This window comes from Mustelus asterias, unplaced genomic scaffold, assembly GCF_964213995.1.
Source record: "Mustelus asterias unplaced genomic scaffold, sMusAst1.hap1.1 HAP1_SCAFFOLD_881, whole genome shotgun sequence".
NCBI lineage: Eukaryota > Metazoa > Chordata > Chondrichthyes > Carcharhiniformes > Triakidae > Mustelus > Mustelus asterias.
In genome coordinates, this window is record NW_027590827.1 from 71,220 (window position 1) to 143,308 (window position 72,089).

Consider the following 72,089-nt stretch of genomic DNA (forward strand, 5'->3'; position numbering starts at 1 on the left):
CGCGCACAGCCCAGCGCCCACAGCCCAGCGCACAGCAGACCCACAACCCAGCCCAGCGCACACAGCCCAGCGCGCACAGCCCAGCGCCCACAGCCCAGCGCACAGCAGACCCACAACCCAGCTCAGCGCACACAGCCCAGCCTATGCAGCCCAGCACAGTGCACACTGCCCACCATACAAAGCACATCATCCCCAGGCACTCTGCTTCCACGCCCCCAGTATACCATGCACAAGCCCAACACACACCACCCTTGGCACAACCTTCACCCCCTTGCCAGCATACTGCCTGTAACATAGAACTCAAACAGAACTGAAACTGAACATCAAGCACTTACCAAGCAGAGCAGTGCAGAGGGCCGGGTTAATCTGCAGCCCTGTCATGGAGAATTCTAGCCTTATTTACAGCAACATCTAAATCTTCATAAATAGCCCTGCAATTCGAAGAGGAAAGGTGGGAAATTAGCTGGAATGAAACATGTACCCGGAAGTGAGTTACAGACTGGAATAACTTGTTTACGATTTACATATGTGATTTGGAGTTGGGGACCAAGTGTAGTGTGTCAAAATTTGCAGATGACACTAAGATGAGTGGCAGAGCAAAGTGTGCAGAGGACGCTGAAAGTCTGCAGAGGGATATAGACAGTCTAAGTGAGTGGGTGAGGGTCTGGCAGATGGAGTACAATGTTGGTAAACGTGAGGTCATCCATTTTGGTAGGAATAACAGCAAAATGGACTATTATTTAAATGGTAAAAAATTGCAGCATGCTGCTGTGCAGAGGGACTTGGGTGTCCTTGTGCAGGAATCTCAAGGAGTTGGTTTGCAGGTGGAGCAGGTAATTAAGAAGGCAAATGGAATTTTGTCCTTCATTGCGAGAGGGATGGAGTTTAAAAACAGCGAGGTTATGTTGCAGCTGTATAAGGTGCTGGTGAGGCCACACCTGGAGTACTGTGTACAGTTTTGGTCTCCTTACTTGAGAAAGGATATACCGGCACTGGAGGGGGTGCAGAGGAGATTCACTAGGTTGATTCCAGGGTTGAGAGGGTTGGCTTATGAGGAGAGGCTGAGTAGACTGGGGCTATACTCATTGGAATTCAGAAGAATGAGGGGAGATCTTATAGAAATAGATAAAATTATGAAGAGAATAGATAAGATAGAAGCAGGGAAGTTGTTTCCACTGGCGGGTGAAACTAGAACTCGGGGGCATGGCCTCAAAATAAGGGGAAGCATTTTTAGGACTGAGTTGAGGAGGAACTTCTTCTCACAAAGGGTTGTGAATCTGTGGAATTCCCTGCCCAGTGAAGCAGTTGAGGCTACCTCACTGAATGTTTTTAAGGCAAGGATAGATAAATTTTTGACCAGTAAAGGAATTAAGGGTTATGGTGAGCGGGCGGGTAAGTGGAGCTGAGTCCACGAAAAGATCAGCCATGATCTTACTGAATGGCGGAGCAAGCTCGAGGGGCCAGATGGCCGACTCCTGCTCCTAGTTGCTATTAATCTAATCGAGGGGTTCGGGGTGTTTTATATGTAGAATAACAGATACCCGGGCGTGAGTTACAGACTGGGATCTAATCGAGGGGTTCGGGGTGGTTTATATATAGAATAACAGATACCCGGGAGTGAGTTACAAACTGGAATCTAATCAAGGGGTTCGGGTTGGTTTATGTATAGAATAACAGATACCCGGGAGTGAGTTGCAGACTGGGGTCTAATCGAGGGGTTCAGGATGGTTTATATATAGAATAACAGATACCCAGGAGTGAGTTACAGACTGGAATCTAATCGAGGGATTCAGGGGGGTTTTATATATAGAATAACAGATACCCGGGAGTGAGTTACAGACTAGAATCTAATCGAGGGATTCAGGGTGGTTTATATATAGAATAACAGATACCCGGGAGTGAGTTACAGACTAGAATCTAATCGAGGGATTCAGGGTGGTTTATATATAGAATAACAGATACCCGGGAGTGAGTTACAGACTAGAATCTAATCGAGGGGTTTGGGGTGGTTTATATATAGAATAACAGATACCCGGGAGTGAGTTACAGACTGGAATCTAATCGAGGGATTCAGGGGGGTTTATATATAGAATAACAGATACCCGGGAGTGAGTTACAGACTGGAATTGGAATCTAATCGAGGGATTCAGGGTGGTTTATATATAGAATAACAGATACCCGGGAGTGAGTTACAGACTGGAATCTAATCGAGGGATTCAGGGGGGTTTTATATATAGAATAACAGATACCCGGGAGTGAGTTACAGACTGGAATCTAATCGAGGGGTTCGGGGTGGTTTATATATAGAATAACAGATACCCGGGAGTGAGTTACAGACTGGAATCTAATCGAGGGGTTCGGGGTGGTTTATATATAGAATAACAGATACCCGGGAGTGAGTTACAGACTGGAATCTAATCGAGGGGTTTGGGATGGTTTATATATAGAATAACAGATACCCGGGAGTGAGTTACAGACTGGAATTGGAATCTAATCGAGGGGTTTGGGGTGGTTTATATACAGAATAACAGATACCCGGAAGTGAGTTACAGACTAGAATCTAATCGAGGGGTTTGGGATGGTTTATATATAGAATAACAGATACCCGGGAGTGAGTTACAGACTGGAATCTAATCGAGGGATTCAGGGGGGTTTATATATAGAATAACAGATACCCGGGAGTGAGTTACAGACTGGAATCTAATCGAGGGATTCAGGGGGGTTTATATATAGAACAACAGATACCCGGGAGTGAGTTACAGACTGGAATCTAATCGAGGGGTTCGGGGTGGTCTATATATAGAATAACAGATACCCGGGAGTGAGTTACAAACTGGAATCTAATCGAGGGGTTCGGGGTGGTTTATATACAGAATAACAGATACCCGGGAGTGAGTTACAGACTGGAATCTAATCGAGGGGTTCGGGGTGGTTTATATACAGAATAACAGATACCCGGGAGTGAGTTACAAACTGGAATCTAATCGAGGGGTTCGGGGTGGTTTATATACAGAATAACAGATACCTGGGAGTGAGTTACAGACTGGAATCTAATCGAGGGGTTCGGGGTGGTCTATATATAGAATAACAGATAACCGGGAGTGAGTTACAGACCGGAATCTAATCGAGGGGTTCGGGGTGGTTTATATATAGAATAACAGATACCCGGGAGTGAGTTACAGACTGGAATCTAATCGAGGGATTCAGGGGGGTTTATATATAGAATAACAGATACCCGGGAGTGAGTTACAGACTGGAATCTAATCGAGGGGTTCGGGGTGGTTTATATACAGAATAACAGATACCCGGAAGTGAGTTACAGACTAGAATCTAATCAAGGGGTTCGGGGTGGTCTATATGAGTGAACATCCCACTTCCTGAAGACTGATTCAATTGGAAACTTACTCCGTGTTGTAGCTGGTGTTGGTGAGAGGGTCAAAGTCCAAAGTGACCAGTCCGGTCCCCACACTCTTCACAGCTCCCTGCTGGCTCGTACCTGGAACACAAAGTGGCTCAGTGACCAGGGGGCACCGTGAGGTAGCAGTCAGGTGGTGGCACTGAACCTGGGGAATTCCGGAGCCTCATTCACCCCCAGAACTGGATTTCCACAGTGGGAACGGGAGGTTGGGGACGATACCCGGATACTCTCTCCGTTACCAAATCCCACTCCACCTACTCCGAGTATTCCTCACAGCACGTCCAGCCTCAAACCTCCCCACTCAGTTAAACTTTCCATCAGATCCAACACTGATCACAGCTAAACCACACAAAAATGAAATTAAAACCACAACTCTTTCGTGTTCCTTTGATTTATCACCCTGGGACGCTGGAGAAGGAGACACTCATATCGGGAAGCAAGCGTGAGTGACGAGGGGATAGGAAGGGGGAGAGAGAGAGAGAGAGACAGAGAGAGAGAGGGAGGGAGAAACAGAGAGAGACAGAGAGACAGAGAGAGAGACAGAGAGAGACAGAGAGAGACAGAGAGAGACAGAGAGAGACAGAGAGAGACAGAGAGAGACAGAGAGAGACAGAAGGAGAGAGAGAGACAGGGAATCAGAGAGACAGTCAGAGGGAGAGAGACAGAAGGAGAGAGAGAGACAGAGAATCAGAGAGACAGAGGGAGAGAGAGAGAGAGAGAGAGCGAAAGACAGAGAGAGCGAGACAGGAGAGAGAGAGAGAGAGAGACAGACAGAGAGTGACAGAGAGATAGAGACAGAGAGAGAGAATCAGAGAGACAGACAGAGGGAGAAAGAGAGACAGATGGACAGAGTTAGAGAGACAGAGGGAGCAAGAGAGACAGAGAGAGAGAGACAGAGACAGAGAGAGCGAGCGACAGAGAGAGACAGAAAGAGAGAGAGAGACAGAGAGAGAGAGACAGAGACAGACACAGAGAGAGAGAGACAGAGACAGAGAGGCTATGGGTGGCTGTGCTGCTCCCCAGGTGTGTGCCTGATTCCTGCTATTTCCCTCGAGTTCCTGTCAAGAAGATCATTACCTGTGGCTGCAGGGCTGTGAGAGGTTTCAGACAGCAGACTGGAATCAGGCGGCAGGGTCTGGGCACTCTGCCGGGAAAAATAGAGGAGTTAACACTGATCCAATCAGTCACACAACTGTTAAACCTGCCTGCCATCCAGACCAATGGAACAGAGCGAGGGAGGGGAGTGAGCGGGGAGGGGTAGAGTGAGGGGGGAAGGAGAGAGCGAGGCAGAGGGAGGAGAGCGGGGGGTGGGGTGGGAGAGAGCGACGGGGAGGGGAGAGAGCGAGGGGGAGGGGAGGAGAGTGAGGGGAGAGGGGGAATGGGAGAAAGGGGGAGGGGGAATGGGAGAAGGGGGAGGGGGAATGGGAGAAGGGGGAGGGGGAATGGGAGAAGGGGAGGGGGAATGGGAGAAGGGGAGGGGGAATGGGAGAAGGGGAGGGGGAATGGGCGAGGTGGGAGGGGGAATGGGCGAGGTGGGAGGGGGAATGGGCGAGGTGGGAGGGGGAATGGGCGAGGTGGGAGTGGGAATGGGCGAGGTGGGAGGGGGAATGGGCGAGGTGGGAGGGGGAATGGGCGAGGTGGGAGGGGGAATGGGCGAGGTGGGAGGGGGAATGGGCGAGGTGGGAGGGGGAATGGGCGAGGTGGGAGGGGGAATGGGCGAGGTGGGAGGGGGGATGGGTGAGAGGCAAGGGGAATGAGTGAGGGTGGAGGTGGAATGGGTGAGGGTGGAGGTGGAATGGGTGAGGGGGGATGGGGAATGGATGAGGGGGAAGGGGAATGGGTGAGGGGGAAGGGGAATGGGTGAGGGGGAAGGGGAATGGGTGAGGGGGAGGGGAATGGGGGAGGCGGAGGGGGAATGGGGAGGAGGAATGGGTGAGGGGGGATGGGTGAGGGGGGGAAGGGGAATGGGCGAAGGGGGGAAGGGGAATGGGTGAGGGGGAGGGGAATGGTTTGGGGGGGGAGGGGGAATGGGCGTGGAGGGGAGGGGGATGGGGGAGGGGGAATGGGTGATGGGGAGGGGGAATGGTTGGGGGGAGGGGGAATGGGCATGGAGGGGGAGGGGGAATGGGCATGGAGGGGGAGGGGGAATGGGCATGGAGGGGGAGGGGGAATGGGCATGGAGGGGGAGGGGGAATGGGTGAGAGGGAGGGGGAATGGGTGAGAGGGAGGGGGAATGGGCGAGAGGGAGGGGGAATGGGTGAGGGTGGGTGGGGGAATGGGGGGGGGGAGGGGGGGGCAAGTGCACAATTTATATTTGACCTGGTTAATAAATGTGACCCGGGCAGACTTACATTGGCGTAGAGGGGTTCCGAGCCACTGGCACTCACCCGGCCCTGAGCCTCCCTGGAAACAGGAGACAGAGAGAGAGAGAGAGTTTGTGTAAGTTTCTGCACTCAGACTGTTTAAATTCTCTTCCTGACTCACTGACTCTGCCTCCAGGCCTAGATAGTGACCTCCAAAACATAATGGCAGCGTCCCAACCATTGAGGCAGGCGACCGAAACCGACTGCCCCGATTCCAGATGGTTCTGGGTGTTGGCCGGATTGTCTTACTGACTGTGAGGAGAAAATCCCTCCAGCAAAATCTTTAATTTCCTGTCATCGATCAGCAGCCTGCATCTTCAGACCAATCAGGCTGGCCATCACGTCTTCAAACAATACCCGTCCAATCACAGCACCTTTACGCTGTGGAGTGGGGCCATTCAGCCCATTGTGGCTGCACCAGCTCGCCGAATGAGCAACTCACCGAGTGCCATTCTCCCTCCTTCTCCCCGGAACCCTGCACATTCCTCCTTTCCAGATAACAGTTTAATTCCCTTTCGGAAGCCTCGATTGAACCTGTCTCCCCCAGGCAGAGCACTCCAGACCCCAACCACTCTGTGCGGATCCACAAGAGATGGGTGAGATCCTAAATGAATATTTCTCATCAGTATTTACTGTTGAGAAAAGCATGGGTGTTAGGGAACTTGGGGAAATAGATATTGGTGTCTTGAGGAGTGTACATATTACAGAGAAGGAGGTGCTGGAAGTCCTAAAGCGCATCAAGGTAGATAAATCTGCGGGATCTGATGAGGTATATCTCAGGACGTTGTGGGAGGCTAGGGAGGAAATTGCGGGTCCCCTAGCTGAGATATTTGAATCATCGATAGTCACGGGTGAGGTGCTTGAAGATTGGAGAGTGGCAAATGTTGTGCCTTTGTTTAAAAAGGGCTGCAGGGAAAAGCCTGGGAACTACAGGCCAGTGAGCCTCATATCTGTGGTGGGTAAGTTGTTGGAAGGTATTTTGAGAGACAGGTTCTACAGGCATTTAGAGAGGCAAGGACTGATTAGGGACAGTCAGCATGGCTTTGTGAGTGGAAAATCATGTCTCACAAATTTAATTGAGTTTTTTGAAGGGGTAACCAAGGAGGTAGATGAGGGCAGTGCAGCTGATGTTGTCTACATGGACTTTAGCAAGGCCTTTGACAAGGTACCGCATGGCAGGTTGTTGCATAAAGTTAAATCTCACAGGATCCAGGGTGAGGTATCTAAATGGATACAAAACTGGCTTGATGACAGAAGACAGAGGGTGGTTGCAGAGAGTTGTTTTTCAAACTGGAGGCCTGTGACCAGCAGTGTGCCTCAGGGATCAGTGGTGGGCCCACTATTATGACATAGAACATAGAATCCCTACAGTACAGAAAGAGGCCATTCGGCCCATCGAGTCTGCACCAACCACAATCCACCCAGGCCCTACCCCCATATCCCTACATATTTTACCCACTAATCCCTCTAATCTACGCATCTCAGGACACTAAGGGACAATTTGCCATGGCCAATCAACCTAACCCGCACATCTTTGGACTGTGGGAGGAAACCGGAGCACCCGGAGGAAACCCACACAGACACAAGGAGAATGTGCAAACTCCACACAGACAGTGACCCAAGCTGGGAATCGAATCCAGGTCCCTGGAGCTGTGAAGCAGCAGTGCTAACCACTGTGCTACCGTGCCGCATTTATATGAATGATTTGGATGAGAATATAGGGGGCATGGTTAGTAAGTTTGCAGATGACACCAAGATTGGTGGCATGGTGGACAGTGAGGAAGGTTATCTCCAATTGCAGCGGGATCTTGATCAATTGGGCCAGTGGGCTGACGAATGGCAGATGGGGTTTAATTTAGGCAAATGCGAGATGATTCATTTTGGTAGATTGAACCAGGGTAGGACTTACTCAGTTAATGATAGGGCGTTGGGGAGAGTTACAGAACAAAGAGATCTCGGGGTACATGTTCATAGCTCCTTGAAAGTGGAATCACAGGTGGACAGAGTGGTGAAGAAGGCATTCAGCATGCTTGGTTTCATCGGTCAGAACATTGAGTACAGGAGTTGGGACGTCTTGTTGAAGTTGTACAAGACGTTGGTAAGGCCACACTTGGAATACTGTGTGCAATTCTGGTCACCCTATTATAGAAAGGATATTATTAAACTAGAGAGAGTGCAGAAAAGATTTACTTGGATGCTACCGGGACTTGATGGATTGAGTTATGAGGAGAGGCTGGATAGACTGGGACTTTTTTCTCTGGAGCATAGGAGGCTATATCCCAGAGGTCTATAAAATAATGAGGGGGATAGACAAGGTAGATAATCAATATCTTTTCCCAAAGGTAGGGGAGTCTAAAACTAGAGGGCATAGGTTTAAGGTGAGAGATACAAAAGTATCCAGAGGGGCAATTTTTTCCACACAGAGGGTGGTGAGTGTCTGGAACAAGCTGCCAGAGGTAGTAGTAGAGGCGGGTAGAATTTTATCTTTTAAAAAGCATTTAGACAGTTACATGGATACGATGGGTATAGAGGGATATGGGCCAAATGCGGGCAATTGGGACTAGCTTCGGGGTTTTTAAAAAAAAAAGGGTGGCATGGACAAGTGGTGGAACAGAGAATGTCCGGGGTGCGTGGGGTCCTTAATTATGCTGGCTGCTTTGCTGAGGCAGCGGGAAGTGTAGACAGAGTCAATGGATGGGAGGCTGGTTTGCGTGATGGATTGGGCTACATTCAGACCTTTTATAGTTTCTTGCAGTCTTGGGCAGAGCAGGAGCCATACCAAGCTGTGATACAACCAGAAAGAATGCTTTCTATGGTGTATCTGTAAAAGTCGGTGAGAGTCGTGCTCTCATTCAGCGAGTTGTGCTCGCTGCCTGAAAAGAGTTTTCCTAGTGTTGCTTTTGCTTCTTTTGCCAATTGCCTTAAATCCGTTTCCTCTCATTCCTGAGTGGGAACAATTTCTCCCTATCTACTCTGTCCAGCTCCCTCATGATTTTGAAATCTCCTCTCGGCCGCCTTCTCTCCAAGGAGAACAGTCCCAACCTCTCCAATCTATCCTCATTACTGAAGTTTCTCATCCCTGGAACCGTTCTTGTAAACCTCTTCTGCTCTCTCTCCAATGCCTTCACATCCTTCCTATACTGTGGTGCCCAGAACTGTACACAATACTCTAGCTGAGGTCTAACTGGTGTCTTTTATAAGTTCAGCATAACCTCCTTGCTCTTGTGCTCTGTGCTCCTATTAATAAAACCCAGAATACGATCTGTTTTATTAACTGTTCTCTCCACCTGTCCTGCCACCCTCCATGATCTACGTACATTTACACCCAGCTCCCTCTGCTCCTGCACTCCTTTAAGAATTTTACCTCTTATTGCATATTGTCTCTCCATGTCCTTCCTACCAAAACCAATCACTTCACAGTTCCCTGCATTGAGCTTTATCTGCCACTTGTCTGACAATTTGTCCTTTTAAAGATTGACATGATCCTCTGTACAGTTCACAAAACCTCCACGTGATCTGACTGCAGCAATAACCCTTTCCCTGTCCAACCTGTTGGCTGGGGCTGCAGAAAGAGGTGATTCCAGGACTTCCCACTGCCTCGGAAAAGCAGCCAGCATAATTAAGGACCCCCCGCACCCCGGACATTCTCTCTTCCACCTTCTTCCGTTGGGAAAAAGATACAAAAGTCTGAGGTCACGTACCAACCGACTCAAGAACAGTTTCTTCCCTGCTGCCATCAGACTTTTGAATGGACTTCCCTTGTATTAAGTTGATCTTTCTCTACACCCTAGCTATGACTGTAACACTACATTCCGCACCCTCTCCTTTCCTTCTCCCCTAAGTACTCTATGAACTGTATGCTTTATCTGTATAGCGCGCAAGAAACAATCCTTTTCACTGTATACTAATACATATACAATAATAAATCAAATCAAATCCCTCCCTCCCTCTGTGTGGACAACTGTCTGAGTACCAGCGCCCACTTGCTGCCCCCCAGTCTGTCACCGGCTGCCTCTTCACCAACGAATATCTGAATGATGAATGGGAACCTCAGGGGGAGGGTGGGGGGGGTTTGGGTAACGGGTGTTTGTTCAGTGTCGAGGGTTTTCTGACTGTTGTCTCTCCTTGAGGAGACACTCAGTGCTGCAAACTCCCCCCAAACCTCTCCGGCTCCAGTATAGCTGCTGGAGGTGGGGCTCTGTAGTGGTATCGTCACTGCACTAATCATCCACAGACCCGGGTTCAAATCCCACCATGGCAGATGGTGAAGTTTTATTTCCACAAAAGAAAAACTGGAATTAAAAGTCTGATGGTGGTGACCAAGAAACAATGATTGATTATCGGAAAAAACTCATCTAGTTCACTAATGTCCTTTAGGGAAGGAAATCTGTTGTCCTTACCTGAGCTGGCCTACATGTGACTCCAGTCCCTTAGAAACGTAGAAACTAGAAGCAGGAGGAGGCCATTTGGCCCTTCGAGCCTGCTCCGCCATTCATTTTGATCATGGCTGATCATTAAACTCAATAGCCTGAACCCCCTTCCCTCCCTATCCCTTTAGCCCCAAGAGCTATATCTAATTTCTTCTGGAAAACATTCAATGTTTTGGCCTCAACTGCTTTCTGTGGTAGTGAATTCCACAGGCTGATCGCTCTCTGGGTGAAGAAATCTCTGTCCTTAACAATCTACCCTGAATCCTCAGACTGTGACCTTGGTTCTGGACTCCCCCCACCATCGGGAACATCCTCCCTGCATCTACCCTGTCCAGTCCTGTTAGAATTTTATAAGTCGCTATGAGATCCCCCCCTCGTTCCTAACCACTCATCATGTCAAACACTTTCTCCTCACGTCAGTCCCACCATCCCCGGAATCAGCCTGGTAAACCTTCGCTGCACTCCCTCGAGAGCAGGAACACCCTTCCTCAGATAAGGAGGCCAGAAGTTCGGGCCCAGAGCAATGGGGTTGACTCTTGGTGGTTGTCTGAAATGGTGGGGTAATTAGGGACGGGCATCAAATGTTGACCCAGCCAACGATGCCCACATCCCACGAAAGAATAAAACAAAATCCGTCTTTCACTCTGAACGTTGCAAACCCGGAGAACTTTGAAATATTTTGGAACAAATTTGTGGCTCTTTCAAGATGATTGGCAAAAGAACCAGATGGAAGATGAGATTCAGTCGAGGAAAGGAAAATGTGCAGAGTTACGGGGAGAAGGACGGGGGTGTGTGGCAGGAGGCAAATTGCTCTTGCAGCCGACTAGCACAGACACAATGGGCCAAGTGGTCCCACTCTGTGCTGTAACTATCCTATGAATATATTTTACACAGCGAGTTGTTGCGATTTGCAATGCACTGCTTGAAGGGCAATGGAAGCAGATTCAGTAACACTCGAAGGGGAAAAAGTGGTGAGCGAGTGGGACTAATTGGATAGCTCTGTCAAAGAGCCAGCAAAGATATGATGGGCCGAATGGCCTCATTCTGTACTGTACCATTCCCTTATCATTCCCCTCAATAGCACCACATCCAGCTGCGGACACAGTCACCTCGATTTCTGGATGTGCCTCAGTCTGAGCGACATCGCTCTGGTTTACTGAAATCAACTGAAGCATTGTGGGGTCGGGAGAGAGATGGGGGGTGCAAAAGTTCTTTCAAGATTCCCAACCTGAATCATTGCTCAACCAATGCATCTTGCATTTCAGAATGTGTACATGTGTACTGGGCAGCTCGCGTGAGCCGGGCAGCTCGCGTGTGCCGGACAGCTGACAGGTACATGAACAAAGTATTTGCCGATAATCAGTCTCTTCATCGACACAAAGTGTAGGAATGTGGACACAGCGCTGGCAATGCCCAGGCACCATGGCACTGAGTGCTAGAATCAGGAGAGATGGAACCGGGAATGTTTGGCTAAATGTGAACATACCTGGATACATGAGTTAGTGCAGCATGGGAGACGGGAATGTCGGGAAGAGCTCTGTTCCTGAGGAAAGGGTTAGCAGAGCACGGACCCCTTTCCCTGACAGTAGGGATTTCATTTCCAAGACCTGGGATCAGTGAACATAAAGAGAACAGAAACTCACCAATCGACCCAAACACGTCACCTTCGCAAACTACATTTCCCAAAGATTGCTTGTGAATTTCAAACTCAAGAGAATTACTGATGGAATCAAACACTCCCAGGACAGGGACAGCACGGGGTTAGATACAGAGTAAAGCTCCCTCCACACTGTCCCCATCAAACACTCCCAGGACAGGTACAGCACGGGGTTAGATACAGAGTAAAGCTCCCTCTACACAGTCCCCCATCAAACATTCCCAGGACAGGTACAGCACGGGGTTAGATACAGAGTAAAGCTCCCTCTACACTGTCCCCCCATCAAACACTCCCAGGAGAGGTACAGCACGGGGTTAGATACAGAGTAAAGCTCCCTCTACACTGTCCCCATCAAACACTCCCAGGACAGGTACAGCACGGGGTTAGATACAGAGTAAAGCTCCCTCCACACTGTCCCCATCAAACACTCCCAGGACAGGTACAGCACGGGGTTAGATACAGAGTAAAGCTCCCTCCACACTGTCCCCCATCAAACACTCCCAGGACAGGTACAGCACGGGGTTAGATACAGAGTAAAGCTCCCTCTACACTGTCCCCCATCAAACACTCCCAGGACAGGTACAGCACGGGGTTAGATACAGAGTAAAGCTCCCTCTACACTGTCCCCCATCAAACACTCCCAGGACAGGTACAGCACGGGGTTAGATCCAGAGTAAAGCTCCCTCTACACTGTCCCCATCAAACACTCCCAGGACAGGTACAGCACGGGGTTAGATACAGAGTAAAGCTCCCTCTACACTGTCCCCATCAAACACTCCCAGGACAGGTACAGCACGGGGTTAGATACAGAGTAAAGCTCCCTCTACACTGTCTCCATCAAACACTCCCAGAACTGATACGGCCAAAAAACATTCAAATGCAGGATATTGGTTAACACTTAGAAGGTGCACAGGGCCAGTGCGCGTGCAGGGCCAGTGCGTGTGCAGGGCCAGTGCGCGTGCAGGGCCAGTGCGCGTGCAGGGCCAGTGCGCGTGCAGGGCCAGTGCGCGTGCAGGGCCAGTGCGCGTGCAGGGCCAGTGCGCGTGCAGGGCCAGTGCGTGTGCAGGGCCAGTGCGCGTGCAGGGCCAGTGCGCGTGCAGGGCCAGTGCGCGTGCAGAGCCAGTGCGCGTGCAGGGCCAGTGCGCGTGCAGAGCCAGTGCGCGTGCAGAGCCAGTGCGCGTGCAGGGCCAGTGCGCGTGCAGAGCCAGTGCGTGTGCAGGGCCAGTGCGTGTGCAGGGCCAGTGCGTGTGCAGGGCCAGTGCGTGTGCAGGGCCAGTGCGTGTGCAGGGCCAGTGCGTGTGCGGGGCCAGTGCGTGTGCGGGGCCAGTGCGCGTGCGGGGCCAGTGCGTGTGCAGGGCCAGTGCGTGTGCGGGGCCAGTGCGCGTGCAGGGCCAGTGAGCGTGCAGGGCCAGTGAGCGTGCAGGGCCAGTGAGCGTACAGGGCCAGTCCGCGTGCAGGGCCAGTCCGCGTGCAGGGCCAGTCCGCGTGCAGGGCCACTGAGCGTGCAGGGAAACTGAGTGTGCAGGGCCAGTGCGTGTGCAGGGCCAGTGCGTGTGCAGGGCCAGTGCGTGTGCAGGGCCAGTGCATGTGCAGGGCCAGTGAGCGTGCAGGGCCAGTGCGTGTGCAGGGCCAGTGCGCGTGCAGGGCCAGTGCGTGTGCAGGGCCAGTGAGCGTGCAGGGCCAGTGAGCGTGCAGGGCCAGTGTGTGTGCATTGCCAGTGCGTGTGCAGGGCCAGTGCGTGTGCAGGGCCAGTGCGTGTGCAGGGCCAGTGCGTGTGCAGGGCCAGTGCGTGTGCAGGGCCAGTGCGTGCTTCCACCGACGGAGAACAGCTACCTCATGTCGAGTTGACTTACTCAGGCTGGAGAGGTGAGTGTCGGAGACTGGAATCGGCCCAGGGGGAACTGCAGCTGAACATGTGAAATCGATCAGATCCTCTGTGGAGCTGGGAGCAGAGGGTTCCAGACCAGAATACTGTTGGCACAAAGAACACTGTCCACTCACCGTATCACCTTGATCATTAGACCCAGAGATAACATCATCCAGCAACAGAACACTCCCAAGACAGGTACAGCACGGGGTTAGATACAGAGTAAAGCTCCCTCTACACTGTCCCCCAACAAACACTCCCAAGACAGGTACAGCACGGGGATAGATACAGAGTAAAGGTCCCTCCACACTGTCCCCGATCAAACACTCCCAGGACAGGTACAGCACGGGGTTCAACAGAAACATAGAGGATAGGAGCAGGAGGAGACCATTCGGCCCTTTGAACCTGCTCCGCCATTCATCACGATCATGGCTGATCATCCAACTCAATAGCCTAATCCTGCTTTCTCCCCATAACCTTTGATCCCATTCGCCCCAAGTGCTATATCCAGCCGCCTCTTGAATACATTCAATGTTTTGGCATCAACTACTTCCTGTGGTAATGAATTCCACAGGCTCACCACTCTTTGGGTGAAGAAATGTCTCCTCACCTCCGTCCTAAATGGTCTGCCCGAATCCTCAGACTGTGACCCCTAGTTCTGGACTCCCCCCACCATCGGGAACATCCTCCCTGCATCTACTCTGTCTAGTCCTGTTAGAATTTTATAAGTCTCTATGAGATCCCCCCTCCTACAGATTATAGCTCGAACACTCTGATGGCGGCACGGTAGCACAGTGGTTAGCACTGCTGTTTCACAGCTCCAGGGACCTGGGTTTGATTCCCGGCTTGGGTCACTGTCTGTGTGGAGTTTGCACATTCTCCTCGTGTCTGCGTGGGTTTCCTCCGGGTGCTCCGGTTTCCTCCCACAGTCCAAAGATGTGCGGGTTAGGTTGATTGGCCATGCTAAAATTGCCCCTTAGTGTCCTGGGATGCGTAGATTAGAGGGATTAGTGGGTAAAATATGTAGGGATATGGGGGTAGGGCCTGGGTGGGACTGTGGTCGGTGCAGACTCGATGGGCCGAATGGCCGCTTTCTGTACTGTAGGGTTTCTCTTCTCTTCTCACTCTGATGGGGTTGGCGATATGTTGGAGGTGAGGGGTGATTAGGAAAGGGAAAGGAGAGGAAGGTGGGGGTGGTTAGGGGAGGGATATAAGATGCTGCTTATAACCAGTTGCCCGCAGCAACGCCCGTGTACCAATTCCTTTACAGTGATGTTCCAGAGCCACACAGCGCCAGTTTAGCAGAGTGAAGCTGTTAGCGCTCCGCTACCCCCCCCCACTCCGAACCCCCAGCGCGCAGTATCCGAGGTCGCCGTGCCTACCTTCAGTGACCTTGCATCCTCGTCCTCCATCCGCCCGAGTCTTACTCTCGTCCGCTCAAACCTGCCAATGAGAAACAGCCATTACACACAACACCAACACCACCAAAACAGGGGCAGGCTGGGAGCTGTCCCATTCTCCCAGGAACACTGCCTAACGTCAGAGAGAATCCCCAGGCCCGGAGCTGGCAGGCCTCAATGGGAGCTCATCCCAGAGAGGTTCACAGGCCGGGGAGGGAAGAGAGTGGACACAGATACTCAGCACCGAGCCGTGAGTGAGGCAGACCCGGGACAGGGCCGGTCTCCTCTGTAACCGCACTGGCACACTGGGTCCATGTTAAAGCACAGAGACAGGCCATTCAGCCCAACTGGGTTATGCTACTGTTACTGTTCCACATGAACATCCCTAGCTGACACCATTTCGCCCCACCAACATATCCTTCCAGCCCTTTCTACCTCATCATAGAATCCCGACAGTGCAGAAAGAGGCCCTTCGGCCCATCGAGCCTGCACCGACAACAACCCAGACAGGCTATCCATGTAACCTCACGGTGGCACAATGGTTAGCACTGCTGCCTCACAGCACCAGGGACCCAGGTTCAATTCCTGGTGCTCTGAGGCAGCAGTGCTAACCATTGTGCCACCGAGCCTTTTAAAACTTCTGGTGTCAGTGTTTATATTTTCAGCTAGCTTCATTTCAGAGTCCATTTTAGCATTTTCAATATTCTACTTAGTCACCTTTAGCTGGCGTTTGAAGTTCTCCCAATCCTCCACGCTGCCACTAACTTTTGAGGTATTATATGCCCTCGTTTTTGCCGTTATGTTATCCTTGATTTCCTTATTAAGCCACGGATGATTTTTCACCCTCTTCCTCTCAGGAATGTACCTTAGTTGAGATGTCTTTAATATTTCCCTAGACAACTGCCACTGTTCTTCTCCCATCCTCCCCTTTACACTCTCGCCCAGTCCACTTGGGCCACCTCGTTCCTTGGGCCTGCATAATTACCCTTGCCCAATGCTAAAACTCGAGTATGTGATTCTGCCCTCTCACTTCCAATCTGAATTTGAAATTCTATCATGCTGTGATCACTCCCTCCAAGTGGATCCTTAACTACAATCCTTCCTCATTAGATAATTCCAGGTCTAAAGTAGCCAGTTCTCTGGTTGGCTCAATAACATGCTGCTCTAAGAAAGAGTCCCTCATACACTCTATGAACCCTTCCTCAAGGCTACCCTTGTCAAGTTGGTTAATCCAGTCAATATGCATGTTAAAGTCGCCCATAATTACCACTGTGCCCTTTTCACAAGCCCTCCTCATTTCCTGATTGATACTATGACCTATTTCTAAAGTACTGTTCAGGGGTCTGTAAATTCCTCCGAGCAATGTGTTTCTTTCCTTGCTTCCTATTTCTACCTAGACTGACTCAATATTTTGGTCTCCAGTGCCAATATCATTTCTGAATGCAGCCTTGATGTCATCCACTGCTTCATCTGACCCTAAAGGATAAGATGGTTTTGAAAAATTACATCAGGTAAAACCTCAGTTTGACCTCATTGGCTACCTGAGTGCTTCATAGAATCACAGAATCCTGCAGTACAGAAGGAGGCCATTCGGCCCATCGTGTCTTCACCGACCAGAATCCTACCCAGGCCCTAATCCCATAACCCCAGGCATTTACCCTGCTAATCCCCCTGACACTGAGGGAGAATTTAGCACGGCCAATCCACCTCACCTGCACGTCTTTTGGACTGTGGGAGGAAACCGGAGCACCCGGAGGAAACCCACGCAGACACGGGGAGAATGTGCAAACTCTGCCCAGACAGTGACCCAAGCCGGGAATCGAACCCAGGTCCCTGGCGCTGTGAGGCAGCTGTGCTAACCACTGTGCCACCGTGCTGCCCACTTACACCGTACCGCTTACACTCGGTCTTAGCCAAAAGGCCAAGAAATGAGGGCAGGGCAGTTGGAGGCAATGACCTCACCAAGATTCTGGCCAACCAGAGTGGGCAATTTTAAGGGGTGGCGAATTGAGCGATATTAGGCAATGCCAAGTTAAACCCAGCACCGTGGCTATTGGCTCCTGAACTGGCATGGTGATTGGCTCCATGTGGGGTGACCCACGGTTACCACCCCCCCAGCCTTGCCCCCACGCCTCAAGCCCACCTCTCATACTGCAGAAACGTGTTGTTGAGCGCATCATTCGCCTCGATCAAGCGGCTAACAACCTCCTCATTCTCCACTTCCATCAGCAGAACCATGATCCGTTCCTGCATTGATCGGCAAGTCCGCTGTAACTTCTAACAGAGAGAGAGAGAGAACGGTCACTCTACACAGAGAGAGAGAGAGAACGGTCACTCTACACAGAGAGAGAGAGAGAACGGTCACTCTACACAGAGAGAGAGAGAGAACGGTCACTCTACACAGAGAGAGAGAGAGAACGGCCACTCTACACAGAGAGAGAGAGAGACAGAGAGTGAGAGAGAGAACGGTCACTCTACACAGAGAGAGAGAGAGAACGGTCACTCTACACAGAGAGAGAGAGAGAACGGTCACTCTACACAGAGAGAGAGAGAGAACGGTCACTCTACACAGAGAGAGAGAGAGAACGGTCACTCTACACAGAGAGAGAGAGAGAACGGTCACTCTACACAGACAGAGAGAGAGAGAACGGTCACTCTACACAGACAGAGAGAGAGAGAACGGTCACTCTACACAGAGAGAGAGAGACAGAGAGTGAGAGAGAGAACGGTCACTCTACACAGAGAGAGAGAGAGAGAACGGTCACTCTACACAGAGAGAGAGAGAGAACGGTCACTCTACACAGAGAGAGAGAGAGAGAACGGTCACTCTACACAGAGAGAGAGAGAGAACGGTCACTCTACACAGAGAGAGAGAGAGAGACAGAGAGTGAGAGAGAGAACGGTCACTCTACACAGAGAGAGAGAGAGAGAACGGTCACTCTACACAGAGAGAAAGAGAGAGAGAGAGAGAATGTCACTCCACACAGAGTGAGAGAGAGAGAACGGTCACTCTACACAGAGAGAAAGAGAGAGAGAGAGAGAATGTCACTCCACACAGAGTGAGAGAGAGAGAACGGTCACTCTACACAGAGAGAGAGAGAGAACGGTCACTCTACACAGAGAGAGAGAGAGAACGGTCACTCTACACAGAGAGAGAGAGAGAACGGTCACTCTACACAGACAGAGAGAGAGAGAACGGTCACTCTACACAGAGAGAGAGAGAGAGAACGGTCACTCTACACAGAGTGAGAGAGAGAGAACGGTCACTCTACACAGAGTGAGAGAGAGAGAACGGTCACTCTACACAGAGAGAGAGAGAGAGAACGGTCACTCTACACAGAGAGAGAGAGAGAGAACGGTCACTCTACACAGAGAGAGAGAGAGAGAACGGTCACTCTACACAGAGAGAAAGAGAGAGAGAGAGAGAATGTCACTCCACACAGAGTGAGAGAGAGAGAGAGACACAGAGAGAGAGAGAGAGACACACAGAGAGAGATACACAGAGAGAGAGAGAGAGACACAGAGAGAGAGATACACAGAGAGAGAGAGAGAGAGACAGAGAGAGAGAGAGAGAGAGACACGCAGAGAGGGAGAACGGTCACTCTACACAGAGAGAGAGAGAGAGAGAGACACAGAGAGAGAGAGGGACAGAGAGAGAGACACATAGAGAGAGAGAGAGAGACACAGAGAGAGAGAGACACAGAGAGAGAGAGACACAGAGAGAGAGAGAGACAGAGAGAGAGAGACAGAGAGAGAGAGACAGAGAGAGAGAGAGACAGAGAGAGAGAGACAGAGAGAGAGAGACAGAGCGAGAGAGACACAGAGAGAGCGAGACACAGAGAGAGAGAGACACAGAGAGAGAGACACAGAGAGACAGAGAGAGAGAGAGACACAGAGAGAGAGAGAGAACGTCACTCCACAGAGAGAGAGAGAGAAAATGTCACAGAGAGAGAGAACAGTCACTTTACACAGAGAGAGAGAAAGATAGAGAGAGAGAGAGAACATCACTCGATATTGTTCACCTCAACCACTCCCTGTGGGAACGAGTCCCACATTCTCCCCACTCCCCGTGGGAGCGAGTCCCACATTCTCCCCACTCCCTGTGGGAGCGAGTCCCACATTCTCCCCACTCCCTGTGGGAATGAGTCCCACATTCTCCCCACTCCCTGTGGGAGCGAGTCCCACATTCTCCCCACTCCCTGTGGGAACGAGTCCCACATTCTCCCCCACTCCCTGTGGGAGCGAGTCCCACATTCTCCCCACTCCCCGTGGGAGCAAGTCCCACATTCTCCCCACTCCCTGTGGGAGCGAGTCCCACATTCTCCCCACTCCCTGTGGGAGCGAGTCCCACATTCTCCCCCACTCCCTGTGGGAGCGAGTTCCACATTCTCCCCCACTCCCTGTGGGAGCGAGTTCCACCTAGAAATGAGGAATAAGATTCACAAAATCTCATTTATAATTCACATTGGACATAATAAACCTTCAGAAGGAGTTTCACAGAAACCAGAAGACTGCATACCAAACGAGAGATTAGGGACTTGTTCAGAGAGGTCAGAGGTCAGTTTTAAGAAGCATCTTGAAGGATCAGAGAGTGGCCGAGAGGTTTAGGGAGCTCACCTGTAACAGGTCCATGTCTCCGGCATTCTCGGAACCCGGAATGTTCTCTATTAGGATGGCAGACATAACGGAAACATTCATTGTCACCATGTCCAGTTCACTATACAGCTTGGCTACCTGCAGGAAGGATTGGAATGTGAGGTAAACCGGGACTGGCTGAACGCGGCGGGGAGGGAGAGGTGAGGCAGTGCTTCGCTTCACCAGCCAATTCCCCAGGAAACCCCCGCTGACTTTTCCTGGGCAGCACCAATTCCAGACGGATACCCACACGCACAAACAGCCTGGGCTCAGGGAGCCTCCGGCTGCCTTCTAGCGCGGTGGGGACAATGACAGCAACTGTATCACCGAGAGACAGACACCGAGAGCAGGCCCCACCCTGAGGGACAGACACCGAGAGCAGGCCCCATCCTGAGGGACAGACACCGAGAGCAGGCCCCATCCTGAGGGACAGACACCGAGAGCAGGCCCCATCCTGAGGGACAGACACCGAGAGCAGGCCCCATACTGAGGGACAGACACCGAGAGCAGGCCCCATCCTGAGGGACAGACACAGGGAGCAGGCCCCATCCTGAGGGACAGACACAGGGAGCAGGCCCCATCCTGAGGGACAGACACCGAGAGCAGGCCCCATCCTGAGGGACAGACACCGAGAGCAGGCCCCATCCTGAGGGACAGACACCGAGAGCAGGCCCCATCCTGAGGGACAGACACCGAGAGCAGGCCCCATCCTGAGGGACAGACACTGGGAGCAGACCCCATCCTGAGGGACAGACACCGAGAGCAGGCCCCATCCTGAGGGACAGGGCCCATTGCTGACCCTCCTAGGCCGCTTGCTGCGTGTTGACAGCGGATGTTTTTTGTGATGCAGGGACTGGCCGGTGCTGTCACAGCCTCACTCCCTCTGAACGCACAATACTCTACCTGCTCAGGGACCAGTGTGATAGTGTTGCTGGGATGTCGGGTGAGAGATGTTGCTGAGGAAGAGACGGAAGGTGTGGATGTGGATATGTTCCGTGAGTTATCCGGCTGTGACTCCACAATTGTCCCCTGAAACACAACAAAGGAATTACAGCGGCAGAATGGGTTGCCCACTCTCCGTCTCTCCAAACTCTGGGCACAAAGATCTCTTACTCTGTTTATCAGTGACCCCAGCTCCCCCTCCCTCAGGCCCCAGCCCTCCCCCTCTCTCTATCCCTCAGACCGCAGTTCTCTCTCTCTCTCCCTCAGACCCCAACCCTCTCTCTCTCCACCGGCACGGTGTCACAGTGGCTAGAACTGCTGCCTCACAGCTCCAGGGACCTGGGTTCGATTCCTGGCTTGGGTCACTGTCCGTGTGGAGTTTGCACATTCTCCCCATGTCTGTGTGGGTTTCCTCCAGGCGATCCGGTTTCCTCCTACAGTCCAAAGATGTGTGGGTTAGGTGGATTGGCCATGCTAAAAATTGCCCCTTCGTGTCAGGGCGACTAGCTCGGGTAAATGCATGGGGTTGTGGGGATAGGGCCTGGGTGGGATGGTGGTCGGTGCAGACTTGATGGGCCGAATGGCCTTCTTCTGCACTGTAGGGATTCTATGATTCTATATTGGCTACTAATCAGATCCCATTAACCTTTCTATGATTCTCTTTGCCTCAGACACCAGCCTTCTTTTATTCTGTTAAACCTTCAAGGTGCCCAGAATGTTGGCACACAACGGGACCGAGGCAATGAATTGCCAGACTGTTTCTCCGATTGGGGAGTCCATGCCGACCCTGCCTCTGCGAATCTGCTTCCATTTCCCTTCTTTAGACCAGGGGCCAGGACTCTTTCATTTGGCATTGATCTGTAGACAGGTCAACTGGGCCAAGGTGTCACAGGTCAAGACAAGAGTTGAGGGGTGAAACATTGGGGATGGGATCCTGGGGAGGACACTGTGTACCCTGCTGAAGCGAGGCTGACATCCTGTCTACGGTTTCCGAAACAATCTCCTATTTACCTCAAACAGTCGCTTCAGATCCCAAATACTTTCTCCTGTGTGGATCCTTATCCAATTCCTTCAAGAATAATCTGCAGGAAGTAACAGCCCCGGAATTAAACCCCCAGAATTAACGCCCCTCCCCACACCCCATGGAACTGGATTTATCCAGAAATGACCCCCAGATTCACTAGAATCGTGACGTTTTCAGGAATTCAGTCGGTGAGCGAGAGTTCAGTCTATGTTTTTTTCCTTGGTCACTTCCCAGTGGCTTTCCCACTTACATTTTTCCAAGGAGCAATGGAATCCTCGCCTGCAGTTGGGAATATTAACCCTTTCCGTTTCATCTCCATGTAGAGTTCCTGCACATCCGTCACGTTGACTGGTCCCTGAGAGGTGGTTGCCCATGACTGTGAGACAGAACACAGGACAGACATTAGGGCATGAATCACCCCGACGCCGCCAAGACCTCTTCTTCCTGACCCTTCCACTCTGACCCCACCACAACCCCTCCTTCCCGATCTCCGCACCCTAACCTCCACCACGACCACATGACCCTTCCACCCTGACCTCTCCTTCCTGACCCTTCCACCTTGACGCCCCATCACGACCACCTGGCCCCTCCACCCTGACCCCCACCATGACGTCCCCTTCCCAACGTCTCCACTCTGACCCCACTATGTCCTCCCCTTGCCGACCTCTCCACCCTGACCCCCACTATGACCTCCCCTTCCCGACCTCTCCACCCTGACCCCCACTCTGACCTCCGCTTCCCAGCTGGGGATTCAGGGCCTCGGGCCCAGCCAGCCACAGGCAGGGCTGTCAATGGTGGAGAGATTCACAAGAGGCCGTTGTTACCTGAATGAGATGGAGGATGTGGTTCTGGATGTCGATGGGTGCGTTGTACTTTGGTTTCAACACCTTGGTCAGCACGTCCTTAACGAAATCCTTTCTGACGATCAGAGAGCGAAAGCTCGGGCCACAGTTTGTCATGCAGCTCTCGATGAGCTAGTCAAAAGAGAAACACCCAGAGGACAGAATAAATCAACGGTTTCAGCGCGGAAGAGAGAGCAGACAGTTTAACATTAACACCCCCCTCGCCCCCCCACCTTGCGGTACCAGCGAGACTGGGCCAGGTTCTCGCAGCTGTATTGGCGCCTTGGTCTCCAGTTGGCCACCTCCTCGAGTGTCTTTGCATCAATAAACTCACTGGCTCAGAGTATGGGCACCTTTCAAATGTCAGAGAGAATGTTTCCCTCACTGGCACAGAGACATCAGGGTTCCTTACAGAGAGAGCTCAAATCTCCCACCCCCCCCTCCACCATGCCCCCAACACCCACCGAAACCCACCGCCACACTCTCCAACAATCTGAGTGAGTGAGCACTGCCAGGCCGGGATCCCCACCCCGAATACCCCAGCACTAACAGTACAGAATGAGGCCTTTCAGCCAGTTGAACCTGTACTATCTCATTGGAAGGGCTGCCCTGCTCGGCTCCACATCCGGCGGATATTCCTGTCGCTCCTGACCTGTGACCTTTTTCAGATTATTGTGGGCTCCCTGTTCAGGATGAGTCTTCCAGCTCCCTACAGTTCCGTGAAATCATTTCTCCCCATTCCCCTCTCAGTGCTTCGCCGAATGATTTTGGTTTTATGATTCTGGTGAGGATTCACTCACCGGGGAGGGGAAGAGTTTTACTCTGCGGATTCTCATCAGTGAGCAGATCCCCTTCTTAAACCTCTCTGTATCCAGGAGAGCAATCCTCACATTCCCAATCATTTCTCGGAACTGGAATCTCTCATCCCTGCTCACGTCCTGGTGAGTAAGAAGTCTCACAACACCGGGTTAAAGTCCAACGGGTTTATTTGGTAGCACGAGCTTTCGGAGCGGCGCTTAAGGACGTTAACCTGGTGTTGTGAGACTAGTTACTGTGCCCAGCCCAGTCCAACGCCAGCAACTCTACATCATATCCTGGTGAGACCTCCCTGGGAGCTTTCCTAAACCTCTGTGTGACGCCCAGTAATATCTGCAATGTTCCAGCGCAGGCCTAACTAGTGATTTGGGACATTTGTTTGTGTGATCTGTTTTTTTAATATTCAATTCCTCTGTTTGTAAACCCAAGGAGCATTTTTTTAAAAAAAGTACCTCATCATCTTAGAATCATTTTGCAATTCCTACTGTGCAGAAGGAGGCCATTCAGCCCATCGAGTCTGCACCGACTCTTACCCAGGCTTACCCCGTAACCCCACGTAATTACCCCGCTGATTCCCCGAACTATAGAACTTTGGACACTCGGGGGGTAATTTAGTATGGCCAATCCACCTAGCCAGGCACAGTGGTTAGCACTGCTACCTCACTGCTGTGATCACCGCACAGCTCGACCGACAGGGCCAGGGAAGTGTAAACATTTCAGCCAGAACAAAGTGCCTGCGTGTAGCTGTCCCAGTCCCTTTCCCAGGCACAATGATCACGCAAATCTGACACCAAACTACGTAAGAAGATATTAGACAAGCCACCAAACACATGGTCAAAGAGGAAGATTTAAGGAGTGAGTTAAATAAACAGTGAGAGAGCATGCTGGAGAGATTCCGGGAGGGAATTCCAGAGCTTAGAGTCCACTTAGCTGACATCACGCCCACCACTGATGGAGCGATTAAATTCGGGGCTGTCCAAGAGGCCGGAATGAGTGTTTTGCAGAGACCGCGGAGGATTGTAGAGCTGGAGGAAGTTACAGAGGATGCGACCAGGACTTGATGGTTTGAGTTATAAGGAGAGGCTGGATAGACTGGGACTTTTTTCTCTGGAGCGTAGAAGGCTGAGGGGTGATCTTATAGAGGTCTATAAAATAATGAGGGGCACAGATCAGCTAGATAGTCAGTATCTTTTCCCAAAGGTAGGGGAGTCTAAAACTAGAGGGCACAGGTTTAAGGTGAGAGGGGAGAGATACAAAAGGGTCCAGAGGGGCAATTTTTTCACACAGAGGGTGGGGAGTGTCTGGAACGAGCTGCCAGAGGTAGTAGTAGAGGCGGGTACAATGTTATCTTTTAAAAAGTATTTAGACAGATACATGGGTACGATGGGTAAAGAGGGATATGGGCCAAATGCAGGCAATTGGGAGTAGCTTAGGGATTTTAAAAAAAGGGCGGCATGGACAAGTTGGGCCGAAGGGCCTGTTTCCATGCTGTAAACCTCTATGACAATGACTCTACGATGACTCGAATGCGCGAGTCCTATTCCATGTGTCTCTATGACTAGGTCGGGACGGGGAAGGGTTTGTGACACTGGGTGATTGACAGGACGGAGCTGCGTGTCACTGTGAACAAAGCTGTCAGTTGTGTCAGGCTAGAGCAGAGAGGGTGAAAGATGTAGATAGGCAGAGAGGCCACAAGGTGGCACAGCACGATGGCACAGTGGTTAGCACTGCTGCCTCACAGCACTGGGGACCCGGGTTCGATTCCCGGCTTGGGTCACTGCCTGTGCGGAGTCTGCACATTTTCCCCCGTGTCTGTGTGGGTTTCCTCCGGATGCTCCGGTTTTCTCCCACAGTCCAAAGAGAGGATATACGAGGCAGGTTGAGGGGGGGGATAGAAAGCGAATGAGAAAGCGAGAATCTGGTACAATGGGGTTGATACTCACAGCCAGGCACAGTCGGATCTCCTGGTAATTCCGGTTTCCTGCAATTCTCTTTTTTAAAGCTTTAACTGCATCCTTCGGTCTGGGGTCAAAGACACAAACAGTGATAATCAATCACCCACACACACACATTAAGATTTTATTTATTAGTGTCACAAGTAGGCTTACATTAACACTGCAATGAAGTTACTGTGAAAATCCCCCAGTCGCCACACTCCAGCCCCTGTTCGGGTACACTGAGGGAGAATTTAGCACAGCCAATGCACCCTAACCAGCACGTCTTTGTGGGAGGAAACCGGAGCACTCGGAGGAAACCCATGCCGATACGGGGAGAACGTGCAGACTCCATACAGACAGTGACCCAAGCCGGGAATCGAATCCGGGTCCCTGGCGCTGTGAGGCAGCAGTGCTAACCACTGTGCCACCGCGCCACCCTATACACACAGGAACAGACCAAACACATGCACGCTCACAGACACCCATGCAAACTGACACAGACAGACACACTCACAGACACAACACACACAAACGCACTCTCTCACAGAGTCAGGCAATGGATACAGTTTTAAATAAGCAATATTTGTATTTTCTGGATGTTAGGAATGAGATATGACTTCAAGGTTAAATTTAATTTATACTTCTGCAGTTGTGTGTTAAGGAGACTGGAGTTTTAGTTTCGGTTTAAAAGATACTTGGATCTTAAAGAGGTTTTACAATGTTTAAAGCAGGAAATCTATGAGTTTGCTTCGCAACCAGAGGCCACAGACTCAACAATAACAGTTCTAGGTTAGCTGAGAGAAGGTGAGCCAGCTGGAAGAGGCAGAGCATGTGTGGATGCGTGTATCGGATGGCACAGTGGTTCGCACTGCTGCCTCACAGGCAGAGCATGAGGAGAGGCTGCAGAGAGCAGGTCCCAAACTAAAGAACATGACAGTCCCGAAACCAGGGAGAGGAACAGATTCTCATCAAAGGGACGGAACAACAATCGGGAAAGAAGTCCTGTTCGGTGAAGTTAAGGGGGAGGAGCAAAAGCCCCAAGTTAAAAAACAAGTTAAAGCCCCAAGTTAAGAGTAAGGCACGGTGGCATAGTGGTTAGCACTGATGCCTCACAGCGCCAGGGACACGGGTTCAATTCTGGCCTCGGGTCACTGTCTGTGTGGAGTTTGCATGTTCTCCCCGTGTCTACGTGGGTTTCCTCCGGGTGCTCCGGTTTCCTCCAACAGCCCAAAGTTGTGCGGGCTGGGTTGATTGGCCAGACTAAATTGACCCAAGTGCCAGGGGGATTAGCAGGGTAAATATGTGGGGTTACGGGAACAGGGCCTGGGTGGGATTGTGATCGATGCAGACTCAATGGGCTGAATGGCCTCCTTCTGCACTGTAGGGATTCTATGACAAGGCTGCGAGGTGCGTGTGGAAGATGGAGTTACGGTGGCACAGTGGTTAGCACTGCTGCCTCACAGCGCCAGGGATCCGGGTTCAATTCCCGGCTTGGGTCACTGTCTGCGTGGAGTTTGCACGTTCTCCCCGTGTCTGCATGGGTTTCCTCCCACAGTCCGAAAGATATGCTCGTTAGGTGCATTGGCCATGCCAAATTCTCCCTCAGTGTACCCGAAAAGGCGCCGGAGTGTGGCGACTTGGGGATTTTCACAGTAACTTCATTGCAGTGTTAATGTAAGCCCACTTGTGACACAAATAAATAAACTTTAAACCTTAAACAGTGAGATCCATTCGCTCACAGGGGAATTTGATGAGAAATCCACAGAGGTTGTTTTGGGTGGCATCTGTCACTTGGTTTCAGAGTGTGGTGTGTCTGACCACATTTCACCTGTTGATTTACATGGACTGTGTACTGACTGAGAACATGGGAGTATAAGTTAGATTCGATAACTTGTGTTATCCTTACAAAGCTGCATATACCTGTAAAGGTACAGCTGGAGTGTAGGGATAGTGAGATATAGGGGTGTCGAAAATAGTGTGATATGGGGGGTAGAGATAGTGTGATATAGGGGTGTAGGGATAGTGTGATATAGGGGTGTAGGGATAGTGTGATATAGGGGTGTAGGGATAGTGTGATATAGGGGTGTAGGGGATAGTGTGATATAGGGGTATAGGGATAGTGTGATATAGGGGTGTCGGGATAATGTGATATAGGGGTGTAAGGACAGTGTGATATAGGGGTGTAGGGATAGTGTGATATAGGGGTGTAGGGATAGTGTGATATAGGGGTGGAGGGATAGTGTGATATAGGGGTGTAGGGATAGTGTGATATAGGGGTGTAGGGATAGTGTGATATAGGGGTGTAGGGGATAGTGTGATATAGGGGTATAGGGATAGTGTGATATAGGGGTGTCGGGATAATGTGATATAGGGGTGTAAGGACAGTGTGATATAGGGGTGTAGGGATAGTGTGATATAGGGGTGTAGAGATAGTGTGATGTAGGGGTGTAGGGATAGTGTGATATAGGGGTGTCGGGATAATGTGACATAGGGGTGTAAGGATAGTGTGATATAGGGGTGTAGGGATAGTGTGATATGGGGGGTAGGGATAGTGTGATATAGGGGTGTAGGGATAGTGTGATATAGGGGTGTAGGGGTTAGTGTAATATAGGGGTGTGGGGATAGTGTGATATAGGGGTGTAGGGATAGTGTGATATAGGGGTGTGGGGATAGTGTGATATAGGGGTGTAGGGATAGTGTGATATAGGGGTGTGGGGATAGTGTGATATAGGGGTGTAGGGATAGTGTGATATCGGGGTGTAGGGATAGTGTGATATAGGGGTGTGGGGATAGTGTGATATAGGGGTGTAGGGATAGTGTGATATAGGGGTGTAAGGATAGTGTGATATAGGGGTGTAAGGATAGTGTGATATAGGGGTGTAGGGTAGTGTGATATAGGGGTGTAAGGAAAGTGTGATATAGGGGTGTAGGGATAGTGTGATATAGGGGTGTAGGGATAGTGTGATATAGGGGTGTAGGGATAGTGTGATATAGGGGTGTGGGGATAGTGTGATATAGGGGTGTAGGGATAGTGTGATATAGGGGTGTAGGGATAGTGTGATATAGGGGTGTGGGGATAGTGTGATATAGGGGTGTGGGGATAGTGTGATATAGGGGTGTAGGGATAGTGTGATATAGTTCATATTTGTTGTTGAATATTTTATTCTTTAGCAAAAGGTGAATCAGTCAATTCCTGTGACTGTTCAGTCGCTGTGTCCACACATCACTCTCTGTGTTACAGCCGAATGGTAAATGCCTATTGGACCGTGTGAGGCCTGACAACCAAGCTCGATCCCATTGGCCCATACCAACACACACACATTCCCAGAACGGACAGGTGACCCGGAACAGGAAACCCATCCCTTAACCCAGAGAAACAGGAGCCAATCACAACAGCCCAGCCCCCAACAACCAGCTCAACACAGGTTCCAGATTCAACTGACCCCTGACCCCAGCACGCTGACCACTGACCCCAGTATGCTGACCCCTGATCCTAGCATGCTGACCCCTAATCCTCGCATGCTGACCCCTGACCCCAGTATGCTGACCCCAGCATGCTGACCCCTGATCCTAGCATGCTGAACCCTAATCCTCGCATGCTGACCCCTGACCCCAGTATGCTGACCCCTGACCCCAGCATGCTGGCCCACTGACCCCAGCATGCTGACCCCTGATACTAGCATGCTAACCCCTGACCCCAGTATGCTGACTCCCAACACTGGCCCACTGACCCTTGACCCCAGCATGCTGACCCCTGACCCCAGAACGCTGATGCTTGACACTGGCCCACTGACCCAGCATGCTGACCCCGCCCCACCCCCCCCCCCCCCCCCCCCCCCACACTGGCAAGCTCACTGCTGACCCTAGCACCCTGGCTCTTAACCCAGCACACTGACCTGCAACCCCAGCCTGCTGACCCCTGACCCCAGCACTCTGATCCCTGACCTCAATACGTTGATTCCCTCACACCCAATCATGGATTGCTGACCCCACCAACCGTGGCACAGTAACTAACATCCTGACCCCATCACTCTTACTCCCGACCCTTTAACCCAAGCATTCTGAGCACACCCCCTCCTCCTGCCGACCCTGCCCACCCACGCAGACACCCGTGCACGCAGACTCACACACATACATATACACTCACTGGTGCACTCAGACATGCCACACAAACACTCTCCCGCACAGTGTTAGGCAATCGGTTTAGCTTTCAGGAAGCGATATTTGTATTTTCTGGGTGACACACCAGAAGGCCAACCTCCGCTCGACCCCACCCACATTCAGTGTTCTGAACTCTGACCCCTGGCATTTTGCCATCTTTGATATCTGTGACATTGTGTGTCTCTCTGCCGGGTCAGGCTTGTGGAACACATTAACAGCATCACATGATCACATCAATCTCACAATGTGTTTGTTTTGTAAATGATGGAAGTTTAAACCTGCCTCAATAACCTGCAGTCATTCCGAGGCTCAGAAACTCCCAGAGGCTCAGGACGGAGGCAACCGGGGAAAATCCAGAGTCCTTCACCCAATTTCCCTCATCCCAGTGTGCACTCTCCCTGTACCCCTCAATCCCAGTGTACTCTTTGCATGTACCCCTCAATCCCAGTGTACACTCTCCCTGTACCCCTCAATCCCAGTGTACACTCTCCCTGTACCCCTCAATCCCAGTGTACACCCTCCCTGTACCCCTCAATCCCAGTGTACACCCTCCCTGTACCCCTCAATCCCAGCGTACTCTTTGCGTGTACCCCTCAATCCCAGTGCATTCTTTGCGTGTACCCCTCAATCCCAGTGCACTCTTTGCGTGTACCCCTCAATCCCAGTGCACTCTTTGCGTGTACCCCTCAATCCCAGTGCACTCTTTGCGTGTACCCCTCAATCCCAGTGCACTCTTTGCGTGTACCCCTCAATCCCAGTGCACTCTTTGCGTGTACCCCTCAATCCCAGTGCACTCTTTGCGTGTACCCCTCAATCCCAGTGCACTCTTTGCGTGTACCCCTCAATCCCAGTGCACTCTTTGCGTGTACCCCTCAATCCCAGTGCACTCTTTGCGTGTACCCCTCAATCCCAGTGCACTCTTTGCGTGTACCCCTCAATCCCAGTATACTCTATGCGTGTACCCCTCAATCCCAGTGTACTCAATGCGTGTACCCCTCAATCCCAGTGTAATCAATGCCTGTACCCCTCAATCCCAATGTACTCAATGCGTATACCCATGCCCCCTCCCCACCCCCCGCCAGTGAACTCACCCCTCCTTGTTGATGATGTCATGGATGAGGTTGAATTGGGCCCAGTCGGCAGTTTTCTGTGTTCCGACAGTGGCTTTCTCTGAAAAAGCAAATCTTTCTCCATTAATCTCAGTAATAAACAAACAATGACTTCATGGCTGGGTGGAGTCTGGGACAACACTGACCTTTCAGTCTGGGGTCTGGGCTTGAGTCCAGGTAACTGCAATGAAAGCCCCTCTATCTCTGCACAACTCACAATGCAGCAACGGCAAGGCAACCTCCATTCAGTAACTGAATCGAATCCCAGGGCAACAGATCTCCTATCAACAGCAACCCCATTCAGTCAGGCTGGTGTACGAGTCTCAGTAATAAGACAGTGACACAGTAATATGAGAGCTAAGACACATTGTTATAGTGTAAATGGAAATTTAACCCTTGCTGTCCCTGTCCTGGGAGTGTTTGATGGGGTAAGAAGTCTCACAACACCAGGTTAAAGTCCAACAGGTTTATTTGGTAGCAAACGCCACTAGCTTTCGGAGCGCTGCCCCTTCATCAGGTGGAGTGGGAGATCTGTTCACAAACAGGGCACAAAGACACAAACTCAATTTACAGAATAATGGTTGGAATGCGCGTCTTTACAGCTAATCAAGTCTTAAAGGTACAGACAATGTGAGTGGAGAGAGCTTTAAGCACAGGTTAAAGAGATGTGTATTGTCTCCAGACAGTACAGCTAGCATAACCTGTGCTTAATGCTCTCTCCACTCACATTGTCTGTACCTTTAAAACTTGGTTAGCTGTAAAGAATCTCATTCCAATCATTATTCTGTAAATTGAGTTTGTGTCTCTGTGTGCCCTGTTTGACGAAGGAGCAGTGCTCCGAAAGCTTATGGTATTTGCTACCAATTAAACCTGCTGGACTTTAACCTGGTATTGTGAGACTTCTTACTGTGTTCACCCCAGTCCAACGCCGGCATCTCCACATCAGTGTTTGATGGGGACAGTGTAGAGGGAGCTTTACTCTGTATCTAACCCTGTGCTGTACCTGTCCTGGGACTGTTTGATGGGAACAGTGTAGAGGGAGCTTTACTCTGTATCTAACCCCGTGCTGTATCTGTCCTGGGAGTGTTTGATGGGGACAGTGTAGAGGGAGCTTTACTCTGTATCTAACCCCGTGCTGTACCTGTCCTGGGAGTGTTTGATGGGAACAGTGTAGAGGGAGCTTTACTCTGTATCTAACCCCGTGCTGTATCTGTCCTGGGAGTGTTTGATGGGGACAATGTAGAGGGAGTCTTGCTTTTACCCATCCCCCTACCTCCTCTTGCCCCCACTTTGTCCCTCTCGGTAAAGTGTCACTGAGCAGAAATGTAAATATTCCCATCGGGATTTCAGATTCTGGCTATGAAACTAGCTCCGAGAATTCCCATTCGATCCATTCCAGTGGTCTAACTGTGACTGTCACCTCTGGTAAGAGTCATCTCCCCTCAGGATCCTCCAGCAACTCTGAGCTTCCATCACGGACCAATCACAGCTCCTACTCCCACTCCCACTCGCCCTCGGAATGAGGCATTTCACTCCGAGGAACCTCTTCATCTGGCTGAACAATTCCATTCTGCGTTTGCCACTCGCTCCCCCACACACTCACTTTAACTGCAAATCACATCCCAGTTAGAGGTAGGTTCTTTACTCAGAGAGTAGTAAGGGCGTGGAATGCCCTGCCTGCAGCCGTGGTGGACTCGTCAACGTTTTGAGCGTTCAAGTGGTTATTGGATAAACATATGGATGATATTGGAATAGTGTAGATTAGAGGGGCTTTAGATTGGTACCACTGGTCGGCGCAACATCGAGGGCCGAAGGGCCTGTACTGCGCTGTAATGTTCAATGTTCAGTCTCCTGCCCTCTACATCAATGTCCAGCTAACAGAGCAGGAGGGGTCCTTAACAAGTCAGAAGGAGGATATTTGGCCCATCAGGTTAATGCTAGCTCTCTGAAGAGTATTCAGTCAATCCCATTCCCCCCGCTCCATCCCCATATCCCTGCAAGTTTATTTCCCTCAAGAACCCATTCAATTCCCTCTTGAAACCATCCACGATCTCCACTTCCGCTCCCCCCTCAGAGGAGCGAGTTCCAACTCGCTCCCCATCGCTGTGTAAAGTCTTCCTCCCAACCCCAGTATCTCTTACCCCAAATCTTGTCTGTGTGCCCCTAGTCCTCGTACAATCAGCAAATTGGAACCTTATTCAAACCCGTCATCATCTCGCCCACCTCAATCAGATCTCTCCTCAATCTCCATCTCGCTCCAGGGATAACAATCCCAGCCCCTCCGACTGCACCTTGTGGATAGATTCCCTCTTCCCTGGATCTTGTAAATGTCCCCCCCAACCCTCTCAAGGACACTCGCATCGTTCCTAAGGTAGTGATGAGAACTGGACACAGTCTGTGTTTGAACTCAATGCCACAATTTATGAAGCCCAAGATCCCGACTACTTTGTTAGCCACTCTCTCATTGTTTCCTGCCACTCCAAAGCTCTGGGCGGGATTGTTAAAGCAGCACTCCCTCAGCACTGACCGTCTGACAGTGCGTCACTCCCTCAGTACTGACCCTCTGACAGTGCGGCACTCCCTCAGTACTGACCCTCTGACAGTGTAGCACTCCCTCAGTACTGACCCTCTGACAGTGCGGCACTCCCTCAGCACTGACCGTCTGACAGTGCGGCACTCCCTCAGTACTGACCCTCTGACAGTGCGGCACTCCCTCAGTACTGACCGTCTGACAGTGCAGCACTCCCTCAGTACTGACCCTCTGACAGTGCGGCACTCCCTCAGTACTGACCCTCTGACAGTGCGGCACTCCCTCAGTACTGACTCTCTGACAGTGCTGCACTCCCTCACTACTGACCCTCTAACAGTGCGGCACGCCCTCAGTGCTGCAGTGTAGAGTCAGTCTCAAGCCTCTGCAGGGAAACTTGAAGCCACAATCTTCGACCTATGGACATGAGAGAGGGAGATAGAGAAACGGAGAGAGATGGAAATACGCACTGAGCTACAACTGAGTCTTTACTCTTTAAACAATGAGGCGCTGGAACTCCCTGTGAACCTGGTGAACAGGACTCGGGGTAAAGCCACCAGACAAACAAATGTGTTGTCTCAATGTTGCATCAGTTCCTGCATTGCCAGCTCCTGATGCAAATCATAGTCAAAGCGAGTTTCCAAGCCAGTCACCGAGTTTCTGAAACATATCCCAGAGCAGGAACAAAGGGAGAAAATAAGTCAGCACCTGAATACAAACACAACTATTCCAATCTATCCAGCGTCTTTTATATCCCAAAACAATTCACAGGAATACATTCAGATGTAAAACTGACCCTGAGTCAAAAGGGTAACAGATGCTGGGCTTGCCAGTGACATCCACAGCCCATGAGAACAGAGATACGAAGACAGGTGATCACAATGGCTGGTTTTACCTAAAGGAGGACAGACTGACTGGTGGACCGGTTTCGGGAGGGAATTCCCAAGCTTAGGGGCCCAAGACAGCTGAGGGAACGGTCGCCAGTGGTGGGCGCAGGAGGTGGGACATTCACGAGAGGCCAGGATTAGAGGAGCGCAGAGATCTCAGAGGCCGAGAGGGCTGGAGGGGGTTACGGTGCAGAGAGATGGGGCAGCTCTGAGGACTATGAACGTGTGAGCGAGGGAGACAATTTACTACCTGGCCTCAAATCCAGCTCAGAGCCTTATCTTGCTCTAAACCGCCGACACTGGCAGGGTTGGGCTGCTGGATACGAGTCCACATTACCAGGCAGACCCCAGTAAAGGGGACAGACTCCCCCTGGCACTCAGGGTGGGTACAGGAGAGGCGGGTGGGGGAAACTCCTCTCAGAGACACATCGGTTTCCTGTTAACTCTGCAACCAGCTGGGCCCAGAGGAGACATTTCACTCCAGAATCTCAGTTTACACCCAGTAGCACAGACAGTGAGCAGTTTTCCAATAGCTTCTTACTAAACACAGGAAAATATCCTGTGGGCGGCATGGTGACACAGTGGTTAGCACTGCTGCCTTCACAGTGCCAGGGACGATTCCCGGCTTGGGTCACTGTCTGTGTGGAGTCTGCACATTCTCCCCGAGTCTCCGTGAGTTTCCTCCGGGTGCTCCAGTTTCCTCCCACAGTCCGAAAGACTGATCGGGTTAGGCGCATTGGCCGTGCTAAATTCTCCCTCAGTGTACCCGAACAGGTGACGGAGTGTGGCGACTCGGGGATTTTCACAGTAATTTCATTGTCGTGTTAATGTAATAGATAAAAACTTAAGAGTTGGGACTGTCGCTTTTATTTGCATTTTGGGCGTACCAAAGGAAAATCACCCGAGGTGTTTTGGTGACGTTTGAAGCAGACTCCTTGCTCTTGTCCCAACAGATACTCTCTATTTAACACTTCCTGCCCCTCCTCCTGTCCCCAGTCATTGCTGCGGGGGTGAGAATGGACCGGAGGCAGACTGATGGGTGCGCAGTTGTTTTTCAGACTGGGGGGAGGACACAGTGGTCTTCCCTGAGGGTCAGTGTCAGGTCCACTCTCCTTACAATAGATGTCGATGATAGCATTGTGTGCGTGGGACTTCATTCCGAAGCTTACAGGTGACATGAAGTTCTGAAATGTTCGGGAGGATCATAACAGAGTTCAGGAGGACACAGACAGGGTAAAATGGGTAGACCGGTGGTTCAACACAGATTCAACTCAACGCAGAGAAGTACAGAGTGATACATTTTGGGAAGAAGAACCGGGAGAGACGATATGAAATGAAGGGTACAATTGTAAAGAGGATGCAGGGACAGGGAGAGCTGGTGGTTTGTGTACCTAAACCTCCGACAAATCGAGAAGACTGTTCAGAAAGTGTGTGCGCTCCCTTGGAGTTACAGAAGCAGAGAGATGATGCTAAACCTTCACAAACACCGACCTCCACTGAAGGTCTATGTCCAACTCCTGGCACTAGACTTCAGGAAGAATGACAGGGTCTCCGAGGAGGGATGCAGAGAAGATTTATCAATGTGAAAGCAGCGGTGGGGAGCTCGGGAGATACTGGAGGAGCTGGGATTGTTCTCCTTAGAGCAGAGCCGGTTAAAGGACGGTTTGATGGAGGGGTTACCATGGAGAGAATCTTGCTTGTGGTGGGAAAGTGAGTAGCCAGGAGACACGGATTTGCGGTGGTTGGTGACTGAGTCATAGGTGAGTTGCTACGATCTGCAACATGGTTCCTGAGAGGCTGCTGGAAATTCATTAAATGGTAACTTCAAATAGGGAATTGGGTAAATATCAAAGAGAAGGTAAACATTTGCAGAGTTAATCAGTGTTTTCCAGCCTTTTGTCTGTCATAGTACATCTTGGTATATATAACAATCTGAGACACACCTCTATTTTCTCCGTCTCTTCCCTTACTGGGAGCATAGTTTTTAACTTCTCCCGGTCTCTCTTGCTTCTCCGAAGGTTTTAGAAACACAAAAACATAGAAACTAAAAGCAGGAGAAGGCCATTCGGCCCTTCGAGCCTGCTACACCATTCATCACAATCATGGCTGATCATCGAATTCAATATCCTGATCCCCCCCCATATCCCTCAATCCCTTTAGCCCCAAGAGCTATATCTAATTTCTTCTTGAAATCAGACAACGTTTTGGCCTCAACTACTTTCTGTGGGAGTGAATTCCACACATTCACCACCCTCTGGGTGAAGAAATTTCTCCTCACCTCAGTTCTAAAAGGTTTACCCCTTATCCTCAAACTATGACCCCCTAGTTCTGGACTCCCCCCACCATCGGGAACATTCTTTCTGAATCTACCCTGTCTAACCCTGTTAGAATTTTATAAGTTTCTATGAGATCCCCTCTCGTTCTTCTAAACTCCAGTGAATATAATGATAACTGAGTTAGTCTCTCCTCATATGACAGACCTGCTATCCCAGGAATCAGCCTGGTAAACCTTTGCTGTACCCCCTCTATAGCAAGGACATCCTTCCTCAGATAAGGACACCAAAACTGCACACAATACTCCAGGTGTGGCCTCACCAATGCCCTGTACAATTGCAGCAAAACATCCCAATCCCAATAGTCAAATCCTCTCGCTATGAAGCCCAACATACCATTTGCCTTCTTTACTGCCTGCTGTACCTGCGCGTTTACTTACAGCGAGTGATACACGAGGACACCAAGGTCTCGCTGAGTATCCACCTCTCTCAGTTTACCCCCATTCAAGTGAAAGGTTTTTGCACCCTTTTTGAGTTTTTGTTTATATGTGTGGGCTCTTCGTCTTCAGCTTCAAGTCCCGTTGGTCACGTGCAGAGGCCTGACCAACGTAACATTTCTGAATCACGTGTGTGCGGCTCTTTCCAGCCGCGCCTGTGCGGGAGGCCGAGGTACATCCAGTCTCGGAGATGCAGATCACAAAGCTGAAGACAGAAGTTAGTTTTAGTTTAATTACATGAATTTTGAATCATTTTGAATCTTTTATCATGGCACACTTGTGGGGGGGCAGGGGGAGGGGAGGCCTTCATGGCACACGGGTTGGGAGCGATTGGAGTAGAGGGCTAACAGAATAGCTGCTTCAAAGAACAAGCACAGTCATGATGGGCTGAATGGCCTCCTTCTGTGCCGAAGGTTGTAGGATCTATTATCACGTTTAATAAGATCATAAGAAATAGGGGTAGGCCATTCAGCCCCTTGAGTCAGCTCCACTATTCAATTGGATCGTGGCTGATCTGATTGTGGTCTCACTTTCTCCCCCCACCCTGTCCCCCACCTCCCCCCCCCCGCCCCCCACTCCCTCCTCCCACCCCTCTGCAACCTTTAACTTCCGTGTCTGTCAGAAATGTGTCTAACTCAGTTTTGATTTTATTCAGTGACCCAACCTCCTCTGCTCTCCAGTGAAGAGAACTCCACAGACTGACAACTAACGCCCGTCGGTCATCACTGGTTTAAGTGAGAGATCCCTTATTTTCAAACTGTGTACTCTTGTTCTGGATTTTCACATGAGGGAGACATGTCCTCTCGGCATTCACCCTGTCAAGCTGCCATGTTTAAAGAAGATCACTCCTCAATCTTCCAAACTCCCAGGGAATCTCCTCAGAGTTGGAATAGACTCCGTCTGCTTAAACTTCCCTCATGAGAGACCAAGTGTAGTGTGTCAAAATTTGCAGATGACACTAAGACGAGCGGCAGAGTAAAGTATGCAGAGGACGTTGAAAGTCTGCAAAGGGATATAGATCATCTAAGTGAGTGGACGAGGGTCTGGCAGATGGAGTACAATGTTGGTAAATGTGAGGTCATCCATTTTGGTAGGAATAACAGCAAAATGGACTCTTATTTAAATGGTAAAAAATTGCAGCATGCTGCTGTGCAGAGGGACTTGGGTATCCTTGTGCAGGAATCACAAGGAGTTGGTTTGCAGGTGCAGCAGGTAATTAAGAAGGCAAATGGAATTTTGTCCTTCATTGCTGGAGGGATGGAGTTTAAAAACAGGGAGGTTATGTTGCAGCTGTATAAGGTGCTGGTGAGGCCATACCTGGAGTACTGTGTACAGTTCTGGTCTCCTTACTTGAGAACAGATATACTGGCACTGGAGTGAGTGCAGAGGAGATTCACTAGGTTGATTCCAGGGTTGAGAGGGTTGGCTTATGAGGAGAGACTGAGTAGACTGGGGCTATACTCATTGAAATTCAGAAGAATAAGGGGAGATCTTATAGAAACAAATAAGATTATGAAGGGAATAGATAAGTTAGAAGCAGCGAAGTTGTTTCCACTGGCAGGTGAAACTAGAACTAGAACTATAGCCTCAAAATAAAGGGAAGCCAATTTTGGACTGAGTTGAGGAGGAACTTCTTCACATAAAAGGTTGTAAATCTGTGGAATTCCCTGCCCAGTGAAGCAGTTGAGGCTACCTCATTGAATGTTTTTAAGGCAAGGATAGATACATTTTTGAACAGTAAAGGAATTAAGGGTTATGGTGAGCGGGCGGGTAAGTGGAGCTGAGTCCATGAAAAGATCAGCCATGATCTTATTGAATGGTGGAGCAGGCTCAAGGGGCCAGATGGCCTACTCCTGCTCCTCGTTCTTATGTTCTTATGAGATGACACCTTCATCCCAGGAATCAGCTGAGTCAATCTTCTCTGAGCTGCCTCCAATGCAAGTACCATAAGTATATCCCTCCACCCTCCCATCCATTGACTCTGTCTACACTTCCTCGGAAAAATAGCCAGCATAATTAAGGACCCCAAGCATTCCGGACATTCTCTCTCCCATCTTTTTCCGTTGGGAAAAAGATACCAAAGTCTGAGGTCACGTACCAACCAATTCAAGAACAGCTTCTTCCCTGCTGCTGTCAGACTTTTAAATGGACCTACCTTGCATTAAGTTGATCTTTCTCTACACCCGAGCTATGACTGTAACACTACATTCTGCACTCTCTCGTTTCCTTCTCTATGAATGGTATGCTTTGTCTATATAGTGCGCAAGAAACAATACTTTTCACTGTATGTTAATACATGTGGCAATAATAAATTAAATCAAATCAAATCCTTAAGTGAGGAGACCAAAACTGTACACAATACTCTGGATGTGATCTTGGGTGGCACAGTGGTTAGCACTACTGCCTCACAGCGCCAGGGACCTGGGTACAGTTCCCAGCTTGGGTCACTGTCTGTGTGGAGTCTGCACGTTCTCCCCGTGTCTGCGTGGGTTTCTACCGGGTTCTCCGGTTTCTTCCCACAGTCCGCTGGTTAGGTTCATTGGCCGTGCTAAATTCTCCCTCAGTGTACCCAAACAGGCACCGCAGTGTGGCAACTAGGGGATTTTTACAATAACTTCATTGCAGCATTAATGTAAGCCTACTTGTGAAACTAATAAATAAATTTCAAACTAATGTCCTGTACATCAGTAACAAGACTTCCCTTCTTTTATACTCCAACCCCCTTACAATAAAGGTCAACATTCCATTTACATTTCTAATTACTTGCATGCTTATTTTTTGTGATTCATGTCCAAGGACACCCAGATCCCTCTGTACCCCAGCATCCTGCAGTCTCTCTATTTAAATAATATTCTGCTTTTTCATTCCTCCTGCCAAAATGGACAATCTCATTTTCCCACATTATGCCCCACCTGCCACTCACTTAACCTATCTACACCCAATGGCAGACTCTTTGTATCCTCCTTACAACTTGCTTTCCTACCTTCACATCATCAATAAATTTAGATACAATACAGCTGGGGTCACTTCACCCCATTCTTTAAATTGGAACTGTGAGTAACTGGGGCCTCAGCTTCCTGTGGCACTCCAATCGTTAGATTTTGCAAATCTGAAAAAGATCCATTTGTCCCAACTCACTGCTTCACATTAGCCAATCCTCTATCCATGCTAATATATCACTCCCAACACCGTCAGTTCCTATACGACCATAAGATATAGGAGCAGAATTAAGCCGTTCGGCCTATTGAGTCTGCTCTGCCATTCAATCATGGCTGATATGATTCTCATTCTCCTGCCTTCTCCCTGTAACCCTTGATCCCCTTATTGATCAAGAACCTATCTATCTCTGCCTTAAAGACACTCAATGACCTGGCCTCCACAGCCCTCTGTGGCATTGAGTTCCACAGATTCACCACCCTCTGGCTGAAGAAATTCCTCCTCATCTCAGTTTTGAAGGAGTGCCCCGTCACTCTGAGGTTGTGCCCTCGAGTTCTAGTCTCTCCCACGAGTGGAAACATCCTCTCCATATCCACTCTATCCAGGACTCTCAGTATTCTGTAAGTTTCAATTAGACCCTCCCTCATCCTTCTAAACTCCATCGAGTATAGACACAGACTCCTCAACCGATCCTCATACGACAAACTCTTCATTCCTGGGATCATTCTTGTGAGCCTCCTCTGGACCCTTTCCAAGGCCAGCACATCTTTCCTTAGGTATGGGGCCCAAAACTGCTCACAATATTATGTTGTGTAGCAACCTTTTATGTAGCAGCTTATCAAATTCCTTTTTATTGGAAATGTAAATATACATCTATTTTCTGGTTCCACTTTATCCATCCTGCTTGTTACATCCTCAAAATAAGTTTGTCAAATGTGATTTCTCTTTCACGGAACCCCGTAGACTCTGCCTGATTATATCCTGATTCTCCAATATCCTGCTCTTACCTTCTTCATAATGGATTCTGGCATTTTCCCCAATGACAACTATTGGATTAACTGGCATACAGTTTTGATTTGATTTGATTTATTATTGTCACGTGTGTTGGGATACAGTGAAAAGTAAAGCTTCTTGCGTGCTACACAGACAAAGCATACTGTTCATAGAGAAGGAAAGGAGTGCAGAATGTAGTGTTACACTCATAGCATTGTCAGAGTTTAGAAGAGTTAGAATAGAGTTTTAGAAGCATAGAACGAGAGTAAAAGATAGAATTATAGGGTATGCTGGGAACAGCTCTTGAGGAGTCGCCACGCTCCTGCTTTCTGTCACCCCCCCCCCCCCCCCCCCCCCCCGCCCTTTTGATGAGAGGTGTCACTTTTGCGTTTTCCAATCTGCCAGGACCTTCCCTGGTCTAAGGAATTTTGGAACATTTCAACCAGCCCATTGACTATCTCTGGAATACAGGTCAATCGGGTCCAGGGGATTTGTCAGCCTTTAATCCCATTAGTGTCCTTTGTAGTTTTTCTCTACTGATCATGATTGTTTTAAGTTCTTCAACCCTGGAGACAAATACAACTCTCTGCCACTTCCTCCTTTCCCCTTATTTATCCCCCAGTCTCATCCTTGGAGGGCCCCAAGAGATTTTCTCTTCGGTCTTTTAAGAAGCTTATTGTTATCCTTCCGTCTATCTCCTTCAGCGATTCAGTCCGATAATGCAATCTGTGAAGACTCCTTGCTTTACTACATTAAAGGCGCTATATAAATGCAAGTTTGCATTGTTCCTGAAACTCTTTTTGAAAGTTTTGTTTCATTTCTCACATGGCTGACGAGACACTGAGAGAAAGGATAAAGTGGGACTCTCGGGGAGTGGGAATCAGAGTTGTGTTGGATGGATGTTGGGTTGGAACTAGTTTCACGTTTTACAAATAAACACTCATTGGTCAAAGTCCCCCCTCTGAGTTATAAACCTCTACCATTCTACAGATAGTTCTTCAGAAATCCACCTCTCCCAACTCAGGCATCCGTTATGAATAGATTTCTGTTATCTTAGTCCAAAAAATAGTTTTGATTATTAATTAACTTAATTCTAACTGATTACTCTCCCGTGGAATTGCTCCCATGGGGAGAAATCTTGAGCCCGCCTTCACCATCTGCAAGGTTATTGGTGGGGGTTCAAGATCCGGAAATCGTAGCTCTCGCTGGTGAGGTCGCAACTTTGGATCTTCCCCACCCTCTCTCCTCGCCGGTGACACAATCAGGTTCACGGCCGTGGTGTGCCTGCATTTTAATATTATTACCCCCGCACGCCCCTCCCATCAGCCCCCCCACCCCCACCTCGCTGTATCCTTACCCCTCGCCACATCTTCAAACCGTGCCGATGTTTACAACAGGTTCGTACGGATGTGAACCTGTCGTGGGGGTCTCCCCAGGGGCGTAAAGGTACTACAGTCCCCCTGCCCCCACCTCCACCCCTTCCAAGGGTATGAGGGACATGGCCAGGAGTGATGGGGTGGGGGGAGGTTGATTGCAGTTGTGATCAGGGCGCCCTTTGCCCCAATCTCTGAGCAGCTGGGTTTAGCTGGGTGTTTAAACCCCATCCACTCTATAATGGTGTGAATCACACTCCTTTGATTTTTCTTAAGCAGTGTCTCTAGGGAGAAACATGCCAGTATTCTCGCCAGAAACAACACTGGCATTTTTCTGGTGAAATTTACTTGCGAAGACCAAAACCAGACTAAATGTGTAACTCTGGTGAGGGGGCAGAACGTAACAGGTCTTGGGAACATCGCTGCAATTCACTCCATATCTTAAAGTCAATCTCCTGTCCTTAATTATTCTCGGAATTTAGAATGGAAGCGTGTAGGTTGATGATAGAATGGAGAATGCCAATGTAAACGTGTCACGCTGTAATTGCAGCCATTTGCCAGCAGTGGCACTATAGCAGAGGCATCAGGCTTGGGTTATGGGGGCATCTACATAGCAACACTGGGCGTAGGCCCAGTTACCACTTTCCCAGCCATGTGACCTAGGACTGAATGAAGGGCAATTCTAAGCAGCAACCCTGGTGGGATTTTCACCTGCCGCTGATAGGAATCTTCAGGTTAACTCTTCAGAACAACTGAGGGATCTATCCTGGAGGTTTCATTTAAATAGCGCCTTTCACGTCCTCAGGACACCCTGAAGCACAAAACAGAAGATGTGTAATCACTGGTCCGGATAGTAAATCTTGTTGATTGAGGGATAAATATAATCATAGAGGTTTACAGGATGGAAACAGGCCCTTTGGCCCAACTTGTCCATGCCGCCCAGTTTTTACCATTAAGTTAGTCCCAATTGCCCGCGTTTGGCCCTCTATACCAATCTTGCTCATGTAACTGTCTAACTTGGCCTGGACGATAGGGAGCCTCCCCTCGCTCTCCCACACAGTGGCACGGGACCCTTCACAGTAATGCCAGGAGCTTTGTTTTAACCTCTCAACCGTATGCCGGCACCTCCAACAGTGCAGCACTCCCTCAGTGCTGTCACGGGGATTTTTGTATCCTATCTCTGGAGTGGTGTTTAAGTTCACAGCCTCTGACTCTGGAGGAGACAGGGACAGAGACAGAGACAGAGCTATCCACTGAGCCAAAGGTGACACTTGGACCAAACCCTGAATTCGGGTTATTGCAATGAAACAGCGGGTTGATTGTTAACACTCCGATGCCACATGTGAGATTTCCTGGGATGTGGGGATCGCTGTGATCTGGGATCATCCCGCACGCCTGCTCCCATCCTCAATATTCCTGACAGCTGCTCAATTCCTTAGGATCGGGAAGCAGGTGAGTGAGTGCAGAAACATCTGGCACACTTCACCCAGCAACCTAAACACAGCTGTACTCTTCTTCTCAACACTGACACCTCCTAACAGTCTTGTTAATAAAGCAATTGTGTTCTGGGATACTGTTACACTCCACATGACGACACCATTATTGAACATGGTGCACCCATCGGTAAATACACTTTCTCCAATGTGAGCCACAGCCCAGCGGGCCACGCTGCTACCTCAGAGGCAGAGACAGGTGGCTTCCCGTCCCACTCCAGCCAGTCAAGCAAACAGCCACGGATGGCTACTCACACTGCAGCACTGAGGGAGTGCTGCGCTGTCAGAGACAGCACCTCTTCAGAAGACACATTAAACACAGGCCGTGTCTGCCTCCTCAGTGGAGGCGCTGTCTGAAGAAGAGCAAACTGGTGTCCGAATCGATATTTAACCCTCAATATCACATCAAATGAAGTGGATTTGATCGCAGCGCCATTTTTGGGAGCTTGCTGTGCACTAATTGGCTGGTGAGGTTCTTCCATCATTACCATGAGGGCACTTCATTGGCCAAAATCATTTTGGCCATTCTAAAATTGTGAAAAGTAAAATATAAATCAATCTACCTTCACAGCATTGCACTGCACTCTCCATAGCTATTCCGTGGGATGGGGAGTGGTTATAACCCCGTACGGTGCCTGTCCTGGGAGAGTGTGATGGGGACAGTGTAGAGGGAGCTTTACTCTGTATCTAACCCCATACTGTGCCTGTCCTGGGAGAGTGTGATGGGGGACAGTGTAGAGGGAGCTTTACTCTGTATCTAACCCCGTGCTGTACCTGTCCTGGGAGAGTGTGATGGGGGACAGTGTAGAGGGAGCTTTACTCTGTATCTAACCCTGTGCTGTACCTGTCCTGGGAGAGTGTGATGGGGGACAGTGTAGAGGGAGCTTTACTCTGTATCTAACCCCATACTGTGCCTGTCCTGGGAGAGTGTGATGGGGGACAGTGTAGAGGGAGCTTTACTCTGTATCTAACCCCGTGCTGTACCTGTCCTGGGAGAGTGTGATGGGGGACAGTGTAGAGGGAGCTTTACTCTGTATCTAACCCTGTGCTGTACCTGTCCTGGGAGAGTGTGATGGGGGACAGTGTAGAGGGAGCTTTACTCTGTATCTAACCCCATACTGTGCCTGTCCTGGGAGAGTGTGATGGGGGACAGTGTAGAGGGAGCTTTACTCTGTATCTAACCCCGTGCTGTACCTGTCCTGGGAGAGTGTGATGGGGGACAGTGTAGAGGGAGCTTTACTCTGTATCTAACCCTGTGCTGTACCTGTCCTGGGAGTGTTTGATGGGGGACAGTGCAGAGGGAGCTTTACTCTGTATCTAACCCCATACGGTGCCTGTCCTGGGAGAGTGGGATGGGGGACAGTGTAGAGGGAGCTTTACTCTGTATCTAACCCCGTGCTGTCCCTGTCCTGGGAGTGTTTGATGGGGGGACAGTGTAGAGGGAGCTTTACTCTGTATCTAACCCCGTGCTGTACCTGTCCTGGGAGTGTTTGTTGGGGACAGTGTAGAGGGAGCTCTACTCTGTATCTAACCTGTACCTGTCCTGGGAGTGGTTTCACCATACCAGGTTAAAGTCCAACAGGTTTATTTGGTAGCACGAGCTTTTGGAGCGCTACCCCTTCATCAGGTGAACCACTCACCTGATGAAGGGGCAACGCTCCGAAAACTTGTGCTACCAAATAAACCTGTTGGACTTTAACCTGGTGTTGTGAGACTACTTACTGTGCCTATCGCAGTCCAACGCCGGCAACTCCACATCATGTCCTGGGAGTGTTTGATGGAGACAGTGTAGAGAGATATTTACTCTGTATTTAACCCCGTGCTGTACCTGTCCTGGGAGTGTTTGATGGGGGACAGTGTAGAGGGAGCTTTACTCTGTATCTAACCCCGTGCTGTACCTGTCCTGGGAGTGTTTGATGGGGACAGTGTAGAGGGAGCTTTACTCTGTATCTAACCCCGTGCTGTACCTGTCCTGGGAGTGTTTGATGGGCATGATGTGGAGGTGCTCTGGTTTCCTCCCACAGTCCAAAGATGTGCGGGTTAGGTTGATTGGCCAGGTTAAAAATTGCCCCTTAGAGTCCTGAGATGCGTAGTTAGAGGGATTAGCGGGTAAATATGTGGGGGTAGGGCCTGGGTGGGATTGTGGTTGGTGCAGACCCGATGGGCCGAATGGCCTCCTTCTGCACTGTAGGGTTTCTTTAAAAAAAAATGCCGGTGTTGGACTGGGGTGAACACAGTAAGGGTTTGATGGGGACAGCGTAGAGGGAGCTTTACCCTGTATCTAACCCCGTGCGGTACCTGTCCTGGGAGTGTTTGATGGGGACAGTGTAGAGGGAGCTTTACTCTGTATCTAACCCCGTGCTGTACCTGTCCTGGGAGTGTTTGATGGGCACAGTGTAGAGGGAGCTTTACTCTGTATCTAACCCTGTGCTGTACCTGTCCTGGGAGTGTTTGATGGGGACAGTGTAGAGGGAGCTTTACTCTGTGCTGTACCTGACTGGGATGATTGATTCAGGGGGTATAATCCATTTATTGGTGCTATGTCCCTTGTGTAACAATAAAAACACAACTGGACATGTGTGTGTGAAATCGGAGGCTGCACCTTTGCAAACACTCATTGGCACATACGGCCCATCACAACGTTTGGAATCCAAAATAAAAACAGAAATCTCTGTAAACACAAAGCAGGTGAACCCAAAACACTGAACTCTGTGACATCCCCAGCTACTGACATTGTGCAGGTGGGATTATTTAATTAATCATAGATTCTGCACCATGTTTTGAGCAGCTATATTTTCAAACCAATAAATTCTGCACAAGTAGATCATTAATAAATTCACGAGGGGTTGCCAATTCTGTTTAAATTCTCAGTTCTAAGGGATGAAGGGATTGTTGCGGAGGTTTTGGTCACTACCTCAGCAAGCTCAAGGCTTTTCATTGGACATATTCAAGAGCAGAATGATGGAACGGAGAGTTGTGTGTCCAGGTTTCCCCAGTGGTGCTGTGTGAGGGTGGGATTGTGAAATAACAAAGGGCCAGAGACAGACCTGGTGGGAATAACTGCGGCAGAGATCGATGCTGGGAATCAGAGACAAATCAGAATATTTTCTTTGCAGCGAGGGACCAGAAAGGGGAGGAAGTGCAAAGGGGAACAGGTGTCATTGTAAACACATCACTGAAAGCTGCCTCATGGGTGTAAAATATCACTGAAAACACTCCTGCAATGGTCTGCCTCCTTCTCAAAAAGGGGTTTGGAATGCAGAAGTGTCAAGAGCTGTGCTCCGACCCCCCTCTGGGCCCCTCACCCCCTGAAATGTCTATTGGTGTGGGTGAGGATGCAGGGCAGACTTACCTGAATGAGAAAAGGAGTTAAAGGGTTAGGTTTTGGAGACAGGTGCCACAAACATTGTTTATATTCCCCCGGGTTTCGATGTTTTCCGGCTGATTCAGGTGTTCAAATTGCTGAGAATATCTAACGGGATAAATGCTGAGGGACTATTTCCTCTCCTGTTGGAGAGGGGGGGGTGTACTGATGGGGGGGCTGGCATTGCGGGTGGGGGGGTCGTTGCGGGTGGGGGGGTGTTGCGGATGGGGGGGGTGTTGCAGGCGGGGGTGGCACTGTGGGTAGGGAGGGGCACTGTGGGTAGGGAGGGGCACTGTGGGTAGGGAGGGGCACTGTGGGTAGGGAGGGGCACAGGAGTCCAGAATAAGGAGGGTAGATGCTGAAATTGTGAGGCAGGCCGTAGCGGGGAGCTGTCAGGATGAAGTTCCTCACACACAGGGGAGTGGGAATCTGGAACTCTCTCCCATCACAAAGGCAGCGGACACTGGAGGACAAGTGGAAAACTGAGGTGACCAGACTTTTGTTTGGGAAAGGGTCAGGGGTCAAAACAAGGGTCCTTGTTGAAATGTTCTCCATCTTTTGATTTCTGGGGGCTCCCTTTCCGCTCTCACTAACTCCTTTAGTAACGATGCATTCACGCAGCAACATTACCCTCAGTATGTGTGGTCACCTCGAATCAGAGACCCCCCCACAGTGCTGAAGAGGCTATTCGACCCATCCAGCCTGCACTAACTCTCTGACAGAGTATTTTACCCAGGCCTCCTCCCCCACCCTGTAACCCCATGTATTCACCCCATTAATCCCCCTATTCCACACATCTTGGGATACTGAGGGAGAATTTAGCACGGCCAATCCACCTAATCTTCACATCTTTGTACAGTGGGAGGAAACTGGAGCATCCGGAGGAAACCCACGCAGATACGGGGCAAACGTGCAAACTCCACACAGACAGTGACCCGAGGCCGGAATTGAACCTGGGTCCCTGACGCTGAGAGGCAGCAAGGCTAACCACTGCGCCACTGTATGGGATACTCGGAGGAACAGAACTAGACAAATACATCAGTATCCTCAATGATGATCACCGCTCCAGTAAACTTAAATCCACAACACACAAGCAAAGCAAGTATTTCCCAGACAACAGAATTTAAACTGGCGCAGAAAAGCAGACAGAAATTAGCAATGACCGACACACATTTCGACATCAAAAGCGGCACGGTAGCACTGTGGTTAGCACTGCTGCTTCACAGCTCCAGGGACCTGGGTTCGATTCCCGGCTTGGGTCACTGTCTGTGTGGAGTTTGCACATTCTCCTCGTGTCTGCGTGGGTTTCCTCCGGGTGCTCCGGTTTCCTCCCACAGTCCAAAGATGTGCGGGTTAGGTTGATTGGCCATGCTAAAAAATTGCCCCTTAGTGTCTTGGGATGCGTAGATTAGAGGGATTAGCGGGTAAAATATGTAGGGATATGGGGGTAGGCCTAAGTGGGATTGTGTTCGGTGCAGACTCGATGGGCCGAATGGCCTCTTTCTGTACTGTAGGGTTTCTATGATTTCTATGAAAAGCCTTCGCCCCAAACACACCGTGCGTGGACCAGTGAGGTCACAACGAACGCATCTACATTACATGTCCACAGAGATTTGAACGGAGGCAATTACTACCATTATTAACGCATTTCAGACCGACCTTAACTCAGATTGAAGTTTAACAATTGATCGAGCGTTTATATTGATTAATAGCTGTCTGTGAGACAGAATTCCAAACTCCCGGCAGCCTGTGTGTGCGAGTCTCTCCTCTCACTCCTGTTTAATCTCGCTCTAAATGTTCGATGATACTCCCTCGTTTTACACTCCTCGAGATGAAATGATCACTTATCTCAACACATTTCCGGTGACATCCACCACAGTGACTACATTTCCAAAGTATTTCATTAACTAAAGCACTTTAGGGTGTCATAAGTCATGAAAAAGCAGCATAACAACACTTGGAGTACTGTGCTCAGTTCTGGTCGCCTCATTACAGGAAGGACGTGGAAGCCATAGAAAGGATCATAGAAATCATAGAAACCCTACAGTGCAGAAGGAGGCCATTCGGCCCATCGAGTCTGCACCGACCACAATCCCACCCAGGCCCTACCCCCACATATTTACCCGCTAATCTACGCATCTCAGGACTCTAAGGGGCAATTTTTAACCTGGCCAATCAACCTAACCCGCACATCTTTGGACTGTGGGAGGAAACCGGAGCACCCGGAGGAATGCAGAGGAGATTTACAAGGATGTTGCCTGGGTTGGGGAGCATGCCTTATGAGGATAGGTTGAGTGAGCTCGGCCTTTTCTCCTTGGAGAGACGAAGGATGAGGGGTGATCTGATAGAGGTGGTATAAGATGTTGAGAGGTATTGATCGAGTGGACAGTCAGAGGCTTTTTCCCAGGGCTAAAATGGTTGCCACAAGAGGACACAGGTTTAAGGTGCTGGGGAGTAGGTACAGAGGAGATGTCAGGGGTAAGTTTTTCACTCAGAGGGTGGTGGGTGCGTGGAATGGGCTGCCAGCAACGGTGGTGGAGGCGGATTCGATAGGGTCTTTTAAGAGACTTTTAGATAAGTACATGGAACTTAGTAAGATAGAGGGTTATAGGTAAGCCAAGTAATCGCTAAGGTCGGGACATGTTCGGCACAACTTTGTGGGCCGAATGGCCTCCTTCTGCACTGCAGGATTCTATGAACTCTGTAAAAATGTAGGTTGTTCATGACTGTTTGGGACCTTTAATCTATGCAAAATAATTGCACCTAATACAGTCATTGCCCCTCAATGATTCACTATGTGTGACACAGTGAGCTGTGATAACGCACAAATGCAAATCAATCTTGTGAAATGAAACTGTTCAGAATTGAATTATTTATTTATCTATTAGAGTTACAATTAGGCTTACATTAACATTGCAATGAAGTTATTGTGACAATCCCCCAGTTACCACACTCTGGCGCCTGTTTGGGTACACAGAGAGAGAATTTAGCATGGCCCATGCACCTAACCAGCACATCTTTCAGACTGTGGGAGGAAACCGGAGCACCCGGAAGAAACCCATGCAGACACGGGGAGAATGTGCAAACTCCACACAGACAGTGACCCAAGCCGGGAATCAAATCCGGGTCCCTGGCGCTGTGAGGCAGCAGTGCGAACCACTGTGCCACCCTTCCAATTGGTGTTCATTGCAATGGCAGCCACTGTATTTCTCCAAACATGGAGCGTTAAACGAAAGACGCCACATGCATTTGCAAAGCAACGTGTGGTCTCAATGACCTGTCTCCCAGTTTGCTGAATATTTCTGTGCTGTCTGCTGTAAAACTGTTCCCTCCCCACTCAACCACCACCACAGGCAAAGTCTCCCTCACCACATGCAGTCACCCACTGATACCCTGCAGACTCTACCCTCCCAGTGTCTGCCTCCTCTCTCCGCCCTGACCCATGACAGTCACTCCACATCGGCTAGCAATCTGTCTCACTTCTGCCAGCACCCCGCCCCTCCGCATTCACCCCCCCCCCACCCTCCAAATGCAGCACTCCCTCAGTACTGACCCTCTGACAGTGCGGCACTCCCTCAGCACTGACCCTCTGACAGTGCGGCACTCCCTCAGCACTGACCCTCTGACAGTGCAGCACTCCCTCAGCACTGACCCTCTGACAGTGCAGCACTCCCTCAGCACTGACCCTCTGACAGTGCAGCACTCCCTCAGCACTGACCCTCTGACAGTGCAGGACTCCCTCAGTACTGACCCTCTGACAGTGCGGCACTCCCTCAGTACTGACCCTCTGACAGTGCGGCACTCCCTCAGTACTGACCCTCTGACAGTGCGGCACTCCCTCAGTACTGACCCTCTGACAGTGCAGCACTCCCTCAGCACTGACCCTCTGACAGTGCAGCACTCCCTCAGCACTGACCCTCTGACAGTGCAGGACTCCCTCAGTACTGACCCTCTGACAGTGCGGCACTCCCTCAGTACTGACCCTCTGACAATGCGGCACTCCCTCAGCACTGACCCTCTGACAATACGGCACTACCTCAGCACTGACCCTCTGACAGTGCAGCACTCCCTCAGTACAGACCCTCTGACAGTGCAGCACTCCCTCAGCACTGACCCTCTGACAGTCCGACATTCCCTCAGTACTGACCCTCTGACAATGCAGCACTCCCTCAGCACTGTCCCTCTGATAGTGCAGCACTCCCTCAGTACTGACCCTCCGAGAGTGCGGCTCTCCCTCAGCACTGACCCTCTGACAGTGTGGCACTCACTCAGCACTGACCCGCTGACAGTGTGGCACTCCCTCAGCACTGACCCTCTGACAGTGCAGTATTCCCTCAATACTGACCCTCTGACAGTGCGGCACTCCCTCAGCACTGACCCTCTGACAGTGCGGCACGCCCTCAGCACTGACACTCTGACAGTGCAGCACTCCCTCAGTGCTGACCCTCTGACAGTGCGGCACTCCCTCAGCACTGACCCTCTGACAGTGCGGCACTCCCTCAGTACTGACCCTCTGACAGTGCGGCACTCCCTCAGTACTGTCCCACTGACAGTGCGGCACTCCCTCAGTACTGACCCTCTGACAGTGCGGCACTCCCTCAGCACTGACCCTCTGACAGTGCAGTATTCCCTCAGGACTGACCCTCTGACAGTGCGGCACTCCCTCAGCACTGATCCTCTGACAGTGCGGCAAACCCTGAGCACTGACCCTCTGACAGTGCGGCACTCCCTCAGCACTGACCCTATGATAGTGCGGCACTCCCAAAGCACTGACCGTCTGAGAGTGCAGCATTCCCTCAATATGGACCCTCTCACAGTGAAGCATTCCCTCAGTACTGACCCTCTGACATGGCAGCACTCCCTCAGTACTGACCCTCTGACAGTGCAGCACTCCCTCAGTACTGACCCTCTGACAGTGCAGCACTCCTTCAGTACTGACCCCCTGACAGTGCAGCACTCCCTCAGTACTGACCCTCTGACAGTGCGGCACTCCCTCAGCACTGACCCTCTGAAGTGCGGCACGCCCTCAGCACTGACCCTCTGACAGTGCGGCACTCCCTCAGCACTAACCCTCTGACAGTGCGGCACTCCCTCAGTACTGACCCTCTGACAGTGCAGCACTCCTTCAGTACTGACCCTCTAACAGTGCAGCACTCCCTCAGTGCTGACCCTCTGATAGTGCAGCACTCCCTCAGTACTGACCCTCTGACAGTGCAGCACTCCCTCAGTACTGACCTTCTGACAGTGCGACACTCCCTCAGTACTGACCCTCTGACAGTGCAGCACTCCCTCAGTACTGACCCCCTGACAGTGCGGCACTCCCTCAGCACTGACCCTCTGACAGTGCGGCACTCCCTCAGTACTGACCCTCTGACAGTGCGGCACTCCCTCAGTACTGACCCTCTGACAGTGCGGCACTCCCTCAGTACTGACACTCTGACAGTGCGACACTCCCTCGGCACTGACCCTCTGACAGTGCGGCACTCCCTCAACACTGACCCTCTGACAGTGCGGCACTCCCTCAGTACTGACCCGCTGACAGTGCGGCATTCCCTCAGCACTGACACTCTGACAGTGCGGCACTCCCTCAACACTGACCCTCTGACAGTGCAGCACTCCCTCAGTACTGACCCCCTGATAGTGCGGCACTCCCTCAGTACTGACACTCTGACAGTGCGACACTCCCTCGGCACTGACCCTCTGACAGTGCGGCACTCCCTCAACACTGACCCTCTGACAGTGCGGCACTCCCTCAGTACTGACCCGCTGACAGTGCGGCATTCCCTCAGCACTGACCCGCTGACAGTGCGGCACTCCCTCAACACTGACCCTCTGACAGTGCAGCACTCCCTCAACACTGACCCTCTGACAGTGCGGCACTCCCTCAGCATTGACCCTCTGACAGTGCGGCACTCCCTCAGTACTGACTCTCTGACAGTGCGGCACTCCCTCAGTACTGACCCTCTGACAGTGCGGCACTCCCTCAGTACTGACCCTCTGACAGTGCGGCACTCCCTCAGTACTGACCCTCTGACAGTGCGGCACTCCCTCAGTACTGACCCTCTGACAGTGCGGCACTCCCTCAGTACTGACGCTCTGACAGTGCGGCACTCCCTCAGTACTGACCCTCTGACAGTGCGGCACTCCCTCAGTACTGACCCTCTGACAGTGCGGCACTCCCTCAGTACTGACCCTCTGACAGTGCGGCACTCTCTCAGCACTGACCCTCTGACAGTGCGGCACTCCCTCAGCACTGACCCTCTGACAGTGCGGCACTCCCTCAGTACTGACCCTCTGACAGTGCGGCAATCCCTCAGTCCTGACCCTCTGACAGTGCGGCACTCCCTCAGTACTGACCCTCTGACAGTGCGGCAATCCCTCAGTCCTGACCCTCTGACAGTGCGGCACTCCCTCAGTACTGACCCTCTCACAGTGCGGCACTCCCTCAGCACTGACCCTCTGACAGTGCGGCACTCCCTCAGTCCTGACCCTCTGACAGTGCGGCACTCCCTCAGCACTGACCCTCTGACAGTGCGGCACTCCCTCAGCACTGACCCTCTGACAGTGCGGCACTCCCTCAGTACTGACCCTCTGACAGTGCGGCACTCCCTCAGTACTGACCCTCTGACAGTGCAGCACTCCCTCAGCACTGACCCTCTGACAGTGCGGCACTCCCTCAGTACTGACCCTCTGACGGTGCGGCACTCCCTCAGCACTGACCCTCTGACAGTGCGGCACTCCCTCAGTCCTGACCCTCTGACAGTGCGGCACTCCCTCAGTACTGACCCTCTGACAGTGCGGCACTCCCTCAGCACAGACCCTCTGACAGTGCGGCACTCCCTCAGCACTGACCCTCTGACAGTGCGGCACTCCCTCAGTACTGACCCTCTGGCAGTGCGGCACTCCCTCAGCACTGACCCTCTGACAGTGCGGCACTCCCTCAGTACTGACCCTCTGACAGTGCGGCACTCCCTCAGCTCTGACCCTCTGACAGTGCGGCACTCCCTCAGCACTGACCCTCTGACAGTGCGGCACTCCCTCAGCACTGACCCTCTGACAGTGCGGCACTCCCTCAGTACTGACCCTCTGACAGTGCGGCACTCCCTCAGTACTGACCCTCTGACAGTGCGGCACTCCCTCAGCACTGACCCTCTGACAGTGCGGCAATCCCTCAGTCCTGACCCTCTGACAGTGCGGCACTCCCTCAGTACTGACCCTCTCACAGTGCGGCACTCCCTCAGCACTGACCCTCTGACAGTGCGGCACTCCCTCAGTCCTGACCCTCTGACAGTGCGGCACTCCCTCAGCACTGACCCTCTGACAGTGCGGCACTCCCTCAGCACTGACCCTCTGACAGAGCGGCACTCCCTCAGTACTGACCCTCTGACAGTGCGGCACTCCCTCAGTACTGACCCTCTGACAGTGCAGCACTCCCTCAGCACTGACCCTCTGACAGTGCGGCACTCCCTCAGTACTGACCCTCTGACGGTGCGGCACTCCCTCAGCACTGACCCTCTGACAGTGCGGCACTCCCTCAGTCCTGACCCTCTGACAGTGCGGCACTCCCTCAGTACTGACCCTCTGACAGTGCGGCACTCCCTCAGCACAGACCCTCTGACAGTGCGGCACTCCCTCAGCACTGACCCTCTGACAGTGCGGCACTCCCTCAGTACTGACCCTCTGACAGTGCGGCACTCCCTCAGTACTGACCCTCTGGCAGTGCGGCACTCCCTCAGCACTGACCCTCTGACAGTGCGGCACTCCCTCAGTACTGACCCTCTGACAGTGCGGCACTCCCTCAGCACTGACCCTCTGACAGTGCGGCACTCCCTCAGTACTGACCCTCTGACAGTGCAGCACTCCCTCAGTACTGACCCTCTGACAGTGCGGCACTCCCTCAGTACTGACCCTCTGACAGTGCGGCACTCCCTCAGCACTGACCCTCTGACAGTGCGGCACTCCCTCAGCACTGACCCTCTGACAGTGCGGCACTCCCTCAGTACTGACCCTCTGACAGTGCGGCACTCCCTCAGTACTGACCCTCTGGCAGTGCGGCACTCCCTCAGCACTGACCCTCTGACAGTGCGGCACTCCCTCAGTACTGACCCTCTGACAGTGCGGCACTCCCTCAGCACTGACCCTCTGACAGTGCGGCACTCCCTCAGCACTGACCCTCTGACAGTGCGGCACCCCCTCAGTACTGACCCTCTGACAGTGCAGCACTCCCTCAGCACTGACCCTCTGACAGTGTGGCGCTCCCTCAGTACTGACCCTCTGACAGTGCGGCACTCCCTCAGCACTGACCCTCTGACAGTGCGGCACTCCCTCAGTACTGACCCTCTGACAGTGCGGCACTCCCTCAGTTATTTTCTGGATTATTTGAAGATTATTTTTCTAACACGGAAAGTATTTCAGATTCTCTCCCGATCCCGGAACCCACTCGATCCCCGGATCCCCGAACCTTGTGCCGGATTCCCCGGACTCCACTCCTGGGCTCCTGCTCTCCCCCCCACCCCCGCCGTTCCAGAGCCTGGATCCCGGAGACTGGATCCCAGAGACTGGATCCCAGACCCACCGCTTACCGATCAATCTCCCGCTCCGGCTGCTGAACGGATCCTTCGCCGCTTTTCCGAGAGACATTCCGGGAGTGAGTCACTCCGAGAGTGAGAGATACTCTGAGTGAGAGAGACTCCGAGAGTGAGAGAGACTCTGAGTGAGAGAGACTCCGAGAGTGAGAGATACTCTGAGTGAGAGAGACTCCGAGAGTGAGAGAGACTCCGAGAGTGAGAGATACTCTGAGTGAGAGAGACTCCCACTGTGAGAGAGACTCCGAGAGTGAGAGAGACTCCCACTGTGAGAGAGACTCCGAGAGTGAGAGAGACTCCCACTGTGAGAGAGACTCCGAGAGTGTGAGATACTCTGAGTGAGAGAGACTCCGAGAGTGAGGGAGACTCCCACTGTGAGAGAGACTCCCACTGTGAGAGAGACTCCGAGTGAAAGAGACTCTGAGTAAGAGAGGCTCCCGGAGTCTCTCTCACACGGAGTCTCTCTCACACGGAGACTCTCTCACTCGGAGTCTCTGACACTCTCGGAGTCTCTCTCACTCCCGGAGACTCTCTCACTCCGGGAATGAGAGAGACTCCGGGAGTGAGAGAGACTCCGGGAGTGAGAGAGACTCCGGGAGTGAGAGAGACTCCGGGAGTGTGAGACTCCGGGAGTGAGAGAGACTCCGGGAGTGAGAGAGACTCCGAGTGAGAGAGACTCTGGGAGTGAGAGAAACTCTTGGAGTGAGAGAGACTCCAAGTGAGAGAAACTCCGGGAGTGAGAGAGACTCCGAGTGAGAGAGACTCCGAGTGAGAGAGACTCCGAGTGAGAGAGACTCTGGGAGTGAGAGGGACTCTGGGAGTGAGAGAGACTCCAAGTGAGAGAGACTCCAAGTGAGAGAGACTCCAAGTGAGAGAGACTCCGGGAGTGAGAGAGACTCCGGGAGTGAGAGAGAGACTCCGGGAGTGAGAGAGAGACTCCGGGAGTGAGAGAGAGACTCCGGGAGTGAGAGAGACTCCGGGAGTGAGAGAGACTCCGAGTGAGAGAGACTCCGAGGGAGAGAGACTCCGAGTGAGAGAGACTCCGAGTGAGAGAGACTCCGAGTGAGAGAGACTCCGAGTGAGAGAGACTCCGAGTGACAGAGACTCTGGGAGTGAGAGGGACTCTGGGAGTGAGAGAGACTCCAAGTGAGAGAGACTCTGAGAGTGAGAGGGACTCCGGGAGTGAGAGAGACTCCGGGAGTGAGAGAGAGACTCCGGGAGTGAGAGAGACTCCGAGTGAGAGAGACTCCGAGTGAGAGAGACTCCGAGTGAGAGAGACTCCTAGTGAGAGAGACTCTGGGAGTGAGAGAGACACTGGGAGTGAGAGAGACTCTGGGAGTGAGAGAGACTCTGGGAGTGAGAGAGACTCTGGGAGTGAGAGAGACTCCGAGAGTGAGAGAGACTCCGGGAGTGAGAGAGACTCCGGGAGTGAGAGACTCCGGGAGTGTGAGACTCCGGGAGTGAGAGAGACTCCGGGAGTGAGAGAGACTCCGAGTGAGAGAGACTCTGGGAGTGAGAGAGACTCTTGGAGTGAGAGAGACTCCAAGTGAGAGAAACTCCGGGAGTGAGAGAGACTCCGAGTGAGAGAGACTCTGCGAGTGAGAGAGACTCTGGGAGTGAGAGGGACTCTGGGAGTGAGAGAGACTCCGAGAGTGAGAGAGACTCCGGGAGTGAGAGAGACTCCGGGAGTGAGAGAGAGACTCCGGGAGTGAGAGAGAGACTCCGGGAGTGAGAGAGACTCCGAGTGAGAGAGACTCCGAGTGAGAGAGACTCCGAGTGACAGACTCTGGGAGTGAGAGGGACTCTGGGAGTGAGAGAGACTCCAAGTGAGAGAGACTCTGAGAGTGAGAGAGACTCCGGGAGTGAGAGAGACTCCGGGAGTGAGAGACTCCGGGAGTGAGAGAGACTCCGAGTGAGAGAGACTCCGAGTGAGAGAGACTCCGAGTGAGAGAGACTCCTAGTGAGAGAGACTCTGGGAGTGAGAGAGACACTGGGAGTGAGAGAGACTCTGGGAGTGAGAGAGAGACTCCGAGTGAGAGAGGCTCCGAGAGTGGGAGGGACTCTGGGAGTGAGAGAGACTCCGTGTGAGAGATTCCAAGAGTGAGGGAGACTCCGGGAGTGAGAGACTGCAAGAGTGAGAGAGACTCCGAGAGTGAGAGGGACTCCGGGAGTGAGAGAGTCTCCGAGAGTGAGGGGGACTCTGAGAGTGAGAGAGACTCCGAGAGTGAGAGGGACACCGAGAGTGAGAGGGACTCCGAGAGTGAGAGAGACTCCAGGAGTGAGAGAGACTCCAGGAGTGAGAGAGACTCCAGGAGTGAGAGAGACTCTGCGAGTGAGAGAGACTCTGGGACTGAGAGAGACTCTGCGAGTGAGAGAGACTCCAGGAGTGAGAGAGACTCCGGAAGTGAGAGAGACTCGGAGTGAGAGAGAGACTCCGGGAGTGAGAGGGACTCTGAGAGTGCGAGAGACTCCTGTTTAGGATTGGCTGTCTCTGTTATTAATGCTGTTTGGGCTTGGGTTACTCTAGGATCATTTCATTTTAGAATTGGCTTCCTCTGGGATCAATCCAGTTTAAGGTTGGCTCAGAGAATTAGTGCCGACTCGATGGGCTGATTGGCCTTCGTCTGCACTTTTGGGATTTTACGATTCCATGATTAATACTGAGGGAGTGCCGCACTGTCAGAGGGTCAGTGCTGAGGGAGTGCCGCACTGTCAGAGGGTCAGTACTGAGGGAGTGCCGCACTGTCAGAGGGTCAGTGCTGAGGGAGTGCTGCATTGTCAGAGGGTCAGTACTGAGGGAGTGCCGCTCTGTCAGAGGGTCAGTGCTGAGGGAGTGCCGCACTGTCAGAGGGTCAGTGCTGAGGGAGTGCTGCATTGTCAGAGGGTCAGTGCTGAGGGAGTGCTGCATTGTCAGAGGGTCAGTACTGAGGGAGTGCTGCATTGTCAGAGGGTCAGTACTGAGGGAGTGCTGCATTGTCAGAGGGTCAGTACTGAGGGAGTGCCGCTCTGTCAGAGGGTCAGTGCTGAGGGAGTGCCGCACTGTCAGAGGGTCAGTGCTGAGGGAGTGCTGCATTGTCAGAGGGTCAGTGCTGAGGGAGTGCTGCATTGTCAGAGGGTCAGTACTGAGGGAGTGCTGCATTGTCAGAGGGTCAGTGCTGAGGGAGTGCTGCATTGTCAGAGGGTCAGTGCTGAGGGAGTGCTGCATTGTCAGAGGGTCAGTACTGAGGGAGTGCCGCACTGTCAGAGGGTCAGTACTGAGGGAGTGCTGCATTGTCAGAGGGTCAGTACTGAGGGAGTGCTGCACTGTCAGAGGGTCAGTACTGAGGGAGTGCCGAACTGTCAGAGGGTCAGTACTGAGGGAGTGCTGCACTGTCAGAGGGTCAGTGCTGAGGGGGTGCCGCACTGTCAGAGGGTCAGTACTGAGGGAGTGCTGCACTGTCAGAGGGTCAGTGCTGAGGGAGTGCCGCACTGTCAGAGGGTCAGTACTGAGGGAGTGCTGCACTGTCAGAGGGTCAGTGCTGAGGGAGTGCCGCACTGTCAGAGGGTCAGTACTGAGGGAGTGCCGCACTGTCAGAGGGTCAGTACTGAGGGAGTGCCGCACTGTCAGAGGGTCAGTGCTGAGGGAGTGCCGCACTGTCAGAGGGTCAGTACTGAGGGAGTGCTGCATTGTCAGAGGGTCAGTACTGAGGGAGTGCTGCATTGTCAGAGGGTCAGTACTGAGGGAGTGCTGCATTGTCAGAGGGTCAGTACTGAGGGAGTGCCGCACTGTCAGAGGGTCAGTACTGAGGGAGTGCCGCACTGTCAGAGGGTCAGTACTGAGGGAGTGCCGCGCTGTCAGAGGGTCAGTACTGAGGGAGTGCCGCACTGTCAGAGGGTCAGTACTGAGGGAGTGCCGCACTGTCAGAGGGTCAGTACTGAGGGAGTGCAGCACTGTTGGATTTGCTGTTCTTCAGATGAAACATTAATCCGAGGAGCCACTTGCACTCTCTGCCTCCCTGGCATGTATAAACGCTTCCATGGCCTTTAGGTTAAAGAATCACTACTCTTTTGTGCCCAGTTTCAAGAACAACAAAGATCAAAGAAAAGTACAGCACAGGAACAGGCCCTTCAGCCCTCCCAGCCTGTGCTGATCACGATGCCCTAACTAAACTAAAAAAATACTTTCTGTCCTTTCTCCATCTCTTTCCCTCTATTCCCTCCCTATTCATGGACCCATCCAGATGTCTCTTAAATGTTGCTAATGTGTCTGTTTCCACCACCTCCTCTGGCAGTGCGTTCCAGGCTCCCACCACTCTCTGTGTGAAAAACTTCACCCACACATCTCCCTTAAACTTTCCCCCTCTCAACATTAACCTGTGCCCCCTTGTAATTGACACTTCCACCCTGGGGAAAAGCCTCTGACTATCCACACTGTCTGTGCCCCTCATAATTTTGTAAACCTCTATCAGGTTTCCCCTCAGCCTCTGTCTTTCCAATGAAAACAATCCTAGTTTATTCAATCTCTCCTCATAGCCAACACCCTCGAGACCAGGCAACATCCTGGTGAACCTTCTTTGCACTCTCCCCAAAGCTTCCATGTCCTTCTGGTAGTGTGGCGACCAGAACTGCACGCAAATACCCCAAATGCAGCCTAACCGAGGTTTTATATAGCTGCAACATGATTTCCCAACTCCTGTACTCAATGCCCTGGCTGATGAAGGCAAGCATGCCATATGCCTTCTTAATCGCCTTGGCCACTTGAGTTGCCACTTTTAGGGAACTGTGGACCTGTACGCCCAGATCCCTCTGTATGTTAATGTTCCTAAGGGTTCTGCCATTTACAGTATAATTCATACCTAAATTTGATCCTCCAAAATGCATCACCTCGCATTTATCCGGATTAAACTCCATCTGCCATTTCTGTGCTCAAGTCTCTAATCTATCTATATCCTGTTGTATCCTCTGACAATCCCCGGTACTATCAGCAACTCCACCAATCTTCGTGTCATCCGCAAACTTACTAATCAGGCCATCCACATTTTCCTCCAGATCATTTACATATACTACAAACAACAGAGGTCCCAGCACTGATCCCTGCAGAACACCAGTAGCTACAGATCTCCAAGCCAGTTCTGTATCCATCTCGCCAGCCCACCCCAAATCCCATGTGATTTTAGTTTTTGTACCAGCCTGCCATGTGGGACCTAGTCAAACGCCTCACTAAAGTCCATATAAACTACATCCACAGCCCGTCCCTCATCAATTATCTTTGTCACCTCTTCAAAAAAACTCAATCAAGTTGGTGACACATGACCTTCCCCGTATAAAACCATGCTGCCTGTCACTGACTAATCCATTTTCCTCCAAATGTGCATGTATCCTGTCTCTCAGCATCTTCTCCAAAAACCTCCCCACCACTGACGTTAGGCTCACCAGCCTATAATTTCCTGGATTATCCCTGCTTCCTTTCTTAAACAAGGGAGTAACATTGGCTATTTTCCAGTCCTCTGGAACTTCACCTGTGGTCAAAGAGGATGTGAAATATATCTGTTAAGGCCCCAGCTATTTCTTCCCTTGCCTCCCGCAGTAATCTGGGATCGATTCCATCCAGCTCTGGGGACTTGTCTACCTTCATGCAATTTAGGATACTCAACACTTCCTCCTTTGGTATATTGATGTTCTCAGGAGCATTCACAGATCTATCCCCGATCTCAACATCAATCATGTCCTTCTCCTTGGTGAATACCGATACAAAGTACTCATTGAGGATTTCACCCACTTCCTGTGGCTCCACGCATAACTTCCCTCCATTGTCCTTGAGTGGACCTACTCCTTCGCTTTCTTCACAAAAGAGGACACAAATCAGATGCCAGAAATGTTGGAGAATGCAAGATTTAGTGAGAGGGAAGAACTGAGGGAGATCAATATTAATAGAGAAATGGTGCTGGAAAAGTTGATGGGATTGAAGACGGATAAATCCCCAGGGCCCGATAATCTACATCCCAGAGTACTTTCAGTAAGTGGCTCTAGAAATAGTGGATGCATTGGTGGTCATCTTCCAGGATTCTATAGACTCTGGAACAGTCCCTACAGATTGGACAGTAGCTAATGTCACTCCAATATTCAAAAAGGGAGGTAGAGAGAAAACAGGGAATTATAGACCAGTAAACGTAACATTGGCAGTGGGGAAAATCTCAAATCCATTATCAAGGACTTTATAGCGGAGCATTTAGAAAGCAGTGGCAGGATCAGACAGAGTCAGCATGGATTTATGAAGGGGAAATCATGCTTGACAAAGCTGTTGGAATTCTTTGAAGATGTAAGTAGTAGAGTTGACAAGGGGGAACCAGTCGATGCGGTATATTTGGACTTTCAGAAAGCGTTTGACAAAGTCCCGTACAAGAGATTATCGTGCAAGATTTAAGATTAAAGAAGGAAATGTATTGAGATGGAGAGAAAACTGGTTGGCAGAGAGGAAACAAAGAGTAGGAATTAATGGGTACTTTTCAAATTGGCAGGCAGTAACTAGTGGGATGCTACAGGGATCGGTGCTGGACCCCAGCTATTCACAATATATATTAATGATTTGGATGAGGGAACAAAATGTAACATCTCAAAGTTTGCAGATGATACCAAGTTGGGTGGGAGGGTGAACTGTGACGAGGATGCAGAGATCCTTCAGCATGATCTGGACAGGTTGGGTGAGTGGACAAATCAATGGCAGATGCAGCATAATTTGGATAAGTGTCAGTTTATTCACTTTGGAAGCAAAAACAAGAAGGCAGATTACTACCTGAATGGCTGTAAATTGGGAGAGGGGAGTGTGCAGCGGGACCTGGGTGTCCTTGTGCACCAGTCACTGAAGGTAAGCATGCAGGTGCAGCAGGCGGTAAAGAAGGCAAATGGTATGTTGGCCTTCATTGCGAGAAGTTTCGAGTACAGGAGCAGGGATGTGTTGTTGCAATTATACAGGGCCTTGGTGAGGCCACACCTAGAGTATTGTGTGCAGTTTTGGTCTCCTTTTCTGAGGAAGGATGTTCTTGCTCTCGAGGGAGTGCAGCGAAGGTTTACCAGGCTGATTCCGGGGATGGCGGGACTGATGTATGAGGAGAGATTGACTAGGTTAGGATTGCTTTCGCTGGAGTTGAAGACGAATGAGGGGGAATCTCATAGAGACTTATAAAATTCTAACAGATCTAGACAAGATAGATGCAGGGAGGATGTTCCCGATGGTGGGGGAGTCCAGAACCAGGGGTCACAGTCTGAGGATTCAGGGTAGATCATTTAGGACGGAGGTGAGGAGACATTTCTTCACCCAAAGAGTGGTGAGCCTGTGGAATTCATTACCACAGGAAGTCGTTGATTCCAAAACATTGAATGCATTCAAGAGGCGGCTGGATATAGCACTTGGGGCGAATGGGATCAAAGGTTATGGGGAGAAAGCAGGATTAGGCTATTGAGTTGGACGATCAGCCATGATTGTAATAAATGGTGGAGCAGGCTCGAAGGGCCGAATGGCCTCCTCCTGCTCCTATCTTCTATGTTTCTTGCTACCTTTTCGTTCCTAATGTATGCATAAAAAGCCTTGGGATTCTCCTTGACCCTGTTTGCTAAAAACATTTCATGGTTCCTTTTAGCCCTCCTAATTCCACGTTTAAGTTCTTTCCTACTTTCTCTGTAGTCCTCATGGACTTTGTCAGTTTTTAGATGCCTAGACCTATCATATGCTTCCTTTTTCCTTTTGACTAAGCTTACAATTTCCCTTTGTATCCATTGTTCCTGGAGCCAATATTTATCCCTTAACCAACATTACTAAGATACATTATCTTGGCGTTGCTATTTGTGGGAGCTTGCTGTGCACAAATTTGCTGCGATGTTTCTTGGTGGCTACATTTCAAACTTACTTGATTGGCTGTAAAGGGCTTTGGGATCTTTGATTTCTTGACTCCTTTCTCAAGGAGGGACTTGATGTTGTTTCTGGTTCTGACAGGTTTACACGTCTCCTGCTCCAGTCACTCTCAGATACTTTCACCGCTTGTTGAATGTAGCCCACCAGCCCCTACCCAGAGTATCTGCCTGTCGGTATCTGCAGCCTGGTCTTCAGCAGACTGTTTGTCTTCCAGCTTTCCCCTGTTTCCCGTGTCCCTCTTTCATAGAATCAGAATCTACAGTACCCAAGGAGGACATTCGGCCCATCGAGCCTGCACGACACCAATCCCACCCAGGTCCCAGAACGCATATTTACTCTTCTAATTCCCCTGACACTAGGGGCAATTTAGCATGGCCAATCAACCTAACCCACACGTCTTTGGAGTGTGGGAGTAAACCGGAGCACCCGGAGGAAACCAATGCAGACACGGGGAGAACATGCAAACTCCACACTGACAGTGACCCAAGCCGGGAATTGAACCCGGGTCCCTGGTGCTGTGAGGCAGCAATGCTAACCACTGTGCTACCGTGCCGCCCCTTGCCAGCACCGTGTCAGGCCCAGATATGATTGGAATTATCCTGTGATTGGCTCCGTGCTATCCCTACTTATTTCTGAGGCTGACTGGCAGGTACTGTGACACACATTCTGCCACCAATCGAAAGCCATTCGGCAATTCTGGATCGGGGAATCTGGATCGGGCAATTCTGGATCGGGGAATCTGGATGGGGGAATCTAGATCGGGTCATCCAGATTGGGCAATCCGGATCGGGAAATCTGGATCGGGCAATCTGTGCAGTTCAATCTGTGGCAACCACAAATTATATATTAAAACATAAAGCTGCAGCAGCTGGATTGAAGGAGAGGTTTCACCGCTTTGATTTGATTTGATTTATTATTGTCACGTATGAATATACAGTGAAAAGTGTTGTTTCTTGCGCGCTGTACAGACAAAACATACCGTTCATAGAGAAGGAAATGTGAGAGTGCAGAATGTAGTGTTACAGTCATAGCTAGGGTTCAGAGAAAGATCAACTTAATGCGAGGTAGGTCCATTCAAAAGTCTGATGGCAGCAGGGAAGAAGCTGTTCTTGAGTTGGTTGGTACGTGTATCTTTTTGTATCTTTTTCCTGACGGAAGAAGATGGAAAAGAGAATGTCCGGGGTGCGTGTGGGGTCCTTAATTATGCTGGCTGCTTTGCCGAGGCAGCGGGAAGTGTAGACAGAGTCACTGGATGGGAGGTTGTTTTGCGTGATGGACTGGGGTACATTTACGACCTTTTGTAGTTCCTTGTGGTCTTGGGCAGAGCAGGAGCCAGACCAAGCTGTGATACAACCAGAAAGAATGCTTTCTATGGTGCATCTGTAAAAGTTGGTGAGAGTCGTAGCTGACATGCCAAATTTCCTTTGTCTTCTGAGAAAGTTGGTGGGCTTTCTTAACTATAGTGTCAGCATGGGGGGACCAGGACAGGTTGTTGGTGATCTGGACACCTAAAATCCTGAAGCTCTCAACCCTTTCTGCTTTGTCCCCATTGATGTAGACAGGGGCATGTTCTCCTTTATGCTTCCTGAAGTCGATGACAATTTCCTTTGTTTTGTTGACATTGAGGGAGGAATTAGTGTTGTGTTAAACTTGCAGGAAAAGCTTATTTGGAACCACAAGCTTTTGGAGCGCTGCCCCTTCATCAGGTGACTCAGCTGCTGAAGGGGCAGTGCTCCGAAAGCTCGTGGTTCCAAATAAACCTGTTGGACTTTAACCTGGTGTTGTGAGACTTCTTACTGTGCTTACCCCAGTCCAACACCGGCATCTCCACATCATAGCAGAAAAGGGTACAGATATGGAGAGAAGGTGGACTTAAGACAATATAAGATTTGTTTTTTTGGAAGACAGGTTAACTTTCACATCAGATTGCGGTTCTTTGTACCTGACAGACTGATGACCCATTTCTAACAGTTTATTAAACATTAAACACAAGCTCTTCACCAGGGTCTGTACGATATACAGGAAGGTTCTCACCAGCAACACACGCTCTGTGATTACATTACACATTTTAAAATATTCTTCCATGGGGTGTGGGCATCGCTGGATAGGCCAGCATTTATTGCCCATCCCTAATTGCCCCTTAAGAAGTGGTAGTGAGCTGCCGCCTTGAAACGCTGCACTCTGAGGTGTAGGTACACCTACAATGCTGTTAGGGAGGGGGTTCCAGGATTTTGACCCAGCGACAGTGAAGGAACGGCGATATATTTCCAAGTCAGGATGGTGAGTGACTCGGAGGGGAACTTGCAGATGGTGGCGTTTCCAGGTATCTGCTGCCCTTGTCCAAGGTGGCAGTGATCGTGGCTTTGGAAGGTGCTGTTGAAGGAACACAATGCTGCCACTGTTCATTGGTTGTGGAGGGAACGAATGTTGATGGTGGTGCCAATCAAACAGGCTGCCTTGTCCTGGATGGTGTCGAGCTTCTTGATTGTGTTATGAAGTTGCATATATCAAGTTAAAACTGTGGTGTTTGACAAATGTAAATATTGAAAAGAAATGCTAAGTAAACCAAAATAAATCGTATAGTATTATCTCTTTAAAAAGCACGTGAATTGGTGCTTGGGATTTTAAAACTGCAGAAGCCAACTTTGCAACATTCGTGTCCAAAGCAGCAACCAGAGTCCCAGCCGAGCAAAACAGGCTTTTGAATTGGACCAATGATTTTAAAACAAGCACTCAAAGGCACAGAACCAATTGAATTCAAATTTGAAGTTTGTTGACAGCCTCAAGCCACTCAAATCACAGGAATGCTGTGAGCTAATTCCAGGTACTTAAACCCGGACAAGGGGAGATGACAGTGAGAGCAACCTTCCCACCTCTTTAGATTGAAGGAGGGAGCATCAAGCCTCTCATATTGAATCCTGCAGTAATATATATACAGCTTCATCAAATCACCATCTAAATAGAAGGAGAAACCAACTCATAGTATTCCAGGCCAAAGCATCAGAAGAAAGTCCATACTTCCAACAGACGCCTGGTATTATATTATTTGAGAGTGACTCTATTCTGTAATGATTTATTTCATTATTCCTGAGTGAGTCTTGTGATTTGAACAGCATTCTATTGGGGAGTTTATTCAGTTTGTTAATTGTTTTAATAAGGTTGTCACCAGTTCCAAAAATAAAGACCTGTTAATTGTTCATGATGGAGAGTGTCAGATCCTGTTCTAATTTACCAAAACCAATAGCTTCCTACTCTCTCACGCACACTTACTTAAGGTTACGAGGTGAGGTATATTCCTTTGGGGGGGGTTCCAAAATCGTGCAGAGGGAAACATGACCTCAGCGTTGTGACAAGTGTTGTTGGAGCTGCACTCATCCAGGCAAGTGGAGAGCATTCCATCATACTCCTGACTTGTATTTTGCATGATGGTGGACAGGCTATGGGGAGCCAGGAGGTGAGTTACTCATCGCAGGATTCCCAGCCTCTGACTTGCTCTATAGTGTTATACCCAGGAACGCAATATAGTGAAATAGTTGTTGCATTAGTTTTAACTTTCCAAAATTCCCTCGAAGGTTGGGGAAGGTTCCATTAGACTGGAACATCGCAAATAAAACTTCTTTATTCGAAAAGGGAGGTCGACAGAAAGCAGGAATGTTCAGGCGAGTTAGCTGAGCATCTGTTGTAGGGAAAATGTTAGAAGTTGTTATTAAAGAGGCTTCAGCAGGGCACTTGGATAAGCTCAAGGGATCGAAGGATATTGGAGAAAGAGGGGTTCAGGATATTGAATTTGATGATTGTCAGAGAATACAGCAGGATATAGATAGGCTGGAAAATTGGGCGGAGAAATGACAGATGGAATTTAATCCGGACCAATGCGAGGTGATGCATTTTGGTCGATCCAATTCAGGTGGGAGCTATAAAATAAATGGCAGAACCATCAGGAGCATCGACACACAGAGAGATCTGGGAGTACAGGTCCACAGATCCTTAAAAGTAGCAGCACAGGTGGAAAAGGTGGTGAAGAAAGCATACGGCACGCTTGCCTTCATCGGCCGTGGTATCGAGTATAAAAGTTGGCAAATTATGTTACAGTTATATAAAACATTGGTCAGGCCATGTTTGGAACACTGTGTCCAATTCTGGTCACCACACTACCGAAGGACATGGAAGCTTTGAAGAGAGCACAGAAAAAGTTTACCAGGATGTTGCCTGGTATGGAGGGTATTAGTTATGAGGAGAGATTGAATAAACTGGGATTGTTCTCCCTGGAAAGACAGAGGCTGAGGGGTGATTTGATAGAAGTTTATAAAATTAGGAGGGGTATGGATAGAGTGAACGGTTGGAAGCTTTTTCCCAGAGGCAGAAATGACAATTACAAGGGGGCAAAAGTTCAAGATAAGGGGGGAAAGGTTCAGTGGAGATGTGCGGGGGAGGTTTTTTACACAGAGGGTGGTGGGGGCCTGGAATGCGCTGCCAAGTGAGGTGGTTGAGGCAAATTTAAGACTTCTCTTGATAGATATATGAACAAACTGGGAATAGAGGGATATAAGCGGTGGGTTTAAATAGGTAAACATGATTGGTGCAGGCTTGGAGGGCCGAAGGGCCTGGTTCCTGTGCTGTTATTGTTCTTTGTTTCTGATCAGAATGAATGGTGGATCAGGCTCAAAGGGCCGAAAGTCCTACTCCTGCTTCTAGTTTCCATGTTTCTATGAATAAAAACAAACTTACCCTGAATGTTAGAGTCAGAGATAGATTACAACAGCAATTCGAAAAGCAAACAGAATATTATTGTTCATTGCTTGGGGAATTGATGCAATTTTACAGGGTGTTGGTGAGGCCACACCTGGAGTATTGTGTACAGTTTTAGTCTCTTTTTCTGAGGAAGGATGTTCTTGCTCTCGAGGGAGTGCCGAGAATGTTTACCAGGCTGATTCTGGGGATGGCGGGACTGATGTATGAGGAGAGATTGACTAGGTTAGGATTATGTTCGCTGGAGTTCAGAAGAATGAGGGAGGAATCTCATAGAAACCTATAAAATTCTAACAAGACTAGGCAGAGTAGATGTAGGGAGAATGTTTCTGATGGTGAGCTGGAGCTATTACAAGGGGGCATAACTATAGGGTTCATGGTGGGAGATATAGGAAGGATATCAGAGGTAGGTTCTTTACGCAGAGAGTGGTTGGGGTGTGGAATGGACTGCCTGCAGTGATAGTGGAGTCAGACACTTTAGGAACATTTAAGCGGTTATTGGATAGGCACATGGAGCACACCAGGATGATAGGGAGTGGGATAGCTTGATCTTGGTTTCAGATAAAGCTCGGCACAACACCGTGGGCCGAAGGGCCTGTTCTGTGCTGTACTGCTCTATGTTCTATGTTATACCCAGTGACGCACTGTGTGTTATTATATAATATACACAGCGTTATACCCAGTGACGCACTGTGTGTTATTATATAACGTACACAGCGTTATACTCAGTGACGCACGGTGTGTTATTATATAATATACACAGCGTTATACCCAGTGACACACGGTGCGTTATTATATAATATACACAGTGTTATACCCAGTGACGCACGGTGTGTTATTATATAATATACACAGTGTTATACCCAGTGACGGACAGTGTGTTATTATATAATATACACAGAGTTATACCCAGTGACGGACAGTGTGTTATTATATAATATACACAGCGTTATACCCAGTGACGCACGGTGTGTTATATAGTATACACAGACTTATACCCAGTGACGCACGGTGTGTTATTATATAATATACACAGTGTTATACCCAGTGACGCACGGTGTGTTATTATATAATATACACAGTGTTATACCCAGTGACGCACGGTGTGTTATTATATAATATACACAGTGTTATACCCAGTGACGGACAGTGTGTTATTATATAATATACACAGTGTTATACCCAGTGACGGACAGTGTGTTATTATATAATATACACAGTGTTATACCCAGTGACGCACGGTGTGTTATTATATAATATACACAGTGTTATACCCAGTGACGCACGGTGTGTTATTATATAATATACACAGTGTTATACCCAGTGACGCACGGTGTGTTATTATATAATATACACAGTGTTATACCCAGTGACGCACGGTGTGTTATTATATAATATACACAGTGTTATACCCAGTGACGCACGGTGTGTTATTATATAATATACACAGTGTTATACCCAGTGACGGACAGTGTGTTATTATATAATATACACAGTGTTATACCCAGTGACGGACAGTGTGTTATTATATAATATACACAGTGTTATACCCAGTGACGCACGGTGTGTTATTATATAATATACACAGTGTTATACCCAGTGACGCACGGTGTGTTATTATATAATATACACAGTGTTATACCCAGTGACGCACGGTGTGTTATTATATAATATACACAGTGTTATACCCAGTGACGGACAGTGTGTTATTATATAATATACACAGTGTTATACCCAGTGACGGACAGTGTGTTATTATATAATATACACAGCGTTATACCCAGTGACGGACAGTGTGTTATTATATAATATACACAGTGTTATACCCAGTGACGGACAGTGTGTTATTATATAATATACACAGAGTTATACCCAGTGACGGACAGTGTGTTATTATATAATATACACAGTGTTATACCCAGTGACGGACAGTGTGTTATTATATAATATACACAGAGTTATACCCAGTGACGGACAGTGTGTTATTATATAATATACACAGCGTTATACCCAGTGACACACGGTGCGTTATTATATAATATACACAGTGTTATACCCAGTGACGCACGGTGTGTTATTATATAATATACACAGTGTTATACCCAGTGACGGACAGTGTTATTATATAATATACACAGTGTTATACCCAGTGACGGACAGTGTGTTATTATATAATATACACAGAGTTATACCCAGTGACGGACAGTGTGTTATTATATAATATACACAGACTTATACCCAGTGACGCACGGTGTGTTATTATATAGTATACACAGTGTTATACCCAGCGACACACGGTGTGTTATTATATAATATACACAGAGTTATACCCAGTGACACAAGGTGTGTTATTATATAATATACACAGCATTATTGTGAAGTTGTGTGGAGTAATTGTAGATCGGTGTGTGTTAAATTGTGAAATGCTCAGAGGATAAGGCATTGGGTGTTCCTTTAAAAAGGTGAAGATTTTTCTGTGCTTCGAAAGTTTAAAAAGTGCAAGTACACAGGGAGCCCAAAATGAAACATTTATATCGAAAGGCCAAGCAGCAGTGTTATCAAGGGATTTTGAATTATTTGAATTCAGCCAATCAATTTGAATTAGGCACTTAGATACCAAGAACCTTTTAAATTTAAATCAGATGATTTTGGCAGCCTGGGACCAATCAGACTGTGGAGGATATTGATGTATCCTCGCAGGTATGAAAGGGTGGCAGTGGGACAAAAGCAGACAGCATCTGCCAGAGTAACAACTCTTAGTTCAGCTTCAGAGAGAGAGAGAGAACCGCTGGCTCTCATAGCCCCATTCATGTCTTAGAGAAAGCACCATCTCGATAGCGAATGTACCAAAGAAGAAAGAAGTTTCAGACAGAAGAATCAACGGAGAAAGCCCAGAATATTCTGGAAGACACAAATCCTGGTTGTAATTTAGAGAGTGACTATTTTTTTGTTCATGAGTAGGAATTGGATTTATCTGAACAGTATCCCATTAGAATCGTGAATTATTGGGTTTGTTAATAGTTTAATTAACTTGTTCACTGTTAGTTAGATAAATGAATTGTTATGTGTTGATTTTGGAGAGAGAGTCAGTAGTTATTCTGATTTCACCACTAGGGGATGCTGAAGAGCAGCTCACACTATTTCTCACTCACTTTTCCACATTATGGGGCTTTAAGTGGTTCGGTGTTAGTTCTCAGAGGGGGATCCATCTCCGCTTCCGAACATTATAGAAACATAGAAACATAGAAAAACTACAGCACAAACAGGCCCTTTGGCCCACAAGTTGTGCCGAACACATCCCTACCTTCTAGACCTGCCTATAACCCTCCATCCTATTAAACTCCATGTACTCATCCAGGAGTCTCTTAAAAGACCCTATTGAGTTCGCCTCCACCACCGCTGACGGCAGCCGATTCCACTCGCCCACCACCCTCTGTGTGAAAAACTTCCCCCTAACATTTCTCCTGTACCTACCCCTCAGCACCTTAAACCTGTGTCCTCTCGTAGGAGCCATTTCCACCCTGGGAAAAAGCCTCTGAGAGTCCATCCGATCTATGCCTCTCAACATCTTATACACCTCTATTAGGTCTCCTCTCATCCTACGTCTCTCCAAGGAGAAAAGACCGAGCTCCCTCAGCCTATCCTCATAAGGCATGCCACTCAATCCAGGCAACATCCTTGTAAATCGCCTCTGCACCCTTTCAATCTTTTCCACATCCTTCCTGTAATGAGGCGACCAGAACTGAGCACAGTACTCCAAGTGGGGTCTGACGAGGGTCTTATATAGCTGCATCATTATCCCCGGACTCCTAAACTCAATCCCTCGATTGATAAAGGCCAGCACACCATACGCCTTCTTAACCACCTCCCCCACCTGTGGGGCCGATTTTAGAGTCCTATGGACCCGGACCCCAAGGTCCTT

At 50.1% G+C, this 72,089-nt stretch overlaps 1 protein-coding gene across 1 annotated transcript; it reads right to left on the minus strand.

The window, feature by feature from the left end:
• Positions 1-11,681: 11,681 nt before the first annotated feature.
• Positions 11,682-55,614, minus strand: LOC144487566 (TOM1-like protein 1). The gene is made up of 12 exons (XM_078205649.1): positions 55,528-55,614; positions 30,584-30,662; positions 25,338-25,416; positions 22,561-22,710; positions 21,987-22,112; positions 21,660-21,689; positions 20,674-20,778; positions 19,753-19,869; positions 17,279-17,412; positions 15,118-15,178; positions 13,722-13,839; positions 11,682-11,818 (listed from the first exon to the last, which is right to left on the minus strand). Exons 1-12 carry the CDS (start codon positions 55,583-55,585, stop codon positions 11,682-11,684), a joined length of 1,194 nt encoding a protein of 397 aa, XP_078061775.1. The 5' UTR covers positions 55,586-55,614.
• Positions 55,615-72,089: the final 16,475 nt, after the last annotated feature.

What these genes read in the sequence shown, in the direction of transcription:
- LOC144487566 (XM_078205649.1), bottom strand. Translation starts at nt 55,585, where the DNA reads ATGTCTCTCGGAAAAGCGGCGAAGGATCCGTTCAGCAGCCGGAGCGGG. An exon ending in CCATTGCTCCTTGGAAAAAT is followed by an intron (nt 21,690 to 21,986) that starts GTAAGTGGGAAA and finishes AACCGTAGACAG; the next exon opens with GATGTCAGCCTCGCTTCAGC. An exon ending in TCGCTTCAGCAGGGTACACA is followed by an intron (nt 20,779 to 21,659) that starts GTGTCCTCCCCA and finishes GTGGAGTCACAG; the next exon opens with CCGGATAACTCACGGAACAT.